The sequence below is a fragment of the Panthera uncia genome, assembly GCF_023721935.1.
Source record: "Panthera uncia isolate 11264 chromosome C1 unlocalized genomic scaffold, Puncia_PCG_1.0 HiC_scaffold_3, whole genome shotgun sequence".
NCBI classification, from domain to species: domain Eukaryota; kingdom Metazoa; phylum Chordata; class Mammalia; order Carnivora; family Felidae; genus Panthera; species Panthera uncia.
This window is the reverse complement of record NW_026057584.1, coordinates 81,048,354-81,120,442: the sequence shown is the minus strand read 5'-3', so window position 1 is coordinate 81,120,442 and position 72,089 is coordinate 81,048,354. Positions and strand designations below refer to the sequence as shown.

The following is a 72,089-nucleotide window of genomic DNA, read 5'->3' as shown; positions in this document are numbered from 1 at the left end:
AAAAAAAAAAAAAAATGGATGACACCTTAGTGTCCTGGTACCCTGTAGGCTAGAAACTGTGTAATTGGAGTTCCAGAAAGAAGAAATATTTCAAGAAATTATGACCAAAATTTTTCCATGTTTGATGAAAAATACAAACTCACAAAACCAAGAAGTTCAACTAATTTCAAACAGGAAAGAAAACCACACCAAGACATAATTTCTGAAAGCCAACAATAAAAATAAAAATCATAAAGGCCCAGAAAAAAGGCACATTATATATACAACACAAAAGATAAAAAAATTTACTGACTTCTCTACGGAAATACTGAAAATCAGAAAACATTGGAATGAGATCAGCACTGAAAGAGGAAAGCCATGAACTTAAAATTATATATCCAGTAAAAACATCTAAAATAATGACCTTTGCAGAAAAAACAGCAAAGTAACTGAGGAAATTCATTACCAGTAGACATTTGTTACAAGAAATGTTAAATGAATTCTTAAAGTAGAAGAAAAACAGTACTAGATGGAGCACAATTCACACAAAGAAATGAAGAGCCCCAGAAATGGTAAATATATAGGTAAATAAGAGACTGCTTTTTTCTCATTTAAATTTTTAAAAGATAATTGAATGTAAAAAATAGAAATATCATGTGATCCAATAATTCTACTGGATATTTACCTAAAGAAAGTGAAAACACTAACTTGAAAAAATATATGTATCCCTGTATTTATCACAGCATTATTTACAATAGCCAAGGTATGGAAACAACCTAAGTGTGCATCCATAGATGAATGGATAAAGAAGATGAGGTAGGTGTGTGTGTGTGTGTGTGTGTGTGTGTGTGTGTAGTATTCCATAATACATATGGAATATTAGCCATAAAAAAGAATGAGATCTTGCCATTTATTACAACATGGATGGGCCTAGAGAATATAACGCTACATGAAATGAGTCAGACAAAGAAAGCCAAATACAATATGATTTCAGTCATATGTGGAATTTAATAATCAAATGAACAAAGAAAAACAAAAAACAAATAGGTGGTTGACATAGAGGACATGGGTAGGGGAATGGAGAAAATAGATAAAGGGAATTAAGAGTATATTTGTCACGATGAACACTGATTAATCTATAGGAATCATTATATTGTAAACCTAAAATTAATATAACACCGTATGTTAATTATACTGAACTAAAATATATTTTTAATTAAAAAAAGAACTATTTAAATCAAAAGAAGTAATAAAAAGTAAGAACCAAATTGTGAGGTTTATGATGTATGTAGTAATAAAATGCATGACCACAGTGCAAAGAATGGGAGGGAGAATTGGAGGTAAAATGTCATAAGATTTTTACATTATTCAGGAAGTGGTATGGTATTATTTAAATCTATGCTGCAATAAGTTAAAGATGCATATATAAACCCTAGAATAACCACTAAAGACATAAAGGCAGCTAATAAGACAATAGAGAAGATAAAGTGGAATACTAAAAAATTGGATGTGTTCAAAAGAAAGCAGGAACAGAGGATGAAAGAAGAGATGGGCCAAATAGAAAACAATAGCCAGATGGTAGATTTATATCCAATTATATGACAATCATATTAAATGTAAATTGTCTAAACACTCCAGTGAATTGGAATATTTTGTTAGATTAATAATCTAGTAAAAATTCTATACCACAAGAGTTGGCAAACTTTATTAAAGAGTAGATAATCAGCATTTTAGGTTTGAGGACCATACAGTTTCTGTTACACCTACCCAATTCTGCTGTTGTAGCTCAAAAACAGCCAAAAGCAAAATGTAAGCAAGTGTTTCTGTCAGTATTTCAATAAAACTTTATTTACAAAAAAAGAAAAATAGCTGTCCTATGGGCCATAGCTTGCCAATCCCTAGTATATTGGATAGAGGAAGTGTTTTTTTAATATAAAGACACAGATAGGTTAAAAGTAAATTAACCATGCTAACACAAATCATCAGAAAGCTGAAGTGGCTAAATTAATTTTAAAGTAGACTTCTAAATGAGAAGAAAGACATCTTTACTAGAGATAAAGAAAAAACTTGATAAAAGTTCATCAAGGGGTGCCTGGGTGGCTCAGTCGGTTGGGCGTCCGACTTCAGCTCAGGTCATGATCTCACGGTTCGTGGGTTCGAGCCCCGCATCGGGCTCTGTGCTGACAGCTCAGAGCCTGGAGCCTGCTTCAGATTCTGTGTCTCCCTCTCTCTCTGACCCTCCCCCGTTCATGCTCTGTCTCTCTCTGTCTCAAAAACTAAATAAACATTAAAAAAAAAAGTTCATCAAGAGGACATAACGTCATGTGTATGCACCTAACAATAGATCTTAAAAATATATGAAGCAGACACATAGATCAATGGAATAGAATAGAGAACCCAGAAATTGACTAAAACATGTATGGACAACTAATCTTCAACAAAGCAGGAAACAATATCCAATGGAAAAAAAAGACAGTCTTTTCAGCAAATAGTGCTGGGAAAACTGGACTGCGACATGCAGAATGGAACTGAACCACTTTCTTACACTATACACAAAAAGAAATTCAAAATGGATGAAAGATCTAAACGTGAGACAAAACCCATCAAAATCCTAGGGGAGAAAACAAGCAGCATCCTCTTTGACCTCGGCCAGAGCAACCTCTTACTAGACATGTCTCCAGAGGCAAAGGGAACAAACAAAAATGAAATATTGGGACTTCATCAAGGTAAAAAGCACAGCAAAGGAAACAATCAACAAAACTAAAAGACAACCAATGGAATGGGAAAAGATATTTGCAAATAGCATACTGGATAAAGGGTTACTATCTAAAATCTCTAAAGAACTTATCAAACTAAACACCCAAAAAATAATCCAGTGAAGAAATGGGCAGAAGACATGAATAGACACTTTTGAAGACATACATATGGCTAACAGACACATGAAATGATGCTCAACATCATTCATCATAAGAGAAATACAAATCAAAACCAGTCAGAATGGCCAAAATCAACAACTCAGGAAACAACAGATGTTGGCGAGGATGTGGAGAAAGGGGAACCTTCTTGCACTGTTGGTGGGAATGCAAACTGGAGCAGCCAGTCTGCAAAACAGTATGGAGGTACCTCAAAAAGTTAAAAATAGAACTACCCTACATTGCAGCAATTTCACTACTAGGTATTTATCCAAAGGATACAGAAAGGCTGATTCAAAGGAGCACATACACCCCAATGTTTATAGCAGCACTATCAACAATAACCAACTTATGGAAAGAGCCCAAATGCCTATCGGCTGATGAATGGGTAAAGAAGATGGGGTGTGTGTGTATGTGTGTGTGTGCAATGGAATATTACTCGGCCATCAAAAAGAATGAAATCTTGCCATTTGCAATGATATGGATGGAGCTAAAGAATATTATGCTAAGCTATATAAGTCAGTCAGAAAAAGACAAATACCATATGATTTCATTCATATGTGGAATTTAAGAAACAAGACAGATGAAGATGGGGGGGAGGAAAGAGGCAAACTAGAAAACAGACTCTGAGCATTAGAGAACAAACTGAGGGTTACTGGAGGGGAGGTGGGTGGTGGGATGGGTTAAATGGATGATGGGAATTAAGGAGGGCACTTGTGATGAGCACCAGGTGTTGTATGTAAGCAATGAATAACTAAATTCTACACCTAAAAATAATATTGTAGTGTATAACAACTAAATGTATTTTAAATAAAAACTTGAAAAAAAAGATAAAGTAAATTAAACCCAAAGTAACTGTAAACAAAGAAATAATATAAAAGCAGAAATCAATAAATTAGGGAATACCAAACAATAGAGAAAATCAGTGAAAGCACAAAGCTCTTTGGAAATATCAATAAAATTGATAAACTTCTTGCAGACTGATCAAAAAATAAAAGAGAGAAAGGAAAAGTAATTAAAAGAATCAGTGGGAAATATTCATGATAGCCCTCAACTTGAGTCATATATTGCAGTCTAGTCTGGCTGCTATCCCTGATGGCATAGGTATCATTCTGGGATATCCCTTACTCATTTGTGAGATTCTCTTTTTCTCTCTCCTATGTGAAACTCCTTTTTCTTAAACCTTCGGTTTTTATTTTGTTCTCTCATTTTTGTAGAGTGAGTTTTCCAGTGGTTTCTTGAAAAAGAATGCTTAGGAGGTAATTTTATTTTATTTTAACTTTTTAAAGGTAATTTTAATTCTAAGGGTTTTTTTTTTTTTACTCTTGTATTGCTTTTTTTTTAAATTATAGTTGACATATATCATTAGTTTCAGGTATACAACATAGTGATGTAACAATTAGGTACATTACAAAGTGTAATACCATGATAAGTGTACTTATTCTCTGTCACCATACAAAATTATTACAATATTATTGACTAAATTCCCTATGCTGTACTTTTCATTCCCAACATTCTAAGTTTTAAATTTCCATAGATATTAGATCTTTCCACTTTGGTTTCATTTGTATTGCCTTAACCTGTCATGTTTTGTAAAGGTAATTAGAAGTAGCTGTTGAAAAATGTTTTTGTGCCACCATTAAAAAATAGTTTCTATTTACTGGCTGTAACTACATAAAAGAAGTGTTCTGAAAAATTGTCTTTTGTAAGAAAGAAAATTCTATAAGACATTGCTATTAAAAGAATAAATTCTGTTCATCATACTTCGTTACTCACAATTGTTTTTGCCAAAATAGATATATCCATTTGTATAGATTTCCTGTAAGTCAAATTGAGATACTTTTCATTGCTATAACATCAGTAAGACTTCGTATCTCGGAAACTTGGTGTCTCTTGTAAAATGCAAGAATGTAGACAATCTGCTGACCCAAGTGGTCAGTTGGAAAATTTAGCTGGAGACAGTCCTAATTCCTATTGTTGTTTCATATAAATTTGAATGGATATTGCCTAATTCATCCACAATGACTGGGACTATTTTACTGTCAAACACAGGGGATTTTTTCCCAGACCAAATGGTGTGTGTATAATATATTTGTATGAATACATATTATATGTATAAATACATAATATATATGTATGTATATGTGTATAATATATATGAATACATATAATATATATCTGAATCATATGTATGAATATGTATATGAATATATATGTAACATGTATGCAGCATATACATTACATAACTATTTTGATGTACCTCCATCAACATTTACCAAATATGGGAAATTAATAGTTATTACTTGAAAAATATATGGCAAATTATATTTGTCAAAACTGACAACAGAAATATTTCTGATTCCACATGTTCTTCCAGAACATATCCATTCTCTCATGAAGAGGTAAATTTTGTTCCCCTTTTCTTTGAAATGCGGCTGCCTTGATGAGTAGAATGCAGTGGAAATGACATTAGGTAGCTTCAGAAGCTTAATCATAGTAGATAGTACAGCTCTGCCTGACTTTACATCTCTCTTGGGGTGCTCACCCTGGGAACTCCAGCCCTGATATTGTGAGGAAGCCCATGCCACAAGAGAGGTCCTACCAGGCAGAACCCCAGCCCTTATGTTGTGAGGAATCTCAAGCCACATAAGAGGTCCTACCAGGCATGTGATTAAGATGATTCCATGCCAGGCCTTCAAGCTGCCCCATCTGGCACTGAGTTAAGCAGAAACAAGCTAATATTGCTGAACTCTGCCTGAACTTGTAAACAATATAGGTTGTTTATTCTATAGCAATAGTAACTGGTACACAAAGAGTTCTGTTTTCAAGTAAGTTTGGAAAATAGTTAATTTGAGCATCAAAAGAAGTCTCTTTTCTATAAGAAAGACTTCAATGTGCTATATGTGTGATATTCTCCAAAAAGATCATAGAGTACTTTGTATAAAGTATCTGATATGTTATCATTGGAGAATGCATCTCCATGGTCATCATTTCAGTGGTTATGTATTCTGTTAATAAACCATCATGCCCTTCATTTATCTGTGCTTACACATTTAGAATATTTACAACATTTTGCTGTTACATGTTTTAGGAAAAGCTTGTTTTTGTTTTTATTTACATAGACTCTATTCTTCATAGTAGAATTACTGTGCTATAGCATCGGAAACTTTTTTAAAAAATGTTTATTTATTTATTTATTTGTTTATTTATTTATTTATTTATTGTGAGAGAAAGAGAGAGTGGAGGAGAGGCAGAAGAGAGAGAGAATCCCAAGCAGGCTACAGGCTGTTAGCACAGAGCCCAACACGGGGCTTGATTTCATGAACTGTGAGATCATGACCTGAGCTGAAAGAAATCAAGAGTCAGACACTTAATTAACCGACTGAGCCACCTGAGCTCAGTCTAATGACTAGCTATACTAACGTCTAAAAAATGAAAATATTTTACATTACAATAATCAATACAAATTGTATCATTTTCTCCAAATCCTTGATAGTTTTTAACATTTAACTGCAGAGTTGTTTTAGTTTGAATTTGTTTAACTAGATTAGCATTTAACTGAATAATTATACTGTAGCCTATCCAAATCGATGCATAAAACTAGCCATTAGAAAGGCTAATAATGTGGCAGATTTTTATAGTGATTTTAATATTAATACATTTCAGCATTTCAATCTTAATTCATACCTATAATTTTGACATTTAAAAGAAAAACAATAAATAATAAATGTGGTAATGTGTGAAAGGAGAAAACATGTTATCAATATAGATTCTATGATTTCTTATTGACACAGTTCTCTAGAACATACTTCCCATGAATGTCTACTCTACAAAGATATCATGTATACTGTACTATCATTTAAAGTATAACTAAGCAAAGTGATCTGACTCTTAAACAAATACATCATGCGATCCAAATGAATGTTAAATCCTCCAAAATAATCATCTTGAGAAACTGTATATTTATCTCATAATGCTAACCTTCCTTAATATTTTGAAACTTCTCTTTTAGAATTGTCTTCTAAGCTTGAAATGCAGTCTTGATTACGTTGATAGTCCTCCCACCTTCTTCAACATTGCTGAGCCTCGACAAGGCTTATTTGACCATTCTATTTCTGTTTTTTTTAGACCTACTTTTTTAGCAACTTTGGAATATGCAGTATAGTATTATTAACTGTAGACACTATGCTGTACATGACATTGCCATGACTGAGTTATTTTATAATTAGAAATGTGTACTTTTTGACCCTTTCACCCATTTGGCCACTCCTGCCCCCACCTCTAGCAAACATCAATCTGTTCTCTATCTGTAAGCTCGTGTTTTGGGGGGTTTATTTTTTGAGGGGTGGTCCACATATATGTGAAATCATATGATATTTAGTTTTTGTCTTTCTGTGTCCAACTTATTCCCTTAGCATAATGCCTTCAGTGTCCATCTATGTTATGTCAAATGGCAGCATTTTATTTTATTTTGTTGTTTATTTTTTAATGTTTATTTATTTTTGAGAGAGAGAGAGAGAGACACAGAGTACGAGCGGGGGAGGGGTAGAGAGAGAGGGAGACACAGAATCTGAGGCAGGCTCCAGGCTCTGAGCTGTCAGCACAGAGCCCAATGCTCTCACGAACCACAAGATCATGACCCGAGCTAAAGTCGGACGCTTAACCAACTGAGCCACCCAGATGCCCGAGCATCATTTTATTTTTTTATGGCTCAGTAATATTCCGTTACATATATGCATATATATATATATATATATATACATATATATACATATACATATATACATATTCATATATATGTCACATTTCATTTTTAGGGCTCAATAATATTCTATTATATATCCATATTCTTATTTTAAACATGTTCTTTTTTATTGAAGTATAATTAACCTACAATGTTATATGAGTTTCAGGTATACAACATATTGAGTCAACAATTCTATACTACTCAGTGCTCATCATGATAAGTGCAGTCACTATCTGTCACCAAACAACATTAGTACACTATTTTGCCTATATTCCCTATGCTGTATTTTTCATCTCTGTGGAAGGTTGTATCTCTTAATCCCTTTTGTCTACTTTACCCATCCCCCACCTGCCCACCTCCCCTCTAGCAATCATTAGTGTATTCTCTGTATTTAAGAATCTGCTTTTTGTTTTGTTTTGTTTATTTTGTTTTTTAGAATCCACATATAAGTGAAATCATTTGTACACCACATTTTCTTTATTCATTCATCCATTGATGGACACTTAGTTGTTTCCATGTCTTGGCTCTTGTAATGCTGCAGTGAACATGGGGGTGAAGATATATTTTCAGAGTAGTGTTTTTATTTTCTTTGGTTGAATACCCAGAAGTGGAATTGCTGGATAATATAATAGTTTTATTTTTCATTTTTTTGAGGACCGTCCACATTGTTTTCATAGTGGCTGCACCGGTTTACATTCCTACCAACAGTGCATAAAGGTTTCCTTTTCTCCATATCTTTACCAACACTTGTTACTTCTTTTTTTTTTTTTTTTTTTTTTTTTGAGAATAGCCATTCTAACATGTGTGAAGTGATATCTCATTGTAGTTTTGATTTGCATTCACCTGATGGTGAGTGATGTTGAGCATCTTTTCATGTATCTTTTGGCCCCCTGTATGTCTTCTTTGGAAAAATATCTATTCAGATCTTCTGCCCCTTCTTTAATCAGATTGTTTTGCTATTGAGTTTATAAGTTCTTTATATATTTAGGATATTAACTCTTGGTAGATACATGATTTGCAAATATTTTCTGCTATTCAGTAGTGTGCTTTCATTTTGTTGGTGATTTTGAAGGGCAGAAGCTTTTTTTGTAAATTTTTTTAATGTTTACTTATTTTTAAGACAGAGAGAGCCAGTGGGGGAGGGGCAGAGAGAGGGAGAGACGGAGAATCCCAAGCAGGCTCTACACTGCCAGTGCAGAGCCCCACGTGGGGCTCAAACCCACAAACCCATGAGATCATGACCCGAGCTGAAGTCAGGAGTTGGGCATTTTGCCCACTGAGCCACCCAGGCACTCGAGCAGAAGCTTTTTAGTTTGATGTAATCCCACTTGTTTATTTTTCCCCCTTGTCAAATACAAAAAATCATCACTGAGACCAATGTCAGGGAGCTTCCCACCTATGTTTTCTTTTAAGACTTTTATGGTTTCAGGTCTTATACTAAAGTCTAATACATTTTAAGTTAATCTTTGTGGATGGTGTAAGATAATGGTCCAGCCTCATTCTTTTGCATGTGACTGTCTGCTTTTCCCAACACCATTTATTGAAGAGATTGTCCTTTCCTCATCATATATTCTTGGCTCTTTTGTCATAAATTAATTGACCACATACACATGGGTTTATTTCTGGGCTCTCTATTCTGTTCCATTAATCTATATGTATGTATTTATGTGAATACCATAATGTTTTGGTTATTGCAGCTTTGTAATGTAGTTTGAAATTTGGGAACATGGTACCTCTAGCTTTGTTCTTTCTCAAGATTTCGTTGGCTGTTGGGGGTCTTTTTTGGTTCCATATAAATTTTAGGATTAGTTTTTCTATTTGTGGAAAATGCCATTGGCATTTTGATAGGGATTGCATTAAATCTTTAAATAGCTTCCAGTAATATGACCATTTTAACAATATTAATTCTTCCAGTCCATTAGCACAAAATATCTTTCCATTTATTTGTATCTTCTTCAGTTTCTTTCATTAATGTCTAATAGTTTTCAGTGTACAGATCGTTCACCTCCATGATTAAATTTATTCCTACAGATTTTATTCCTTTTGATGCAATTATAAAATGGGATTGTTTTCTTAATTTCTCTTCCTGATAGTTATTTTTTGTGTATAGAAATGCCATAGACATTTGTATATTGATTTTGTATCCTGCAACTTTACTTAATTCATTTATTAGTCCTAACATTTTTTGGTATATTCTTCAGAGGTTTTTATATATATATTATCATGTCATCTGAAAATAATGACAGTTTTACTTTTCCCCTTTCCAATTTGGATGCCTTTTATTTCTTTTTCTCGCCTACTGGCTCTGACTAGGATTTCCATTTACATAATATATTGAATAAAAGAGATGAGATTTGGTACACTTGTCTTGTTCCTGATCTTAGAGGAAAAGTACTCAGGTTTTAACAGTTATGTATGATACTAGCTTTGAGCTTATCATATGTAGCCTTTATTATGTTGAGTTACATTCCCTCTACACCCACTTTGTTGAGAGTTTTTATCATGAATGGATGTTGAATTTTGTCAAATGGTTTTTCTGCATCTGTTGAGATAATCATAGGATTTTTATCCTTCATCATGTTAATGTTGTGTATCATATTGATTGATTTGTGCATGTAGAATAATTCATGTGTCCTTTGAGTAAAACCCACTTGGTCATGATGTATGAAACCTTTTAATGTATTGGTGAATTTGGTTTGCTAATATTTTGTTGACAATTTTGCATTTGTGTTCATCAGAGGTATTGGCCTATACTTTTCTTTTCTTTTGGCATCCTTGTCTGGTCTTGTACAATGAATTGGGAAGCATTTCTTCTTCTAATTTTTGGAAGAGTTTAAGAAGTACTGGTATTAATTCATCTTTAAATGTTTCGTAGAATTCATCAGTGAAGCTGTCTGATCCTGGAATTTGGTTTGTTGGTAGGTTTTGATTACTGATTCATTCTCCCTACTAGCAATTGGTCTGTTCAGATTTTCTATTCTTTCATGATTCAGTCTTGGTAGGTTGTAGTGTTCTAGGAATTTATGCATTTCTTCTATTGTCAAATTGACTGTCAAATTTATTGGGATATAATAGTTCATTGCTATTATTCTTTGCATTTTTTGTGGTATCAGTTGTAATGTCTTCTCTTTTTCATTTCTGATTTTATTTATTTGAGTCTTCTCTTTTTTTTGGTGACTCTATCCAAAGACTGTCCATCTAGGGGTACCTGGAGGGCTTGGTCGGTTGAGCATCCAACTTCATGATCTCACGATTCGTGGGTTTGAGCCCCGTGTTGGGCTCTGTGTTGATAGTCAGAGCCTGGAGGCTGCTTTGGTTTCTGTTTCTGTGTCTCCCTCTCTCTCTTCCCCTCCCCTATTTGCAATCTGTCTCTCTCTATCTCTCAAAAATAAATAAACAAAAAAAAAAATCTTTAAAGACTACCCATCTTGTCAATTTTATTTATCTTTTCAGGGAACTGATTCTTAGTTTAACTTACCTTTTCTATTGTATTTTTATTATCTATTTCATTTATATCTGCTCTGATTTTTCTTATTTCCTTTTTTCCACTAACTCTGGGCTTTGTTACTCTTTCTATTTCCTTGAGATTCAAAGTTAGGCTCTTTCATTGAGACTTTTTCTTGTTCCTTGATTCAGACATTTATTGCTATGAACTTCCCTCTTAGAACTGTTTTTACTGCATCCCATAAGCTTTGATATGTTGCATTTCCATTTTCATTTGTCTCAAGCAATTTTTTTTAATTTCCTTTTTGATTTCTTTTTTGATCCATTGGTTGTTCAGTGGCATGTTGTTTAATCACCACATATTTGTGAATTTTTAGGGTTTCTTCTTGTAAAACCATTCTACTTTAAATGGCAACCCCTTTTCATCTTACCTTGTTTTTCTTTTTTTTTAACTTGAATTTTCTGATGCATTATGTAATGTACATATTTCTTGTGTGCCCACACTAGAAGCCAAACAACACTAAGGCAAGGATTTTATAAGTTAATACACTTACTTTCTCAAGGAAGTTGTAGATACAGAATCTCAGTTTTTATAAAATTGTAACATGTAAAGCAAGTGTAAATCAAAGTTAAATTGTTTTCAAACGTACATATGGTCTGGTCTCACCACAGAAGAAATTATATGTTATACATGTACTGATGGGGTTGAAAAACACTTAGAATATTATAAGGCAAAATTTTAAAGCAAGAACTCCTAAAGAAGTGCTTTTTATCTAAATAGTTTGTCATCTTATGCCTTTTTTGAATGAATAAAGGCAATATTTTTAAGGCTGCTTTAAAACATTTTTTAATTAAGCATTGGAAACGCCTATATTTATTTATTTATTCATTCATTGATTAATAAAATACTTTTGCACTGAGTCTTGTGGGTAAGTGATGAATCATGGGAATCTACTCCCAAAGCCAAGACTACGCTGTATATACCATGTATATTAGCTAACTCGAAAATAAATTCCAAAAAAAAAAAAAAAAACACATTAGTGATCCAATTATTTACTGGGGCTTATTTCAGAAGCTTATATAAACAATGAAGGAGACAAAGTCCCTCTCTCATGGAGCTCACTACCTCTTATGGGAGACAGACAGTAAGCCAGCAAATAATTAAATCATTTAATTTCAGAAAGTGACATGTTTTAAAAAGAAAAATAAAATATGGTAAGCAATAGTGGGTGATGAAGAGCTAGGGTGCTATTTTAGTTTAGATAAGGTGGTTAGGGAAGACTGAGCAAATGATATTGAAGCAGAAACCACCCAGATGATATAAGTGGAAACCATGAGTGAGGGAAGAGTGACCTGGGCAGCAGAATGGAACAGCAAATGGAAAGGCTGTTGAGTCGGCAAGAACTAATGTGTCTAAGGCATAGCAAGAAATCTCATGAGCTGTTATAGAGAAAGTAAGGGAAAGAATGGTTTGAAATAAGACTGAAGAGATTGAAGGGGTAAGACATATAAGGACCTTAGAGTTCCTGTTAAGGAATACTAAATTTAGGTTTTGTTTTAACCATGAGAAGAAGCCATATGTGGGTTTTAAGTATGGGATTGATGTGATTTGTGGAATTTAAAACATCTTTGGAAAACATTGAGTGATAACTTCGGTGTTTTGTTTAAAAGCAACTCTTTAAAAGCTATACAATAATAGACTGATTTTTTTTTAATATAAACATTTCTAATGAGTTAGAAAAAATCCAAAAATTAAATTAAAAGTTATGTGAAAACTGAGAATTAATATTTGGTAGCTACAATAAGGGAGTTGCTGATTTTTGTAATATAGAAAGAGTGCTAACGATTCAATATAGAAAAAACAATTCGTTTGTATAAAAGACATGACCATGCAGTTTATCAAAGAATTGCAAATGGCTAATACACATATGAAAATGTTCAATTTTCCAACCTCTCCCTTGCACTGTAGAGCCACTAGTGATTGATTGCTGCCTGTTACTATATTTTATTATTCTTTTCATCATCTTATTTTAGAGTATTTTTATTATCAGTGCTGTAGCAGTTCCTTTTATATTGCATATGACCGATTGTAATGGTTTTAGGTGGCTAGGCATTTTCAAGAGGGGGGTGGGTGTGTTGGTAGGAGGGTCCAGAATATTGTTTCAGGTTCGCTAGTCTTCACAAAGGAGTAGGCTTGTCTGTGTCTTCTTTGTGTAGCTCCCACCCACTCTGCCTCTATAAACCTGAGTCTAGTGGATTCTGCTAACAACTCAGCTCACCTCCGTTCCCATACCTGTGATTGCAAACAAGGCAACTTAAGTATGTTATATACCTTCAGGCCATATTTTTTGCTGTCATTTTCTGGGAACTGTATGACAAGAGTCCTTTATCACTACATTTCTCCAAGACTGTTTGCCTCACTTACTGTTATGTGGTTTCTGCTAGTCTTAGCCACGCTTGCCTATTTTAGGGTTTGGGGATTATATCTGAATCTTAGTATCGCTGGAAATGTATTGTATGGCATTCTCCATGAAGGAAGGAAAGGAAAGAAAAAGGTAGGGAGGGAGGGATAGATGGATCGATGGACAGAGAGGCAGAGAGACAAGAGAGAAAATGAATAAAGGGATTACCTCTGAGAGCAAAACTCATGGTCTGGAAAGCAAGAAATCTGGGAAAATGTTGTGAAGATAGCACAGGATGAATTACTAGCTGGCCAAACTTATGAAAGAAGTATTTATTTCAAAAGATAAAATTGGAAAGAGCACAAGAGAGACTAGACATTATAGAAAGTACCTTAAGGAACATAAAAGATCAAAATGACAATGACAAAAAGGAAAAGAAAGAAAGAACAAAATAATTGGGGAGAAAATTTTGTGTGATTGTGTATAGATAGATAAATTGAGAGAGAGAAACTAAAGAAAAAACCAAAATAATAGAAAAATGTATTTAAAGTTAAAATTTAATGACTTTTATAGACAGATGGCAATTTGAATACACTTATTGAAAGGGCACACCATGGGCCAGGGAAAATTAATCTAGATCTATTAATACGAGGACTTATCCTCTTGAAGTTCCTAGATTTTAATCATGAACAAAGAATGATCAAACCACTGATACAAGAAAAGAATGTTCAGGCTTCTCTCTGATTTATCCACATCAACATTTAGTGGCAGCTGACAATGGAATAACATCTGCTGGATCTTGTAAAAAAGAAAGTTTTGTATTTTAGTTTTTTTAATGTTTATTTTTTTATTTATTTTGAGAGAGAGAGAGAGCATGAGAGCATGAGAGCGTGCAAGAGGGGTAGGGGCAGAAAGAGAAGGAGAGAGAGAATATCAAGCAGGCCCAAGCTCAGCAGGGACCATGACACAGGGTTGATCCAATCACTGGAAGATCACTACCTGAGCCCATATCAAGAGTTGGTCAGTCAACCTACTGTGCCACCCATGCACCCAGGGTTTTGTGTTTTAAATTAAGTCAAACAGTCTCTAGATGTAAAGACTACAGACAGTTTTGAATTGGAGAATATTATTTCTTTTTGAAAAAATTCCTAGAAAATGAACGGCCAACCAGATGGAAATAACTAGAAAAATTGCCACAGAAAGATAACCAGTGAACATTAAAAGGATTTAACTGTAAAATAAGGACTAAAATTTAAGAACAAAATGTAAACACTATATTCCCTAAAAATTGAAATGATATATTACATCATTTATTTTCTCCTTTAATCCCATGGTTTTATAGTCATAAGTTTGTTGATTCCCTCCTCCTTAATACTTACAAGTCAAGAAATGTCAGTGAAAGCTGCAAATAACAAAAGTATAAGAAGAATTTAACAGTACAACAAAAAACACAGAAAAATATTAACTGAAGTGTGATGAATGAAAGGAAAAGCTGGACAGAGCAATAGAAAATATGCTAATATCATAATTGCTTATAAGAGTAAACTAATAGATCTTGAATACAGAAATAAAAAACAAAGTTATAAAAATTATGTAAGTCAATTTGTAAATGAAAAGTCGCATAAAGTTATAACTACTGGAACAGAGATAGAGAGGGACTAAACATGGAGAAAAATGAGATAAATGATGGTAATGTATTTTCTTTTTTAAAAATCCAGAAAACAAGTTGAAATAACAACAGAATGAAAACAGACCATTTCTATTTATCAGAAGCCCACTGTCACTTAACATTGTACTGAACGGAATCAGCCAAGAGAAAAATTAATGTAAATGGACTTAATTCATGTAATTTTTTTAATGGATTTCCAGCTAAAGCACAGAGCAAAATTCTGTTCTCTAATTAAGGAATTTGGGGAATGTTGAGGGGTGTCTGGGTGGCTCAGTTGGTTAAGCATCCTGACTTTGGCTGAGGCCATGATCTTGCAGTTTGTGGGTTTGAGCCCTGCATCAGGCTTTGTGCTGACAGTTCAGAACCTGGAGCCTGCTTTGTATTCTGTGGCTCCCAATCTCTCCCCCCCTCCTCCTCATGCTCTCTGTCTCTCTGTCTTTCCAAAATAAATAAACATTAAAAAAAAAAGAATTTTAGGAATGTTGAAAACTAAAGAAAGATAAAAATTAAGTCAAATAAAAGCTAACGAAATACTTATTTCAGACCAGAGGAATCAGTCCACATAAACATCCCATGAGATGAACAAAGTAGTTTTTTTAATGCAAAGGGTATAATTCACAATGATGATGTAGAAAGGAAATATCCTTTTTCCTTATGAATATTTACAAGCCAAATAACATGGTATCAACACTTACAAAACAAAAATAGTTCAGGCACCAGGAAAAATAGTCAAAAACACACTAGACATGGGAAGCTTATTCATTCTCCTCTCAGTTTATGACAGTTTAAGCAGATGTTGGGGGGAAAGAGGAAAGAGGAAACACTGCAAATGCATTTGCACAAGTCAGGAACATTTGTAAAGACATCTACCGTCATGACTATCATTTAACATCATGGTGAAGGGAACCAGCCAAGAGAAAGATACAAGAAGCTTTTTAAAAATCAAGAAAGTGAAGTTAAAGCCCTGAATGCAGATGATATTATATACCTGGATCCACCACCCCAAATAAATTCAACTGAGTAACTACTACAAATAATAAGATAATTGTGGTACAAGATTAATAATGTATCCATGTAAATAACTTTCATGTATACCAAAATAACTCTGAATTAAGCCTTAGTGCCATATTGTACCTAGTGCCATATTGTACCTAGGCATATTGTTTGGGTATTTACCATAGTTTAGGCATATTGTTTGTGAATATATTTATTATGGCTGCTGTAACAAATTACCATAAATGGTGGCTTAATGCTACAGATAAAGATTTTCTCACTGTTCCACATGGCAGAAATCTGAAATATGTGTCACTGGGCTGAAATCAAGATGTTGGCAGGGTCTTCTTTGTCTAAAGAGTCTAGGTGGAGAATCATTTTCTTGCCTCTTCCAGCTTCTAGTGGCTGCCAGCAGCTTTGGTTTATGGCCACATCACTTCAATCTCAGGCTCTATGGCCACATTGCCTCTTGCCCTTCTATATATATCTCCTTTTCTCGTATAAGGACCTTTGTAATTGCACTTAGGGCCCACCTGGATAATCCAAGATAATCTGCTCTTTTAAAAGTCCTTTAATCACATCTGGAAATATCCTTTTTCCTTATAAGGTAATATTTGTTGATTCCAGGCATTAGGACATAATATCTTTAGGTGACCATCATTCAGCTATGTATATAATGAATTAGCTTCCTTTCTATGGCATATAGAAACTACTTATGGTATAATTAAGGAAATAGTCACATATCACTTTTTTAGAATTTAATTCTCTCACTGACCCAAAGTTGGAAAAGTCTGTATTGGTATATGAACTGACAGAATGAACAGGATAATAAATTCCAAACTAAATAAGTGCAGGAATATTGGAAATGATACAGATGGCATCACGTATCAGTGGGAAAAGTGGATTATTTAATGCATGTTGTTTGGACATTGAGTTAGGCATCTGGAAAGAAAAGTTGAATCCATACCTACATATCAGAAAGAATTAGGTGGATTATCAGCCAGATTGAACATCTACTGAATATAGCTGGTAAGAGAACATAAAAAGAAAAACCATAATAGTTGAAGACGAAAAGAGGGAAATATCAAAAGATGAATCAAACATGTATAAAAGATATCTACAATTAATAAGCTATATAATCAACAGCAAAAGAGGGAATGTGGGATACATCTAGAATAATGTAAGGCATGATATTGGAGACAATAGTTAAAGAAATGGAATGAATACACCACATACTATCTGATAGAGCATCTTTAATTGACCCACTATCTGAATTCTTTTATTGGAATTCTCTGCAAGATCTCCTTCTAGGAAATATATACAAATCCAGAAACAACTCAGCAGTAAGATTTTTTTTCTAGTGGGTACTAAATTACTACCTGTATTTAGTGAGAGTCAAATATGTACTGTTCTCTGTAGATTTCAATCATTGAGCTCTGTGACTGAGAACAAGATTGTGTTTCATTCATATTGAAACATAAGAATGAACAAAAGGATACAATTTGTCATTACTATACATGTATGGTAGGGTATTGTGGTTTTTAAAAAAAATTTTTTTTTGATGTTTATTTATTTTTGAGGGAGAGACAGAACATAAGCCGGGGAGGAACAGAGAGAGGGGAAGAGGGAGGGAGACACAGGATCCGAAGCAGGCTTCAGGCTCTGAGCTGCCAGCACAGACCGACACAGAGCTCAAATCCACAAGTCGTGAGATAATGACCTGAGCCAAAGTCAGACGTTTAACCAACTGAGCCACCTAGGCGCCCTGGTAGCGTATTGTGTTTTTATGGGTAGAGTTGTACAGGCCGGAAACTGCAGTTCTGAAAAGGCAAAAAGCTCTGCAATCCAAAAGTTTCTTTTTCCCTCAGCACATTTGGGCAAAACCTAACTGACCTGGAACCATTACAGGCCTACTTAAATTCATCCTGAATTTAAAAACTCTACATGACCATATATCACACGAGGGATTAATATCCAAAACATAAGAAACTCTTATAACTCAATAACCAAAAAACAATCTGAATAAAAAATGGGCAGAAAGACTCAAATAGACATTTGTCCAAAGAAAACTCACAGGTGGCCAACAGGTACATAAAAAGATGCTCAGCACCACTAATCATCAGGGAAATGCAAAACAAAACCACAATGTGATATCACCTCACACCTGTAAGAATGACTATTATTAAAAAGAAATGAGAGGGGCACCTAGGTGGCTCAGTCAGTTAAGAGTCTAACTTCGGCTTAGGTCATGTTCTCACGGTTCGTGAGTTCAAGCCCCTCTTCCAGCTCTGTGCTGACAGCTCAGAGCCTGGATCCTGCTTCAGATTTTGTGTCTCCCTCTGTCTTTGCCCCTCCCCTGCTCATGTTCGCTCTCACTCTCTTTCTCTCAAGAATAAATAAACATTAAAAACTTAAAAAAAAAAAAAACACAAAGATAGCAAGTCCTGGCAAGGATGTGGGAAAAATGAACTCTTATGCACTGTTGGTGGGGAAATAAATTGGTATAGCCATTATGGAAAATAGTATGTAGGGTCCTCAAAAAATTCAAAATAGACCTGCCATATGGTCCCACTTCTGGATATATATCTGAAAGAAATAAAATCACTGTCTGAAAGAGAGAACTGCACCCCTGTGCTCATTGCGACATTATTTACAATAGCCAAGACATAGAAGCAACCTAAGTGTCCATCAGTGGATGAATGACTGAATAAAGAAAATACAGATGAATAAAATTTAGCTATAGGAAAAGAAGGACATCCTGCCATTTGTGACAACGTGGATAGACATTGAGAGCATTCTGCTAAGTGAAATGTTAGCCAGACTTATGTATGGCCACACTTATATGTGGAATCTTTAAAAAAAAAAAAGATTGTGATGAGCACCAGGTATTGTATTCAAGAGTTGAATCACTAAATTCTATACCTGAAACTAATACTATACTGTATGTTAACTAATTGGAATTTAAATTAAAACTTGGGGAAAAAAACTCAAACTCATACATATGGAGAATAGAATGGTGGTTGTCGCCAGGGGCTGGAAAGTGGGAGAAATGGGAAATGATTTTTTTTGAAGGACACAAACTTCCAGTTATAAAATGAATTAAATTCTTAGGATCTAATATTCAGCCTGGTGCTGAATGAACAATAACAGTTAACAGTAACTGTATTATATAGTTGAAAGTTGCTGAGAGAGTAGATCTTAAATGTTCTCACCACACACACACACACACAAATATAATTAGGTGAGATGTTGAATGTGTTAACTAACCTTATTGTGGAATCATTTTGCAGTATAAGCATGTACCAAATCATCATGTTATACACCTTAAAGTTACTACTGTTGTATGTCAATTGTATCTCAATAAAGTTGGAGGAAAAAAGACACATACTCTGAGGGGAAAAAAAAAACTATTTGTGAATATGTGAAATTATTTATGTTCTATGTTTATTTTTTAATGTTTATTTTTGAGAGCAAGAAACAGAATGTGAACGGGTGCAGGACAGAGAGAGAGAGGGAGACACAATATGAAGCAGGCTCCAGGCTCTCAGCTGTCAATATAGAGCCCAATGCAGGGCTCCAACCCACAAACCGTGAGATCATGACCTGACCTGAAGTCATATGCTTGACTGACTGAGCTGCCCAGGAGTCCCTGCATTCTATGTTTATATCAAAAGTGAGGGGCTCCTGGGCGGCTCAGTAAGTTAAGCGTCAGACTCCATCTCAGCTCAGGTCTTGATCTCATGGTTTGTGAGTTCGAGCCCAGCGTCAGGCTCTGCTCTGGCAATGCGGAGCCTGTTTGGGATTATCTCTCTCTCTCCCTCTCTCTCTCTCTGCCCCTCCCCTGCTCACAACCTCTTTCTCTCTCTCTCTCAAAATAAGTAAATAAACATTTTATTTTATTTTATTTTATTTTATTTATTTATTTATTTATTTTTATTTATTTATTTATTTATTTATTTATTTATTTATTTTAATATATGAATTTTATTGTCAAATTGGTTTCCATACACCACCCAGTGCTTATCCCAAAAGGTGCCCTCCTCAATACCCATCACCCACCCTCCCCTCCCTCCCACCCCCCATCAACCCTCAGTTTGTTCTCAGTTTTTAAGAGTCTCTTATGCTTTGGCTCTCTCCCACTCTAACCTCTTTTTTTTTTTTTCCTTCCCCTCCCCCATGGGTTTCTGTTAAGTTTCTCAGGATCCACATAAGAGTGAAACCATATGGTATCTGTCTTTCTCTGTATGGCTTATTTCACTTAGCATCACACTCTCCAGTTCCATCCACGTTGCTACAAAAGGCCATATTTCATTTTTTTCTCATTGCCACGTAGTATTCCATTGTGTATATAAACCACAATTTCTTTATCCATTCATCAGTTGATGGACATTTAGGCTCTTTCCATAATTTGGCTATTGTTGAGAGTGCTGCTATAAACATTGGGGTACAAGTGCCCCTATGCATCAGTACTCCTGTATCCCTTGGATAAATTCCAATTCCCAAAATAGCACTGCTAGGTGCTATTGCTGGGTCATAGGGTAGGTCTATTTTTAATTTTCTGAGGAACCTCCACACTGCTTTCCAGAGTGGCTGCACCAATTTGCATTCCCACCAACAGTGCAAGAGGGTTCCCGTTTCTCCACATCCTCTCCAGCATCTATAGTCTCCTGATTTCTTCATTTTGGCCACTCTGACTGGCGTGAGGTGATATCTGAGTGTGGTTTTGATTTGTATTTCCCTGATAAGGAGCGACGTTGAGCATCTTTTCATGTGCCTGTTGGCCATCCGGATGTCTTCTTTAGAGAAGTGTCTATTCATGTTTTCTGCCCATTTCTTCACTGGGTTATTTGTTTTTCGGGTGTGGAATTTGATGAGCTCTTTATAGATTTTGGATACTAGCCCTTTGTCCGATATGTCATTTGCAAATATCTTTTCCCATTCCGTTGGTTGCCTTTTAGTTTTGTTGGTTGTTTCCTTTGCTGTGCAGAAGCTTTTTATCTTCATAAGGTCCCAGTAGTTCACTTTTGCTTTTAATTCCCTTGCCTTTGGGGATGTGTCGAGTAAGAGATTGCTACAGCTGAGGTCAGAGAGGTCTTTTCCTGCTTTCTCCTCTAAGGTTTTGATGGTTTCCTGTCTCACATTCAGGTCCTTTATCCATTTTGAGTTTATTTTTGTGAATGGTGTGAGAAAGGGGTCTAGTTTCAACCTTCTGCATGTTGCTGTCCAGTTCTCCCAGCACCATTTGTTAAAGAGACTGTCTTTTTTCCATTGGATGTTCTTTCCTGCTTTGTCAAAGATGAGTTGGCCATACGTTTGTGGGTCTAGTTCTGGGGTTTCTATTCTATTCCATTGGTCTATGTGTCTGTTTTTGTGCCAATACCATGCTGTCTTGATGATGACAGCTTTGTAGTAGAGGCTAAAGTCTGGGATTGTGATGCCTCCTGCTTTGGTCTTCTTCTTCAAAATTACTTTGGCTATTCGGGGCCTTTTGTGGTTCCATATGAATTTTAGGATTGCTTGTTCTAGTTTCGAGAAGAATGCTGGTGCAATTTTGATTGGGATTGCATTGAATGTGTAGATAGCTTTGGGTAGTATTGACATTTTGACAATATTTATTCTTCCAATCCATGAGCAGGGAATATCTTTCCATTTCTTTAAATCTTCTTCAATTACCTTCATAAGCTTTCTATAGTTTTCAGCATACAGATCTTTTACATCTTTGGTTAGATTTATTCCTAGGTATTTTATGCTTCTTGGTGCAATTGTGAATGGGATCAGTTTCTTTATTTGTCTTTCTGTTGCTTCATTGTTAGTGTATAAGAATGTAACTGATTTCTGTACATTGATTTTGTATCCTGCAACTTTGCTGAATTCATGTATCAGTTCTAGCAGACTTTTGGTGGAGTCTATCGGATTTTCCGTGTATAATATCATGTCATCTGCAAAAAGCAAAAGCTTGACTTCATCTTTGCCAATTTTGATGCTTTTGATTTCCTTTTGTTGTCTGATTGCTGATGCTAGAACTTCCAGCACTATGTTAAACAACAGCGGTGAGAGTGGGCATCCCTGTCGTGTTCCTGATCTCAGGGAAAAAGCTCTCAGTTTTTCCCCGTTGAGGATGATGTTAGCTGTGGGCTTTTCATAAATGGCTTTTATGATCTTTAAGTATGTTCCTTCTATCCCGACTTTCTCAAGGGTTTTTATTAAGAAAGGGTGCTGGATTTTGTCAAAGGCCTTTTCTGCATCGATTGACAGGATCATATGGTTCTTCTCTTTTTTTTTGTTAATGTGATGTATCACGTTGATTGATTTGCGAATGTTGAACCAGCCCTGCATCCCAGGAATGAATCCCACTTGATCATGGTGAATAATTCTTTTTATATGCTGTTGAATTCGATTTGCTAGTATCTTATTAAGAATTTTTGCATCCATATTCATCAGGGATATTGGCCTGTAGTTCTCTTTTTTTACTGGGTCTCTGTCTGGTTTAGGAATCAAAGTAATACTGGCTTCATAGAATGAATCTGGAAGTTTTCCTTCCCTTTCTATTTCTTGGAATAGCTTGAGAAGGATAGGTATTATCTCTGCTTTAAACGTCTGGTAGAACTCCCCTGAGAAGCCATCTGGTCCTGGACTCTTATTTGTTGGGAGATTTTTGATAACCGATTCAATTTCTTCGCTGGTTATGGGTCTGTTCAAGCTTTCTATTTCCTCCTGATTGAGTTTTGGAAGAGTGTGGGTGTTTAGGAATTTGTCCATTTCTTCCGGCTTGTCCAATTTGTTGGCTTATAATTTTTCATAGTATTCCCTGATAATTGTTTGTATCTCTGAGGGATTGGTTGTAATCATTCCATTTTCATTCATGATTTTATCTATTTGGGTCATCTCCCTTTTCTTTTTGAGAAGCCTGGCTAGAGGTTTGTCAATTTTGTTTATTTTTTCAAAAAACCAACTCTTGGTTTCGTTGATCTGCTCTACAGTTTTTTTAGATTCTATATTGTTTATTTCTGCTCTGATCTTTATGATTTCTCTTCTTGTGCTGGGTTTAGGCTGCCTTTGCTGTTCTGCTTCTATTTCCTTTAGGTGTGCTGTTAGATTTTGTATTTGGGATTTTTCTTGTTTCTTGAGATAGGCCTGGATTGCAATGTATTTTCCTCTCAGGACTGCCTTCGCTGCGTCCCAAAGCGTTTGGATTGTTGTATTTTCATTTTCGTTTGTTTTATATATATTTTAATTTCTTCTCTAATTGCCTGGTTGACCCACTCATTCGTTAGTAGGGTGTTCTTTAACCTCCATGCTTTTGGAGGTTTTCCAGACTTTTTCCTGTGGTTGATTTCAAGCTTCATAGCATTGTGGTCTGAAAGTATGCATGGTATGATCTCAATTCTTGTATACTTAGGAAGGGCATTTTGTGACCCAGTATTTGATCTATCCTGGAGAATGTTCCATGTGCACTCGAGAAGAAAGTATATTCTGTTGCTTTGGGATGCAGAGTTCTAAATATATCTGTCAAGTCCATCTGATCCAATGTATCATTCAGGGCCCTTGTTTCTTTATTGACCGTGTGTCTAGATGATCTATCTATTTCTGTAAGTGGGGTGTTAAAGTCCCCCGCAATGACCACATTCTTATCAATAAGGTTGCTTATGTTTATGAGTAATTGTTTTATATATCTGGGGGCTCCGGTATTCGGCGCATAGACATTTATAATTGTTAGCTCTTCCTGATGGATAGACCCTGTAATTATTATATAATGCCCTTCTTCATCTCTTGTTACAGCCTTTAATTTAAAGTCTAGTTTGTCTGATATAAGTATGGCTACTCCAGCTTTCTTTTGGCTTCCAGTAGCATGATAAATAGTTCTCCATCCCCTCACTCTCAATCTAAAGGTGTCCTCAGATCTAAAATGAGTCTCTTGTAGACAGCAAATAGATGGGTCTTGTTTTTTTATCCATTCTGATACCCTATGTCTTTTGGTTGGCACATTTAATCCATTTACATTCAGTGTTATTATAGAAAGATACGGGTTTAGAGTCATTGTGATGTCTGTATGTTTTATGCTTGTAGTGATGGCTCTGGTATTTTGTCTCACAGGATCCCCCTTAGGATCTCTTGTAGGGCTGGTTTAGTGGTGACAAATTCCTTCAGTTTTTGTTTGTTTGGGAAGACCTTTATCTCTCCTTCTATTCTAAATGATAGACTTGCTGGATAAAGGATTCTCGGCTGCATATGTTTTCTGTTTAGCACACTGAAGATATCATGCCAATCCTTTCTGGCCTGCCAAGTTTCAAAAGAGAGATCAGTCATGAGTCTTATAGGTCTCCCTTTATATGTGAGGGCACATTTATCCCTTGCTGCTTTCAGAATTTTCTCTTTATCCTTGTATTTTGCCAGTTTCACTATGACATGTCGTGCAGAAGATTGATTCAAGTTATGTCTGAAGGGAGTTCTCTGTGCCTCTTGGATTTCAATGCCTTTTTCCTTCCCCAATTCAGGGAAGTTCTCAGCTATAATTTCTTCAAGTACCCCTTCAGCACCTTTCCCTCTCTCTTCCTCCTCTGGGATACCAATTATGCGTATATTATTTCTTTTTAGTGTATCACTTAGTTCTCTAATTTTCCCCTCATACTCCTGGATTTTTCTATCTCTCTTTCTCTCAGCTTCCTCTTTTTCCATAACTTTATCTTCTGGTTCACCTATTCTGTCCTCTGCCTCTTCAATCCGAGCTGTCGTCATTTCCATTTTGTTTTGCATTTCGTTTAAAGCGCTTTTCAGCTCCTCGTGACTGTTCCTTAGTCCCTTGATCTCTGTAGCAAGAGATTCTCTGCTGTCCTGTATACTGTTTTCAAGCCCAGCGATTAATTTTATGACTATTATTCTAAATTCACTTTCTGTTATATTATTTAAATCCTTTTTGATCAGTTCATTAGCTGTTGTTATTTCCTGGAGATTCTTCTGAAGGGAATTCTTCCGTTTGGTCATTTTGGATAGTCCCTGGAGGGGTGCGGACCGGCAGGGCACTTCCCCTGTGCTGTGGTGTATAACTGGAGTTGGTGGGCGGGGCCACAGTCCGACCTGATGTCTGCCCCCAGCCCACCGCTGGGGCCACAGTCAGACTGGTGTGTGCCTTCTCTTCCCCTCTCCTAGGGGCGGGATTCACTGTGGGGTGGCGTGGCCCGTCTGGGCTACTTGCACACTGCCAGGCTTGTGGTGCTGGGGATCTGGCGTATTAGCTGGGGTGGGTAGGCAAGGTGCACGGGGGCTGGAGGGGCAGGCTTAGCTCCCTTCTCCTTAGGTGATCCACTTCAGGAGGGGCCCTGTGGCAGCGGGAGGGAGTCAGATCCGCTGCCGGAGGTTTGGCTCCGCAGAAGTACAGAGTTGGGTGTTTGCATGGAGCGAGCAAGTTCCCTGGCAGGAACTGGTTCCCTTTGGGATTTTGGCTGGGGGAATAGGCGGGGGAGATGGCGCTGGCGAGCGCCTTTGTTCCCCACCAAACTGAGCTCTGTCGTCCGGGGGCTCAGCAGCTCTCCCTCCCTTTGTCCTCCAGCCTTCCCGCTTTCTGAGCAGAGCTGTTAACTTATGACCTCCCAGACGCCAAGTTGCGCTTTCTGTCGGAACACAGTCTGTCAGGCCCCTCCGCTTTTGCCTGCCAGACTCGGGGGCCCTGCTTGGCCGGCGAGCCACCCCTCCGCCTCGGCTCCCTCCTGCCAGTCCTTGGAGTGCGCACTGCCTCGCCGCCCTTCCTACCCCTTCCGTGGGCCTCTCGTCTGTGCTTTGCCTCGGAGACTCCGTTCTGCTAATCCTCTGGCGGTTTTCTGGGTTATTTAGGCAGGTGTAGGTGGAATCTAAGTGATCAGCAGGACGCGCGGTGAGCCCAGCGTCCTCCTATGCCGCCATCTTCCCCTCTCTCAGCAATAAACATTTTTTAAAAGGGTGAATATTCACTACAAACATATTAATGTATTTTATGATGGGATGCTGCCTAAATACCATTGGCTAATGTTACATAAAATTAAGTAAATGAATCAAATTACCTTTCTAAATCTGAAAAACTCCAAATCCTAAATAATTTGTCCCCAAGAGTTTCTTTTTTTCTTTAAGTTTTACTTTTTTTTAAAGTTTATTTTTATTTATTTTGAGAGAGGGCAAGTAGGAAAGGGGCAGCGAGAGAGGGAAACAGAATCCCAAGAGGGTGGGGGAGGGGTTCCAACTCATCAACCCTGAGATCCTGACCTGAGCTGAAATCAAGAGTCAATGGAGCCATGACTCTTGCATGGAGCCAATCCATGGAGCCATGCAGGTGCCCCTCCCCAAGAGTTTCTAAGAGGTGTATAAAAATAATAAAATGAGACATGCGAAAAATTATTGATGGTGTTTATCTATAGAAAGAAGATTGAGGCTTTTTTTTTCACTTCATATCCTTCTGTGCATTTTGAATTTTGTATTGATCATGAATTTCTTTAAAAAGTGATTTTAAAAATAAGTTATGGTATATCTCTGTGATCAGGAAACTGTCAGTCTATCTCATGATTTTGAAGTGGGTGGTACTCCGAGAGTCTGGGGAAAGTGGAGATTACTATGAGCTGGAGTAGAAAGGATAGACTTTATGGAAAATTTGGGGGCAAACTTTAAAATATGAGAAAGGTTTGGAAAATGATACAGACAATGGAAGAGCATAGCAGAAGGAAGGATAATATTAGGTGAAAATACATAGTGTGTACTTTGATTGGTTTGGTCTTGTTGCTAATTGTACAGATCTGTTAATTTTTACTTTATATTACCCAAGAATTCTTTATTTTATATTCTTATGTATAGGACTTGAAAATATCTTGCAATGGAGATTAATTTAGTAGAATTTTCCTTTCATTGTTCTACATTAATTAGTTAATTAATCAATTGATTTTAACGTGGATTGCATGTCATACGATTTTGAAAACATGAAATAAGGGCACTACACTGTTTTTGCTTCACTCAGCTACTTCAATAAGCTTAAATTAATAGACTCTTCATTTCTTCTAGGTTAAATGTGTGACTGGAAATAATTTTGTGATCTTGCCACATACCTAATTCTTGTTCAACATTTTTAGTTATCTGTTCTTGTCTTTTCTGTTACTGGTAAATATTGTTTGACTATTACAATTATTTTTATAGGTTCTTTTTGCCTGTTTGTCATTTATATGAGCTCTTCATTCCCCAACTTTTCTCTTTAATTACTTATTTTTTTCTTAGAAACTCTCAAACTAAGCTTTTAATAGCAAAGCAAATATTTCCATGAATTATAAAGTTAATAGAAATAGTGTCACCACGTGCCTCTATAAATATAATACTATACTATATACTTTTACTATATAATACTATACTATATACTTTTACTATAAATTATAGTAAAAGAATTATTTGAAGCAAATTAAATTTTAATTAAGTGTCTCCAGTTATGTTTCTGTGTGGGATTTATTCAACATCTTTATGTTTAATACAGAATTTTTCCAAATCCAAATGTGATTTTAACCCATATTATTACTTCTGTCTTTTAATTGGCATTAGCATGACATATTGTAACTGCATTTAATTTTACCATGAATGCATATTTTTTAATCACTTTATAAAACTGATTATGTAAACGTAGTAGTCCATATAGCTGCATTTGCTACACATGACCATTTAATTATATATATTGTTAATTTGTTTGATATTTTTAGTTTCATGTATTACTTAGTAATAAAAATATAAAATAAAACTACCTATTGAAGGAAGGCATTAGTTTTTTTATTGCTTTTGCAGTTCCAACTAAAATTCTAATGTAGACTTTATTTAAGAAGCTTAATAAATACTATTTGATCACAGTATCTTTATGTTATATAATAGATCTTAATATCATTTTCATTTCAAAAAGAAAAGTAAAGCCATAAAACTCCTAATTTCCTGCTGCAAGTATTACCCAATTTCTTCATCCTAAATATTAATACCTACGGGCTAATTTTCGTACAAATCAGTTGCTACTTGCTACGTTATCTTAACATATATGTACCCTTCCTATCATTCCTTTCTACCTCCAATGTTAAGAGTATGCCATTTATGAAAGACTACTATTCTTTTTCTAATACTTCAAACATGCCATATTATATTATACAAGCTATTCAAGAGATAGCAGGTTTTAAAAAATGATTGGGAAGCTCACAGTTGCTAAATTATCTAGATCCAATTATATTTTATACTTTATGTTATTAAACATTATCATAACATTAAACTTATATTGTGATCTTAAAAGGACAAAACAACAAAGGAGAATTTTAAATGTTTTTGTGATTTACCACATATCGGGATAAATATTGGGAGCAGTTAGCTCATGGTCATATAACAGAATGTAGTAATCATATTATCATGTTGTATTTATAAATCAAAACTTATCCATTTTACCTATATTGCTCAATGTGAATAAAACATAAATTATAAAAAACAATTTAGATGACTAAATAAACTGGTAAATTGGTAAGAATTTTATCCCGTTGCAATTTATTTTCTAAGAATATTAAAGAAAGTATGTTGGTTTCTTGCTACATATACTGTTGGTTTTTTTTTTTTTTTTGTAAATTTTCAATTGTACCTACATTTTATTATTTATATTCTAAGAAAATTGTTTTTAGATATTTGCTTATGTATAATACACACACATATATATAAATGTATACATATAAATGTTATATATGTCTATATATGTATATATACAAGAGAAGACTATGCAGTATAAATTCAGTGTAGCTTTTCCTAATCTACTGAAGTACATTTCTGTTTTTACCCTTTGTTGACTACTTGTGATCTGCTAGAAGAAGAGGCCATTTAGCGGATCTTACTACCCAACCCATCTTCAGCACAAGCCTGATAGAACATCAAGTCAGGGACCCAACTAATGAACATAATTTTGGTGGGCTTTACTTTTTCTTTGTTTTCTTTTTTCATTTTTCCTCTATAATTCATCTTTTATAAATTAAACTTAAGGTTGTTCAAGTGCAGACAGATTCTAGTTTCTTTATTCTTTCATTTTTCTGGTTGAATCTTCAATTTAAAATTTTCTCATTTCCAAAAGCCATTGTCTACAGTGAAAAGTAGCTTTATATTTGTTTATAAACATTCTCCAACTTAAACTGGAATAAAATAAGTTTGGACTTTGGATTTACAGAGAAAATTGCCATATTAACTTTTTGTGACTGCTTTCATCATTTGATAGAAATTTTTAGTTGTTGTTACATCTTTGAGGTAAGGACGTACTATAGTCTAGCCCAGGCTTATTTTATTATTTGTTTCTTTCCCTATGTTTCTTTTTGTATACATACTAATTATGTGTGCTCCATTTTTAGACCTATTTATGTATGTGTAGATTTTTAAATGTGAAATATCTGAAGAACTATATTACTGTTTTCTTTTAAGTATATTTTATAAGATCAATGTAGTTATTCAGTCATGAACAGAAATATTTCTCTAGTATAATTTGTCTTGGCAGTTCACTTTAAATACTTTAGAAACTGAAGATTATCTGATCAAATGAATTCGTTCTTAAGAAAAATTTAGTGGCAGCATTATTGAGATTCAATTCATACACTACACAGTTCACAATTTTAAATTGTACACTTTGGTTCTTTTTAGTATATATACAATGTTGTACATCAACCACCGCGACCTACTTTCAGAACATTTTCATCACCTCAGAAAGAAACCCTACACCTGTTAGCAGTTACTCTCCATTCCCCTCTACTACAAGTCCCTGGCGACCAGTAATCTTTTTATCACTGTGGATTTCCCTATTCTGGACATTTCCTATACATAGAATCATACAATATGTGGATATTTGTGTCTGACTTTCACTTAGCATAATGTTTTCAAGGTTCATCCATCTTGTAAGCATGTGTTAGAATTTCATTCCTTTTTATGACCAAATAACATTCCATTGTATGGATTATACTACATTTTGTATATCTATTTATCAGTTAATGAGAGCCTGTTCTTAGTAATCTTCACTTATTAATAATTAATTATAATCACTTATTAATAATCAATAATAATCACTTATTAATTAATAATCACTTATTAATCTTCAGTGGCAAGAAGCCTGAAATTATAGTTTAGTACTGAGCAGTCTTTGATGTACGTTGTAGAATTAAAAATTTGTGTTTTAAAAAAAGTTTCTGTATGTCTGTTTAATACTTCTAAAAGATTTACGCTTGCCTTTCAAAATTTACAAAATTCTTAATTCCAAATCACATCTGGCTCCAAAAAGTATTGGATGAGGGATTGTGTATAGTATCTGGAAATTAAAAGGGAAGGAAAAGTTGGTCATCTATAGGGAATATTCAATTTATCCTTTTTTCTCTGTAGCATTCAGTGGACACTTCTTTCCTTCTCTATATATGTCTAAATAAAGGACACCCTTATTGGCAATAATTTTAAGTCTTTGTCTTACTTTCCTCATCTCATTGGTCAGTATGCCCAGTGGTTTATACCTTATTAAAATCTCTTAATTCATTCTCCCTATTCTGTCTTCACCTCTAGGAACTGAGTTCATTTTTCCCCCAACTGGCACATTTATTAAGATTAAACATAAGACCCTTCTCTTCCCTTACCCCAGAAAGCTGTGCCCACAAAGTCCCAGGCTCCTGAAGCAGGGTCCCTCTGCCCCACTTCTGAAACAAGCTCTCAGGCTTTGGCAAAGCTCTCAGGCTTTGGCAATAGCCTAAGTTGCCCCCAGGGCTGTGACCTGCTGAATCTTCTGGCTCATCATCTCCATGAGAGCCTGTTTCATGGCATGCTTCTACTGCAGAGCTGGCTGCACTTTCTCCATTTGCTTGGTGAAGAAATCTATCTTCCTCTTGAAAAAGTCCTTGTCATCTTCATTTTCGTTTTTTATGTAGTAGCCTGTTCCCACGTCAATGAGTACATGTTCCACATTATGTAGTTTCCCGGGGACATGCATAGGACTGGTCAGTGGGACGAGTAATTCTTTTCCCTCATTGTTCTTGTTCAGCATGTTTAGACAGTCTTTGGCTTCCACACACTTGGTCTGTACCACCTTGATCTGGGCATCTTGTCCTTGATCTGGACAAGAAATCCACTTTCGGGTCCAGTTGGTTCTTGAGCATTTCTAGCTGCAGCAGGTTCAGCTCAGTGATGTTAACGACTAGGCCGTGTTGGGAAGCAAGTTCATTTTTGTTCTAGATTATAATATAGCAGGTTTTTTTTTACACCTATCAGTAGTTTACCTTACATCAATTAGAGAATTTTAATCAAATTGTATTTGAACATTCTGTATACTTGTCTCTTTTCCAGCCGCTGGCCTGAAAATTCCTTGAAAGCAAGACCTGTCATTTATTTCTTAACTTTTTTCTACAGTAGCTGTCAAAGAGTTTGTACTCATCTGTTTGTTTGCTGAAAGAATAATGAATGAATGAGTAAATAAACATTATCACTTAAACTATATTGTTAAAAATTACATCATGAAATTTATTTATTTATTTATCTATTCATTTATTTATTTATTTTACTTATTTATTTGAGAGAGAGCACGAGCATGCAAGTTGGGGAGAGGCAGGGAGAGAGAGAGACTCTCAAGCAGGCTCCACACTCAGAGTCTGATGCAGGGCTCCATCCCCCAACCCTGGTATCATGACCTGAGCCAAAACCAAGAGCCAGCTCCTCAACCAACTGAGGCACCTAACTACCCCAATCAAAATTTATTTTCAATGTAAACTAATATTTAATACACATAATAGAGACATTCAAATGGTGTCACTGCTAGTAAGTGACCTGCTCATTTAATTTACTTTTAATTATGTGGAGAGAAAATGATTTGACAATAGAATGCAATAGTAAATCTAAAATTATGACATTTTAAATAATACTTGACTTTGTGGCCAAATGAGTTTTTAAATGTATGTTGAAAAGTAACTCTAAGCTACAGCATCAAAAGTAGGTGCCAGACTGCTTTTATGATCTCATCTTTTCGAGTTCTTTATCTTTTATGCTTTTGAAATGAGCTGTTTTTAATTTCTAATAAGAAAATTTGGGGGCACCTGGATGCCTCAGTTGGTTGAGCATCAGACTCTTGATCTCAGTGTGAGTCCTGATCTCAGGGTTGTGAGTTTGAGCCCGTGCTGGGCTCCATGCTGAGCCAGGAGCCTACTTAAAAAAAAAAAAATTGTGGGGGAAGGTGTCTTGGTAACTCATTCAGTTAAGCATCCAACTCTTAACTTCCGCTGAGATCATAATCTCATGGTTTGTGAGTTTGAACCCAGCATCAGGCTGTGCTCTGACAGTGTGGAGCCTGCTTGGGATTCTCTTTCTCTCTCTCTCTCTCTCTCTCTCTCTGTCTCAAAAATCAATAAATAAACCTAAAAAAAAAAGGCTATTTCGCTCAAGAAAATTTGGGATAGGATCATATTCTTTTGAATTTTGACTTTTTAAAAAGTATTTGAGACTTCTAGAAATTCCTTTTGATTAGATAAATGCAACTTACAGATTTGATGATGGTTGTCTGAAGGCAAATTTATAGGCTTCGTAGAAATTTTATGCTACTCATTAATTATATGTCACCAAAAGTTCTTTGTGCTTGCTATCTTTAACCATCAGTCTATGTGACAGTAAGTTTCAAAAGTAGGCCTGAGAGCTAAACAGTTTAAACTTGTATAATAATCACAGACACCATGATATCAAGGAGGTCATCCATATGAACAGCCTAGGGGCTTAGAGGGAAGCACACTTCTAAGGTTCCTAGGATAGTCATTCACTCATCTGCCTCGGATGCTCTTAAGGGGAAGAAATATTTAACTATGCAGTTATTATTTTTTATTACAAGTTTAAATAGATGTCATTATTGCCTGTAGCATTATGAACTCCTTGGAAAACTGTGATCTTTTAGGTCAGGGGTCACCAAACTTTTTCTGTGAAAAGTCAGTAGTAAATATTTTAGCCTTCACAGTCCAACATATCTCCAGCACTACTCAGCTCTGCTATTAAGGTGTGAAGGTAGCGTTAAGCAATACATTAACAGATGAGTATGGCTGTGTTCCAGCTGTAGTTATGGGCACTGGAATTTGAATTTTATATAATCTTCAGATGTCATAGAAAGTTTTTTGTTTTTGTTTTTGTTTTTGTTTTTTATGCTTTTAGACCATTTAGAAATGTAAATACCATTCTTGGCTCACAGGTCATACAAAAACAGGTGTCAGACCAGATTTGTTTTCTGGGCTGAAGTTTGCCAGCCTCTGCTCTAAATGGTTAAATCCACCAGTTGAGAAAATATGCTTTAAGTAATTCTTAAACTCCTCCACTACCAAGTCTTTCACACCATTCCAAAGTTCTTAGTAATTTGAGCATATGCTTGATGACAAAAGGTGTTCAATTTGTACCTGTTCATCTCAAGGAGGTATTAAGAGGTCATGTTGTAATATATGAAATCACTGAGATATGAAAATCACTGGTAAAGTGAAAAGTGTAACATAAATATGCCATTGCATTAGTGGTTGCACTTTTTATGTACTCTTACATATGATTTCTGACAGAGCTCCCTATGCTGATATACCCCTCTTAAAGATTAGAAATAGATTAAGGGTTGCACATAAATTTTCTCCAGGCATTTTGCCTCCATATTCTCACACTTTTAAGATACTTTTATCTTTTAACTACATAGATCTCTAGGTTCATTACTAATGGTACTGTAAAATGTTCAAATTATATTCCACATATTCTTTCTTATCACTACTCTGTGAGAGCAGAGACCGTTTTGTCCTTGCGTATCCCCAGGACTCAAAACAATGTCTGGAATGTATTTGAGTCTCATATATAGTGTCTGAGTTGAATTAGTAATTCAAATAATTCCATATGTTTACTTGATTTTTGTTATCAAAGGAATGTGGAAAGCCATATGTAAACAAAATGTTTTTTAATGCATAAAATAAAATACATAGAATTACAAAGAAAGATTGACTTTATTCAACTTTACTGAAATGTAGTTCTATTCACAGATAGCCCATGGTTCTTAATATACTGAAAGATTTTTAACTGGTTATCAGAAACACACAATCCGTAACTATAAATTGCAAAATTAATAAAATGTAAAACAATTGCAAACTTTATTTGGTCTCCTCGTTAAGAAATCTTTAGTCTGCATTTTTAAATTATAATAAAAACAATGTATTTTTAAAAAATCTATTCTGTTAAATTTCTTTTGGTTACAACAAGGAAAACAGGTTCTAATAAGCTTAGTCAAAAAACGTATTTTTCTGAGGAGGTACTGTCATGGAATTGACACGTGGGAAAGAAAGTAACAGGCGTAGCTCTGGTGATTTCAATTTTCTCCAGAGTAGGTCCATTGATGGTGGCTCCCAGTCATGTGTCCAGATTTCAAAATACCAGAAAGGAACCGGACTGATCCAGCTTGGATCACAGATGCATGCCTGAATTAGCCAAGGTCAGGGGTTGGAATCATGTACTAGAGATATTGGCACTGAGGTCCATTGTATGTTAGCAGAATGAGCTGGAAAGCCACCTCAAGAGGTATGTATGTAGACTTATTAATCTGCTTCTAGGAAATAGTACATTTCTTGTACTTAACTAATTTTTTAAGAAGAAACGTTTCACTGCAAGACAACTTTGTCTATTGACAATGAGACTACCTTTATAATTATGAATTTTAATATGTACCAAATCACCTGCTGCTATATTAATAAATGGCTTAATATCATATAATACAGCTAGTATAACGTAGTGGCACTATAGCTGAGGTGTTAAGAGTGTGGACCCTTGAGCGAGACTCTGCATGGCTTCATCTCTCATATCACTTAAGTAACTATAAAAGTTTGGACAAGTTACTCAGTCTCTGCCCATCATTTTTATTGTCTGTAAAAAAAAGCAGTTTATCAGTGAGCTTTTGCTGTAGTACCTATCATAATATCTCACTGGTATACTACCATAAGCTTTTAGTTTTTGCTCAGGAGACCGCAAGTAAGTTGAAGTAAGTATGATCAAGGCTGGGCTCAAATGGACATGGTTCCAAGTGGAGGATGGATTTAAGTCTGAGCCATATGTCGCTCATATTCCTTGGATCTAACTAAAGCATTTTTGTCTCAGAGTGAGAAGCAAGGTAATGGGCAGAAGTGCAACTGCACAAGCATATTTCAAGGTTCTGTTTGCATGATGTCTGCTGTTATCCCATTGGTCAAAGCAAGTCACATGGCTGAGTCCAAAGTCAAAGAGCAGAGAGGTACACATATACCTTCCATGCAGGTGTACTAGGGAAAGGGAGGAATGATCCAATATACCACAGGGGATAATATTACTACCTATCTGATGGAATTATTGTAAGTTGTAAAGAGCTTAGGATAGTGGCTGGCACAGAGTAAATGATCAATAAATACTTGCTATTATTGGGCATACTCTTATGAAGAAACTCACACAAAAGCTCAGGACTGTATATATGTGACATAAAATATATTTGACACAAATGGCATTTCATTGGCGTTGAGCAGACATGCTAAAATTTAATTTAAAACTGGTATCTATTTTTGTTATTGTGATCAGATGAGCAAGGTTATATATGTATCTTTCACACTGGTCAGCCAACTGTGATAGTCAGAGTGATTACTAGCTCAATTATTTAACTGTTAGTAGAATCATAGAACTACTAAAGACCACTGAGTTCTGTGCTCTTGTTTCACAGATAATGCATTCAGCCAAGAATCGTGAGATACCTAAATGAAAAAGAAAGAACTAGATGGATAAGGATGGATGTGTGAATGATAAATAGATAAGGAATTAACTAGAAAATGGGAATGCAAGGAAGATCAAACCTAGATCCCTAGAATTCTAGTAGAAAATTCTTGCCACTGTATCACACAACCCAGGTGTTGTTTCCTATAGTTTTATTGAAAGGCCATTTATCATATTTTTCTTCTGGTGAACCTTAAAAGAAGAAGTAATTTTAAGAAGCTTTTAAAATATGTTTTTTTACTATTCTTTCAATTGAGAAGAAATATATTCTTACAGGTTAGGATTTAGTTATAATGCAAAAAAACAAAAAACAAAAAACAAAAATCTCTGGTCTGGTGAGCATACTGGGTGGTCATTCCTTTGTGTTTCATGGAATACAAATATACAAGAGAGGCAGTAAACAAATTAATATATAGGATATTCCACAATCTCTTATGTGAAATTCCAAAATCAAAAAGCTCTGAAATTGAAGGTGTTTATAATTCATATTGTGGTAAAACCTGACATAATCTTAATTCATTTAATAGTGAAACTTGTATGAGGCTATTATCTTTTTTTAAAATCCCACTTAGAATGTGTAAATGTTTTGCTGTAAATATATTAACCTACTAGACTTCTCAGATACAGAAGGAGGAGCATGTTACCTAATTACAGTACATGTACCATATTACCTTTAAAAACTCAAATAATACTTAATTCTAAAATATATGTGGTTCCTATAAGGATTGTGTTGGGCTATATAACATCACAAATTATAAATACCATGAATGAAAATGAAGCAAATATAGGTATAAAGAATGGGGTCCTATTGGGAAGGAAGGGTGAGTGTTGGAGGTTGCTTGACTGGAGTAATAAGAGAAGGCATCTCTGAAGGGTGACTTTTTTGTTTGCTTGTTTGTTTGTTTGAGAGAGAGAGAGAGAGAGAGAGAGAGAGAACACAAGCCAAGTAGAGGGGCAGAGGGAGAGAGAGAATCCTAAGCAGGCTCCACACTCAGTGCTGAACTCAACATGGGGCTTAATCCCACAGCCTGAGCCGAAATCAAGAGTCAGATGCCCAGCAGACTGAGCCACCCAGGCGCCCTGGGAGGTGACTTTTGAGCAGATTCTTGAAACATGCAATGATGCTCTTAAGAGAAAAAGTGTTTCAGTTACTGGGAACAAACATTTGGCTATCTGGGGAAAGTGTTCCAGTCTAAGGGAAGACCAAGGTCAAATACAGAAACCAAAAGTGTGCTTAGCATATTTGAGGAAGAGCAAGAAGGCCACTAAGGCTGTAGAATACCAAGCAAGAAGAGAGTTATGAGATAGGCTGACAGGTAAACAGGGGCCAAATCATATAGCTCAGGAGAAGACTTTATCACAACTGTTACGGGAAATCTTTGGAGGGTTTTGATCAAGGCAGTATCTAAGATACAATTTTCTTTTTAAAAACATCACTCTTTTTCTCTGTGAATAATAAAAATAGCATTCTTTTGGAAAAATAAAGGATCCTAGCTCTGTTTGAAATTCAGAAATTTAATGGTAAAGTTTAATTTATTAATAAAATAGTATCTTAGTCATACTTTAATAAAATATTTCTTTGAGCAAATGCTGCACTATGAATTTATCTAAATATTACTAAATTATTGTGTTTTTTTGTTTGTTGTTTCCAGAATTTTCTGTAAGCATTAAGGCTGAGAAATTAGCTTGGTCGTGATAATGCTTTTCCCAATCTCCCTCTTCCAAAGATTATTCTCTTCTACCTGCTAAGAGACAACCAGAAGAAAGAGCCCTAAACTTGAAGTAATAAGAACTGTTTCTTCATACTAGCCTTGACACTAATTGACTGTAACTTTGCTTGAGTTGTTTAACCTCTTGGATTTTGGTTCCCTATAGTGCAAAGTATGGGGATTGGATCATCTGATTGACGTAGCTCTTTCTTGCTTGCAGTCATAAATTTAGCAACTTGTGTATAAGGCTAAAATTCTATGATTCTTAATGAGAACTCATAAACATCTCAAAGTGTCCTTAAATGTGAATCTAAAGAAATACACAATAACTGGCTATCTGTTCAAAATTGGTAAATTCACTCTTGTTTCCTTTTTAACAGGACCAAGGAAACAAATATCAGAAGCCAAGAGCACAGAATACTTTCTTTCATCAATCCATAGAACCCTGATACTTCTCTAATTCCATCACACACAAAGGAATGACCACCTTGGCAGATGGCCACAAAGGATGTCAACAATTCTTTGGAGGCAAGCAATGAAATATTTATACTATGAGCTTTCTGTTGTTAAGTATGTAGAAATAAGTAGTATTATCTTGCATTTTAATGGAAAAATAAAATGTTCTTTAATATAGCAATTTTATATATGAAGCATAGCTAATATAGCTATTTCTTATAGTTAAGCTATTTAAGTAACAGAAACTAAGCACCCATGTTTGAAAACAGTGCTATTTGTATCCATCTTGGACACATCTATCATCTAACTACAAATACTAAATAGTTTGGGGGATTATAATTATTTTTTATTTGGTTGGAATGATCCATACCGTTTATGAAATTTTTTTGTTTCATTCCAGCATTTTTTCTTACTTATTTTTAACAACTATTCTGAAGTGCTCCAAAATCTTGGAAAGTCATCCCTTTACATTCCTCACAGCTTTATATTTTGTGAGAATCCTGCATCAAAAGAACTCATGGAACTTTTAGTTCCTTTCTCAGCAGCTCTTATTGTTCTTGGAAGAGTAGTCAGCCAAGGATTGTGGACCACAGTGCCGTCTTCAAAATTGAAATTAATTACATTACCAGTTAAAGGGAAAGTTTGCTTGGAAATAAATTGACTGTATTTTAAAGAAAAAAAGTATAAATATAAGGAATCTGCCTTTGCCACCTTCATGAAATATGAAACCTTAAGTAGATGAATATGAAATGAAATAAAAAATAAACTCATAAAAATTTAAGTAGAATGCACTAAAATTGAATTTTTCAAAGGATTTTATACAAACAAAGAAACTGTAGATATGCTCAGAATTTTTTATTTAGTACTAATTCAACTCATAGGCCTGAGGTCATCTAGCAAACGAGTCTGCTTTTTAAGTTGTACATAGAGGAACACTTTCTAAGTAAAGGAGGACATAAATGTTTAAAAAGTCCAGCGTAGAGCTTCTGAGTTTTCTTTCAGTAACTAGAGTCAGAATTAATTCTTGATTTCCTGTTGGGGAAAATTTCATCTAATTACATTCACACTATTCTGCAACTTTTTGGACAGCAAATCCTGATCACCAAAGAAAGGAAAAAGCAGCTGTGTTGCCCTTGCCTCTACAGTTTTAAGAATAGCATTATTATGTAGTCACTGGGCTTAGAGAACCAAGAGTGGCTATCCACTGGCTGCCTTCTGGCAGAGACACACCTAACCCATTCTGAACTGCTGGCAATGTGTGCTTTCTGTTCCTAAGGATCTTCAAAGAAATAGTTTCCACTGCTTCCTTTAGCAAACCAATCTAGTAGAACAGCTCTCAGGGATAGGAAGTTCATATGACCCTCTCTATACACTTTCAGTGGTTGTTTCTAAAACTTGTTTTCTTAGAATTATACTTTAATCATGATTTAAAACTTTCATAGTTTGATACAATCCACTTAACTATTTTAAGAAAATACTTAAAACTGACCATTGCTAAATTAGTAGGAATAGTTTCCATAAACACTGATTCTCCATAAGCAGTCTATTTTTGTCAAATTTTCCCTAATATTTCCTTTTTTGACTTATTCACATATCATATTCTATCTAAGTTTTTCTTTAACCACAGCAATATATCTTTTTTTAAAAAATATTTATTTATTTATTTATTTATTTATTTATTTATTTATTTTGAGAGAGAGAGAATGGGAACAGGGGGTAGGGGTAGAGAGAGAATCTCAGGCAGGCTCTGTGCTATCAGAGGTACCCCAGGGCCTCCCAAGTACCCCAAAAGCAACATATCTTCTGTCAGATAGCTCTAATTTATATTTCTTCCACCTTATACTAAAAAACAGTCATTTGTTCTCTTTGAATCACATTCTATTTATGACCATGTCATTAATAAGCCACAGATATTTATAATTCTAATCAAAAGTGCTGTTTAATTTTTTTTGCCATATTTTAAGGCTTATTTGAATATTATAGTTGTAAAAACTTTTAGTACCTAGAAAGACAATTAGAGCATAGCAGGTATAACTTATGAGTCCCCTATATAATAAGCCAAATTCAAAGAACATAGTAACACTAACTAATTAACCACCACTCTGCCACACCTACCATGCTGTGTGACCATAGACAAATTATTGGTTCTCTTTGACCCACAATTTGTAAATTTTTAAAATTTGAATGGTAATATAATTTCAAGAATTAAATGAGATAGGTGATGTAGTTAAAAATCTTAGGTATTTAGCACTTGCCGTAGCTCATAATTCAATAAATAGGCGATATAGTTATTCTCCTTTTTTAAAATGATTGGAAACAGACTTCCTCATGGTAAGCTCAACTCTTACAAAAGAAATAGTTTATTTGCCCATTATACCCATGCCAAATTTGTTTTACACCATTATGTTGTTGTACTGGAACTAAATTTTGTTTACTGAAATTTCCCAACAAGCAGTTTATGTTTAAACATGTGAAAATGCAATTTATCAAAAAATCACTGTTTAAAATCATAGTTGTTAGGAAAAATGATTGTTAACCTTTGGGTCTCATGAAAACTATACATTCCAAACTTTGTAAGTAATTTTACTAGGGTACTCATCAACTCACTGCCTGCTCTAAAATTTTAACTTTATATCAACCACTATTATTTGCAGAAATATTCCATGTGCAAGGCAGAGTGGTTTGAAGAATTTTCTTCTTGGGATTAAGTATCTTTTATGTATACATTGATCAGGTGCTTAGTCTGAGAAACTGATATTTCCACTAGAAAAATAAAAGTAAACAGGCAGTTTGGATCTTTTATTAGTTTCCTAGGTCTGCTGTAACAAATTACCACAAACTGGGTGGTTTAAATTTTGAAAAACATTATTTTCTCACAGTTCTTGAAGCTGAAAGTCCAAAATCAAGTTCTCTGCAGGACCATGATCTTTTAAAGACTGTAGGGAAGAATCTGTTACATGCCTTTCTCTTAGCTTTTGGTGTTGCCTAACAATCTTGGCATTCTTCCATTTATGCTCATTACATCAATCTCTGCTTCCCTTATCACATGGTTTTCTCCATATGTTTCTATGTCTTTTCTCCTCTTCTTATAAGGCCACAGTCAGACTATAACCCACCCTATATCAGCATGACTCCTCTTAACTTGATTACATCTGCAAAGACCCTATGTGCCAACAAAGTCACATTCAAGGGTCAAGGATTAAGATTTAAACATATTTTGGGAGAGGTAACACAACTCAAACAATAATACTGTCATATATTTTTTTGAACTGAGAATAAAGTTAGGGAAGAAAAATTGATTGTAAAAACAAGAGAATTTCCTTTTCCTAGGAAAGAGGTTGTTTCACTTGTGACAAGATACACTCTATTAGTAGATGTACATATTTTGCTTACAATGATTTGGTAGTACCATTTCTTGAACATAGATGTTTCTTGATAATACCTTTGCCCAGCTACTCTTTAGCTCTATAATTTAAAGTTATAAAACAATATCTATCATTTTGTTGGTTTACTTGAGCTCAGAGTTCAAATATTAGTTTTACAGTTTTATGATTGAGGCTTGTATCCATACATCAACAAATGAGATTCCCTAAAGACTTTAGAGATGGCATCATATTTGCATTTATAATTGTACTGGTAGTTATATTTGTAAATGAATTGAGTTAGTTTTTCCTTTGCTAATCATGATTCAAACCAGAGCTACTTTTTATTTTCATGGGTAAGAAATTAACTTTGAATTCAAATTAAGAAACATTGTTGATCTTTCAAAATGAACATAGCCACTATATGTTTTTAACATTAATTCTATAGCCTATTCTAATAAAGCTAATTCTAGTGAAGTCTTTCTAATATATAATTCAGTATGTGGTATATATATCATCAGTACATTTTTATCTTCTTTATGGCCATTTCCCATATATTTAAATAATTATCACAAACTTTTCATATAATACAACTTACACAAGATGTACCCTCTTATTTCAGAACTTCAATAAGAAAATTTTCTGTGTGTCTTCTTATCTTTGAGCTTCTAAAAAGGAAGGGAAGTAAAGCATTATAAACTGTTATGGGAGTGAAGAAAGATGAAGTAGGAAGATCCTAAGCTCACTTTATCTTATGGCTACAAGCTATATAATACCCGCTTCAGTGTAAATAGCCCAGAAAATGACCCAAAGACTGGCAGAACAGACTCTCCACAAGAAATAGAAAGAGGCCATATAGGGTAGGAGTTGTGGTCAAGAGCCAAACTGACCCAGAGGACTTTCTGCAGGAGGGAAGGACACCAAGGGCATGGATAGAGGAAAGAAAAAGACCCTCACCCCAGGCATGAGAACCCACCTAGAAAAGACAAATCTCCGTAACATTTGGCTTTGAAAACTTGTGGGGCATAATTTGTGAGTTCTTACAATCACTGGGGCTTAACACCTGGAACTTTAAAAATCAGTAAGCTCAGCTACAGGAAAGCTGGAAGGACAAGAGGAAATTGAATCCCCAACCTTAAAGAGACAGCACATCCGCTGAAGGGACTGTCTTTTTTCCATTGGGATATTCTTTCCTGATTTGTTGAAGATTAGTTGGCCATACGTGTGTGGGTCCATTTATGGGTTCTTTATTCTATTCCATTTATCTATGTGTCTGTTTTTGTGCCAGTACCATACTGTCTTGATGATTACAGCTCTGTAATACAGTTTGAAGTCTGGAATTGTGATGCCTCCAACTTTGATCTTCTTTTTCAACATTACTTTGGCTATTCAAAGTCTTTTCTGGTTCCATACAAATTTTAGAATTGTTTGTTCTCTATGAAGAATGTTGGTGTTATTTTGATAGGGATGTCATTGAAAGTGTAGATTGCTTTGGGAGATGTAGACATTTTAATAATATTTGTTCTTTCAATTCATGAATTCAATTCAATTCAATTTTTGTCTTTAATTTCTTTCAGAAGCTTTCTATAGTTTTCAACATACAGATCTTTTACCTCTTTTGTTAGGTTTATTACTAGGTATTTTATGGTTGTTAATGCAACTGTAAATGGGATCAATTCCTTGATTTCTCTTTCTGCTGCTTCGTTATTGGTATAGAGACATGCATCCAATTTCTGTACATTGTTTGTATATCCTGCAACTTTGCTGAATTCATATATCAGTTCTAGTAGTTTTTTGGTGGAGTCTTGCAGGTTTTCCATGTAAAATATGTTATCTGTGAAAAGTGAAAGTTTGACTTCTTCATTGCCAATGTGGATGCTTTTATTTCTTTTTGTTGTCTGATTGCTGAAGCTAGGAGTTCCAGTATTGTGTTGAACAACAGTGGTAAGAGTAGACATCCCTGCCCATAATAGGCAAAGAGAGCCATTGCAGACCACTGAACTGAAAGCAAATGCAGCTCAGCCACAACAGTAGGGCACACAAAACACACACAGGAGATACCCCTGAAACACCAGGTTTTGGTGAGCAGGGGACATTGCATTGCAGGTTACTATAAGACCTCTTCTTTATAATGCCACTACTTGCAAGAGCAGGAGATGTAGCTGACTTTTCCTGTCACATAAAAACAGATCAGAGAGTTAGACAAAATGAAGAGACAGAGGAATATGTTCCAAATGAAAGAATAGGACAAAATCACAGCAAAAGACCTAAATGAAATGTAGGTAAGTAATATACCTAATAGAGAATTTAAAGTAGAGGTCATAAAGATACTCACTAGACTTGAGAAAATAATGGAGGACCTCAGTGAGACTCTTAAAAAAGAATAGAAAACATAAAAAAGAACCAAATAGAGATGAAGAACTCAACACCTGAAATTAAAAATCACTAGAGGGAATAATTAGTAGACTAGAGGAGGCAGAAAAATGGGCCAGTAACCTGGAGGACAGAGTAATGGAAAGCAATCAAGCTGAACAGGAAAGAGGAAAAAAATAAAAAATGAAAATAGATTGAGAGAACATAATGACACCATCAAGTATGATAACATTCATATTATAGAGCTCCTAGAATAAGAAGAGAGTAAAAAGTAGGCAGAAAATGTTTTTGGAGAAATAATAGCTGAAAACTTCCCAAATCTGAAGAAGGAAATAGAAATCCAGATTCAGGAGGCACAGAGAGTCCCCAACAAAATCAACCCAAAGATGTCCACACCAAGTCACATAGTAATTAAAATGCCAAGATAATGAGAGAATTTCAAAAATAGCAAGAGGAAAGAAAACATTTACATACAAGGGAAACCCCTTAAGGCTACCAGCTGATTTTTGAGCAAAAACTTTTCAAATCAGAAGGGACTGGCCTTATATAGTCAAAGTGCTAAAAGGAAAAAAAAAACTTCAATCAGGAATCCTCTATCCAGCAAAGCTATCATTCAGAATGGGTGAGTTTCCCAGACAAACAAAAGTTAAAGGAATTCATCACCACTAGACAAGACTTACAAGGAATGTTAAAAGAGACTCTTCGAGTGGAAAAGAGACCATAAGCAGGAGGAATAAAAGTAGAAAGCACAAAAGCAGTAAAATTAAATATATCTATAAATATCAGTCAAAGGATTCACAAAATAAAAGAATGTTAAGTGTGACACCATGTACCTTAGACATGGGGGGAGAGGAGTTAAAATTTAGTGGTTTAAAAAAAAATTTTTTTTACATGTTATTTATTTTTGAGAGAGAGAGAGAGACAGAACACAAGTTGGGGAGGGGCAGAGAGGCAGGGAGACACAGAATCCAAAGCAGGCTCCAGGCTCTGAGCTGTCAGCACAGAGCCCGACACAGGGCTCGAACCCATGAACCGTGAGATCATGACCTGAGCCGAAGTCAGTTGCTTAACCGACTGAGCCACCCAGGCATCCCTAAAATTTAGTGGTTTTAAAATGAGTTTAAGCATAAGTGACCATAAAGAACTTATCAAACTCAACACCCAAAAAACAAATAATCCAATGAAGAAATGGTTAAAAGACATGAATAGACACTTCTCCAAAGAAGACATCCAAACAACACATGCAAAAATGCTCAACATCACTCATCATCAGGGAAATACAAATCAAAACCACAATGAGATACCACCTTACACCTGTCAGAATGGCTAACATTAACAACCCAGGCAACAACAGATGTTGGTGAGGATGTGGAGAAAGAGGATCTCTTTTGCATTGCTGGTGGGAATGCAAGCTGGTGCAGTCACTCTGGAAAACAGTATGGAGGTTCCTCAAAAAATTAAAAATAGAACTACCCTACGACCCAGCAATTGCACTACTAGGCATTTATCCACAGGATACAAGTGTGCTGTTTCGAAGGGACACATGCACCCCCATGTTTAGAGCAGCACTATCAACAATAGCCAAAGTATAGAAAGAGCCCAAATGTCCATCGATGGATGAATGGATAAAGAAGATGTGGTATATATACATGATGGAGTATTACTCGGCAATCAAAAAGAATGAAACCTTGCCATTTGCAGCTATGTGGATGGAACTGGAGGTTATTACGCTAAGTGATACTAGTCAGTCAGAGAAAGACAAAAATCATATGACTTCACTCATATGAGGACTTTAAGAGACAAAACAGATGAACCAAAGGGAAGGGAAACAAAAAATAATATAAAAACAGGGAGGGGGACAAAACATAAGAGACTCATAAATATGGAGAACAAACTGAGAGTTACTGGAAGGATTGTGGGAAGGGGGATGGGCTAAATGGGTAAAGGGCACTAAGGAATCTACTCCTGAAATCGTCGCACTATATGCTAACTAATTTAGATGTAAATTTTAAAAAATAAAAAATAAAACAAGTTTTTAAAAAAAAGCAGTTTAATAACTTTAAAAAAAACATAAGTGACCATCAACTTAATATAGACTGCTATATGCATAAAATGTCATATGTAAATCTAATGGTAACCACAAATCAAAAATGGATAATAAATAGGTAAAAAATAAATAAAAGAATCTAAGTATATCACTAAAGAAAGCCAGCAACCTGTGAAAGAAAAGAGCAAGAGAGGAAAGGAAAAAAGAACTACAAAAGCAATTATAAAACAAGGAATAAACTGACAGTAAGTACATACATATCAATAATTAGTTTGAATGTAAGTGGACTAAGCACTCCAATCAAAAGACCTAGGATGACAGAATGGATTAAAAAGCAAGACTTATATATATGCTGCCTACAAGAGACTCATTTCAGACCTAAAGACACAAGTAGTTTGAAAGTAAAGGGATGGAAAAGCAATTATCATGCAAATGGAAATGAAAAGAAAGCTGGGATAGCAATACTTGTATCAGACAAAATAAAATTTAAAACAAAGACTGTAACAGGAAACAAAAAAGGACACTATATAATCATAAAGGGAACAATCCAACAAGAAAATGTAACAATTGTAAATATATATGCACCCAACAGAGAGCACCCAAATGCATAAAGCAGCCAATAACAAACATAAAAGAAGTAATCAATAGTAATACAATAATAGTAGAGGACTTTGACACCCTACTTATGTCAATGGATAGATCATCCAAAAGAAAATCTGCAAGGAGACAGTGACTTTTAATGGCACATTGGATCAGATGTTTCTAACAGATAAACTCAGAGCATTCCATCCTAAAACAGTGGAATACACATTCTTTTCAAGTGTACTTGGGACATTCTCCAGAATAGATCATATGTTAGGCCACAAAGCAAGTCTCAACAGATTCAAAAAGATTGGAGTCCAGCATGCATCTTTTCCACTCTCAGTGCTATGAAACTAGAAATCAACCTCAAGAAAAAATCTGTAAAGACCAAAAATATATGGAGGTTAAATACCACACTAGTAAACCATGAATGGGTCAAGCAAGAAATCAAAGAGGAAATTAAAAAAATACATGGATACAAATGAAAATGAATCTTGAAAATGCAGCAAAATCTGTTCTAGGAGGGAAGTTTATAGCAATACAGGGCTATCTGTAAGCACAAAAATCTCAAATAAACAACATAACCTTACACCTAAAAGAACTAGAAACAGAAAAATAAACAAAACCCAACACCCAAAGGAAGGAAATAATAAAGATTACAGCTGAAATAAATGAAACAAAAAACAAAAAACAAACAAACAAAAACCAGTAGAACAGACCGATGAAACTCATAACTAATTCTTTAGAAAAATCAACAAAATTGATAACCGTTAGCCAATATCATCAAAAACTAGAGAGGATGCAAACAAAATCAGAAATGAAAAAGGAGAAATAACAAGCAACACCACAGATTTACAAAGAATTATAAGAGAATATTATGAGACATTATACACCAACAAATTGGACAACCTAGAAGAAATGGATAAATTCCTAGAAATATATGAACTCCCAACACTAAATCAGGAAGAAATAGAAAATTTAAACAGACCAATTACCAACCATAAAATTCAATCAGTAATAAAAAAAAGAAAAGTTAAAAAAACCCCAAACAAACCAAAGTTCAGGACCATACGGCTTCATATGTGAATTCTACCAAACATTTACAGAAGAGTTAATACCTATTCCTCTCAAACTATTCCAAAAAAATAGATGAGGAAGGATAGCTTCCAAATTCATTCTATGAGACCAGCTTTACCCAGATAACCAAACCCATATAAAGTCACTACCAAAACAAACAAGTAAACAACAAACAAACAAAAAAACCCTACAAGCTAATATCCCTAATGAACATAGATGCAAAAATCCTCAACAAAGTATTAGCAAACAGAATCCAGCAATACATTTTAAAAAGCATTCACCAGAAGTGGGATTTATTCCTGGGATACAAGAGTAGTTCAATATTCACAAATCAATTAACATGATATGTCACATTAACAAGAGAAAGGATTAAAATCATATGATTATTTCAATAGATGCAGAAAAAACGCTTGACAAAGTATAACATCCATTCATGATAAAAACCCTTAAGAAAATAGGTTTAGAGTAAACATACCTTAATATAATAAAGGCTATATATAAAAGAACCACATGCTCAATAGTGAAAAACTAAGAGCTTTTGCCCTAAGATGAGGAAGATGTCCACTGTCACCACTTTTATTCAACATAGTACTAGAAGCCCTAGCAACAGAAATCAGAAAAACAAAAAGAAATAACAGTCTTCTAAATTGGTAAGGAAGAAGTAGAACTTTCACTATTTGCAGATAACATAACAGTATATGTAGAAAAACTACTAGAACATATAAATGAATTCAGTAATCAACATACAGAAATCCACTGCATTTCTTTTTTAGTTTTTTTAATGTTTATTTATTTTTGAGAGAAAAGAGGCAGAGCGTGAGCTGGGCAGGGGCAGAGAGAGAGGGAGACACAGACTACAAAGCAGGCTTCAGGCTCTGAGCTGTCAGCACAGAGCCCAATGCGGGGCTCAAACTCACGAACCACGAGATCATGACCTGAGCCAAAGTCAGACACTTAACCCACTGAGCCACCCAGGGGCCCCTCCACTGCATCTCTATACACTAAAAATGAAGCAACAAAAGAGAAGTTAAGAAAACTATACCATTTTCAACTACAGCAAAAATAATAAAATACCTAGGAATAAATTTAGCCAACAAAGTAAGAGACCTGTACTCTGAGAACTACAAAACACTGAGGAGAGAAATTGAAGATGACACAAGGAAATGGAAATATATTCCATGCTCATGGATTGAAAGAACAAATATTGCAAAAATGTCCATACTAACCAAAGCAATCTATAGATTTAATGCAATCCCTATCAAAATACCAACTGCATTTTTTACAGAATTGGAACAAATAATCTGAAAATTTGTATGGAACCACAAAAAAAGCCTGAAGAGCCAAAGGAATCTTGAAAAAGAACAAAACTAGAGGCATCACAATCCCAGACTTTAATATATAACAGCTATAGTAATCAAAACAATATGGTACTGGCACAAAAATAGACATTGATCAATGGAACAGAACAGAAAACCCAGTAATAAACCCATGATTATATGGTGAATTAATCTTTGATCGAGGAGGAAAGAATATGCAATGAGAAAAAGTCTCTTCAACAAATGGTTTTGGGAAAACTGGACAACTACATGCAAAAGAATGAGACTGGACCACTTTCTTACACCATTCACAAAAATAAACTCAAAATGGATTAAAGACTTAAATGTGATACCTGAAATCATAAAAATCCTAGAAGAGAGGTTAGGCAGTAATTTTTCTGACATTAGCCTTAGCAACATTTTTCTAGATATGTGTCCTTAAGGAAAGAAAACAAAACAAAAATAAACTATTATAACTTTATTAAAATAAAAAGCTCTGCACAGCAAAGAAAACAACAAAACTAAAAGATAGCCTACTGAATGGGAGAAGATAATTGCATATGACATATCATATCCAATAAAGAGTTAGTATCCAAAATATATTAAGAGCTAATACAACTCAACACTCCAAAAACAAATAATCCAGTTGAAAATTGGGCCAAAGATATTAACAGACATTTCTCCAAAGAAGACATCCAGATGGCCAACAGCACATGAAAAGATGCTCAACATCACTCACCATCAGGGAAATGCAAATCAAAACCACAAGGAGATATCACCTTACACCTGTCAGAATCACTAAAATCAAAAACACAAGAAACAAGTGTTGGCAAGGATGTGAAGAAAAAGAAATACTCTTGGGGCTCCTGGATGGCTCAGTCCATTAAGCATCTGACTTTGGCTCAGATCATGATGTTGCAGTCCATGAGTTTGAGCCCCACATTGGGCTCTGCATTTACAGCTCAGAGCCTGGAGCCTGCTTCAGATTCTGTGTCTCCCTTTCTCTCTGCCCCTCCCCTGTTCATTCTCTCTCTCTCTCTCTCTCTCTCTCTCTCTCTCTCCCCCCCATCGCCTCTCTCTCTCTCTCAAAGATGAATAAAGATTAAAAAAAAAGAAATACTTTTGCAGTGTTGGTGGGAATGCAGACTGATGCAACCACTAGGGAAATCAGTATGTAGTTTCCTTAAAAAATTAAAAATAGAGTTATTATATAATCCAGTAATTCCACTACTGGGTATTCACACAAAGAATACAAAAATACTAATTCAAAGGAATACATGCACCTTGATGTTTATAGCAGTATTATCTATAATAGCCAAATTATGAAAGCAACTCAAGTGTCCATGCATAGATGAATGGATAAAGAAGATATAGTGTATATATGCAATGGAATATTACTCAGCCATAGCAAAGAATGAAATCATCGTTTGCAACCTGAATGGAGCTAGAGAGTATAATGCTTTGTGAAATAAGTCAGTCAGAGAAAGACAAATACCATATGATTTCACTCATATGTGGAATTTAAGAAACAAAAGCAATAAAGAAAAAAGAGAGAATAAAATAGATTCTTAACTATAGACAACAAATTGATGGTTACCGGAAGGAAGGTGGGTGGGAGAATGGGTAAAATAGGTGAAGACAATTCAGAGTACACTTATTATGATGAGCACTAAATAAGTGTAGAATTTTTGAATCACTATATTGCACAACTGAAACTAATACTGTACATTAATTATATTGGAATTAATATTTTTAAAAATATAAAAGATAAAAAACAAAAATTCTTGAATTGAGGCCCTTTTGTTTTTTCTTTGTTACATGAAATACATAAAATTTCTGAAACATACTCTTCTTTCAGGTAAAACCTGCTTCACATTATTATTTGCATATAATAGGTACTCAATAAATGTTTATGAAGTGAATGAAGGAAATTGTAATTAGCCCCTCTACTTCTAGACGGCATCCAGAAAGAATGATATTGAAAGTAAGGAAGTTCTGAAGCTAATTCAGTTATACACCTTTCACATTAAATATCTTCTTTAAATTTGGTATAGGAGATAAACAGACAGAAACCAGAGAGCTTGAAATGCTGCAGAGTGGAGATATGTTCTTTATTTCCCAGAATTTTTCAGTAAACTGAAGGACTTACGGCTTTGGTTTATATTTTTATCTCATTTTCCAAATGAATGTTGAAACTCCGGGGAAAGAAAACAAAGTACAAGATTAAATGAGCAGTTGACTATTTAAGGAATGGAGTTTGATTTTCTAAACTTTGGATCAAATTACTACAGTAGCAGTTCACCACCCTGACTATGCTTCACCATAACCTGGAGAACTTTTAAAAATGTAGGTGTTTTAGCCCTATCTCTACTGGTTAATTTCAATTCTGGTAATTACTACCTGTGTGACTGAGCATTATTTATTCCATAGAATTGGATTCTGTAGAAGTGGAAATGATACAAAAGTATTGGACGTCTGGATAAGAATGTGCCTCACAGAAATTGAAATCATAGTATCTACTTAGAGGTGTGCTGATCTAATTAGTAAAACTTTGAACTGAAAAGTAAGGAATTTGAAGACATAAATTAGCACATAAAACAATAAGGACTTTATAGTTTGATAGACATTAGTAAGAGTGAAGTAAATACCCCGAATTACTGGTAACATACCTAGGGAAAACATTAGGGCATTGTGCTTTTGCCCTCAAATGTCTATATTCCAAGGCCCAACGTATATCTGAGACTGAAATGGACTGATTTCTTTTATGGAGGACTTAATATCAATAGCATGTTCCTGGTGAGAGTGAATGAGCTTACATGCTAGAAGTATGACAGTGATAGTTATGGTGGGGAGTAATAGGATAGGGGCGACTTATGGAATTCTTACAGTTTTAGAAAACTTCTAGGGCCCTCTCTAACCTGCTCTATCCAATCTGCTATGTTTGTAAGTAATTGACAGTTCTTCTGTTACATGTATTTATCCATCTATACATTCAGAAAGCTTTTATGTGTCAGACACCATACTAGTAGATACAATTTGTGGATGTGAAGAAACATAGAACATAATAGATTTGATAATCACTACAGTAAAGTATCATGGAAGCAATTGAGTAATTGCATTTCATTTATACATGAATTGGTTATTTGTATTACCACTTAGGCGTTAACCAAAATACATGAAATAGGAATTCCAGTGTACTTAATTGTTCAGAAAGAAGTTGCGTTATGATTATTAGAAAAAGTTTCGTCTTGATCCAGGATGTTTGAGGAGAAACTTCTTGAAAACTCTATATGATATGCTATAGGCAGTATCTCAAATTACTAAAGGCTAAGACTCGGATCGTAATGTTAATTACTATCATTGTTCCTTGCCTGTATGCTCATTTACTGAGTCTACAACTGATCAAGTTGCTTTTGATACAGCTATTGCTTGTTAATAGCCAGAATCTTGGGGAGAGAGGCCAGTTTCCTGGAATAAAAACTGCTGCGGATAGAGAAACAGCATCCATAAGAGAAAGGTCTGAGAGTGTAATGGGCTTTGGAGGACGGGACTCCATTGATTTGGCGCCTCAGCGGGAGTGAAGGGAAAGGAATTTCTGGAGAAAACTCTGTGGTTCTGACTTGAAAGAAGCAAAATGAAAACAACAATAATTATTTTCTTTCTTCTGCTGTGTACTTCAAAAACAATTTGAGAAGAAAAAAAGTCCTTAAGTAAAATTGAGTTTACATTTATATTTAGATAACTTCCCTTATTCCAGAATTTTACTGCTTTTTGTTTTACTGGATTTTAGTAAATCACTACCTGTTTTGAAATGTTTAAACTCCATAATAGAATTCAGTATGTAATACTGTCAGTTGTGGAAAGAGGGACCACAGAAATTTTAATGTGTGTTGGTTTAAACAATCAGCATATTACGGTAAGTTTCTTCAGAAGGAATATGTTGTGTTAGGTTTTGCTTTTGAATTATTAAAGCAATACATACTCATGATTTTTAAAATAAGAAACAAATAATGTGAAAAAGCATAAAATAAAAAGTAAAATTTGAAACTATCCTATTTCTACTTTCCACAAGTAACTTGTATTAACTTATTTTATGTATCATTTCAGAAATCCTCTGAAGGATTTCTTTATGTGTGTACATACATTTAACACACACATATATATGCACACTTATACATAGGCATATACTGTATATGCTTTCTTTTACATAAATGCAGCATATCCATTTTTCTTTACTAATGGCCTTTCCTTTATCTCTTATTGAATTCTAAGAATTCTTGGTACACTAATAAAATGTACCTTTTCTCATGTATTTCACACCTTTTCCTACAGTTTAATTTGCACTCGACTTGATTTGTGGTAGTTTCTTTTTTCCCATACTGAAATTTTAAGTTTTGGTTTAGTCAAATAATCGGTCTTTTCTCTTATAGCTTCTTTAGATTATGTCCAAGAGTATAACACCATTTTTTCTTTCCTACTCTTATGGATTAATTTTTGTTGAGAAACTTTATTATAGCAGTTTTAGGTTTATAGTAAAGCTGAAACATATCGAGTTTTCCCATAGGCCCACAGCCTCCAAACATTCATAGCCTCCTCCTTATTAATTTCCCCACCACAGTGGTACATTTGTTACAATTGATAAACCTACATTGATACATCATTATTACCTAAAGTCTCCAGTTTACCTTAGGGTTCACCATCGGTGTACATCTTATGGATTTGGACAAATTTATAAAGGCATGTACCCACTATCATGATATCATGCACAGTAGTTTCACTGCCTTAAAAATCCTCTATACTCTGCCTATTCATCCTCCCCTCCAATTTTTTTTTAAATAAAGTTTTTATATTATATTTAAATCTTTAAATAACCTGGAATTTTCTTAGTGTCCCAGCGGCTCTTACTGATTAATCATTTTTTATTTTATTTTTATTTTTTTGGTATTGACTAATCTTTTTTTTTAAAGTCACCTTTATCATATGTATATTGGATTAAAATCTTATGTATATTGGAATATATTTCAGGATTTTCTGGTATACATTTTCTATTTGTCTATTTCTTCTCTAGTATAAAAGTCCTTAATTACTGTATCTTCACAGTGTTTTTATACTCTGGAAGGACTGGTCTCCTCTTTACTCCTCTTTTTTTTTTTTTCTTTTCAAAATATTTGTAGATAATGACATGTTTTTTGATGAACTTTGGTGTCAGCTTTCAAGTTCTCAAAATAAAAAATCTTACTGGTATTTTAATGAGAATCTTATTAAAAGACTAATTTAGGCAGAATAACGAGTCTTTGAATAATGGTTATATCTGTCCTGAAAACAGATTACATTATAGATATCCGGATTGTTTTATTCTGAGTTACTTATTATTTTTGTGATTTTCATATTAAATGAGTTTGTTACTAGTTTTTATTTTATAATTGGGCATGTCATATATATATAGGAGAATCATTGACTTCCATATACTAATTATGTAATTAGCTACCTTTCTAAATTCCTTTTAGGGGGTTTTCTGTTGACTTTCTTGGGTTTCTCAAATATACATGCATGTTATCATGGAAATACGGATACAATTATCTCTTCCTTTCCTCCCACCTAAGTTTATTGAGTTGACATATAACATTGTATAAGTTTAAGGTGTACAATATGATGATTTGATATAAGTATGTATTGCAGATGAATACCACAATAAGTTTAGTTAGCACATCCATCACTTCATATAGCTCCTGTGTGTGTGTGTGTGTGTGTGTGTGTGTGTGTGTGTGTGTGTTTGTGGAGAGAAGGTTTAAGATCTGCTCTCCTAGCAACTTTCAGGTATACAATATAGTATTGTTAACTATAGTCACCATGCTGTGCATTAGATCCCCAGAACTTACTCATCTTATAACTGGAAGTTTGTACCCTTTGACCACCCTCACCCATTTCTTCCACCTCAGCAGCCACCAATCTACTTTCTGTTTCTATGAGTTCATTTTTATTTTAGATTCCACATATAAGTAAGATCATACAGTTTTTGTTTTTCTCTGACTTATTTCATTTAACATCATATTCTCAAGTTTCATCCCTGTAGTCACAAATGGCAGGGTTTCCTTCTTTGTATGGATGAATATTTCATGTTATAAACACACACACATGCATGTACACATCAGATCACATTTTCTTTATCCATTGATAGACACAGGTTGTTTCTATGTCTTGGCTATTGTAAACAATGCTTCAGTGAATATGGGGATGCAGATATCTCTTTGAGATAGTGATGTTATTTTCTTCAGATATACGCCCAGAAGTGGAATTGCTAGGTCATATGGTAGTTCTATTTTTCATATTTTGAAGACCCCCCCATACTGTTTTTCATAATGGCTGTACCAATTTATATTCCTGCCAGCCGTGCTCAAGAGTTCTTTTTTCTCCACATCCTTACCAGCATTTACTATCTCTTGTATTTTTGATAATACCTATTTTAACAGGTGTGAAGTGGTATCTCATTGTGGTTTTTGATTTGCATTTTCCTGATGATTATTGATGTTGGGCTCTTTTTATGTACCTTTGACCATACCTTTGGTATTTACTTGGGAAAAATGTCTATTTATTTTCTTTGCCATTTTTAAAATTGGATAATTTGGTTTTTTGCTGTTGAGTTGTAGGAGTTTCTTACATATTTTGGATATTAACCCCTTAACAGGTATATGATTTGCAAATATTTTCTTCTGTTCCATAAGTTGCCTTTTCATTTTGTTGATTTTCTTTTTTTCGCAGTGTAGAAGCATGTTTAATGTAGTCCCACTGGTTTAATTTTTCTTTGTTCTTGTGCTTTTGATGTCATATCAAAAACATCATTGCCAAGAGCAAGGTCAAGAAGTTTTTTCCTATTTCTAGTAGTTTTATGGTTTCAGCTCTTACATTTAAGCATTAAATTCAAGTTAATTTTTCTGAGTGGTATAAGATAAGGGTCCACTTTTGTTATTTTGCATGTGAATATCCAGTTTTTCCAACACCATTTATTGGAAAGAGTATCCTTTCCCCACTGAATTTTCTTGGCTCCTTCCTTGTCGGTTTGGGGCCTTGTTGACCATATATATGGGTTTATTTCTGGGTTCTATATTTGATTCCATTGGTCTTTGTGTCTGCTTTTATGCCAATACCATATTATTGATTCCTTTAGATTTGTAGTATAGTTTGGAATCAGGAAGCATGATGTCTCTAGCTTTGTTCTTTCTCAGGGTTGCTTTGGCTATTAGGGGTCTTTTGTGATTCCATAAGAATTTTAAGATTTTTTCTATCTATAAAAAAAAAATACTACTGGAATTTTGATAGGGATTGCACTGAATCTATAGATGACTTTTGGTAGTATGGACATTTTAATGATACTAATTCTTCTAATCTATGACATGAGATATCATTTCACTTATTTTTGTCTTCTTCACTTTCTTTTATCAGTGTCGTACGATTTTCATTGTACAGGTCTTTCACCTCCTTGGTTAAAGGTATTCCTAAGTATTTTATTGTTTTTGATGCTACTGTGAATGAGATTGTTTTCTTTATTTCTTTTTCAGGTTGTTCATTGTTATTGTATAGAAATGCAACTGATTTTTATATATTGATTTTGTTCCTAAAACTTTACTGAATTCATTTATTAGTTATAACAGTTTTTTGATGGAGACTTTAGGCTTTTTGGTGTATAAGATCATATCATCTGCAAACAGGGAAATTTTGACTTCTTCCTTTCTGATTTGGATGACTTTTATTTCTTTCTCTTGCCTAGCTGCTCTAGTTAGCATTCCCGGTATTTTGTTTAAAAGGAATGGTGAGAGTGGACTTTCTTGTCTTGCTCCTGATCTTATAGGAGAGAGAAGATTTCGATTTTTCACCATTATATATGATGTTAAACTTGGGCTTCTTATACAGGGTTTTATTATGTTGAGATTTTTGTTGAGGGTTTTTATCATGAAAGTATGTTGGAACTTGTCAAATGCTTCTTTTGCATCTATTTAGATTGTATGATTTTGATCTACATGCTGTTATTATGATATTTCACATTTATTGATTTGCATGTATTGAACCATCTTTGCATCCTAGGGATCTGTCCCACGTGATCATAGTGAAGACCTTTTTAATGTGCTGTTGAATTCAGTTTGCTAATATTTTGTTGAAATTTTTGTCTGTATATTCATTAGGTATATTGACCTGTAGTTTTCTTTTACTATAGTATCCTTATCTGCCTTTGTAGTAGGATAATTCTGGCCTTGTAAAAATTAACTTAGAAGTCTTGTCTCCTCTTAATTTTTTTGGAAATGTTTGAGATGGTTTGGTATTCTTTAAATGTTTGGTGGAATTCACCAGTGAAACTATCAAGTCCTGGGTTTTTGTTTGTTTTAAAATTTTTGATTACTGAATTAATCTTACTCATTGGTCTATTTGAGTTTTCTCTTTCTTTATGATTTAGTCTTGGTAGGTTGTATATTTCTAGGAATGTATTCATTTTTCTAGATTGTCTAATTTATTGGCATATTATTGTTCATAGTAGGTCTGTTATTATCCTTTATATTTCTGTGGTTTCTGTTGTAACGTCTTCTCTTTCATTTATAATCTTATTTAGAGTCCTTTCTTTTGCTTAGTCTGGCTAAGGGTTTGTCAATTTTGTTTATTTTTTCAAAGAACCAAGTCTTAGCTTTGTTAATCCTTTGTTTCCTTATTCTTTCATTTATTTCAGCTCTAATTTTTATTATTTCCTTCATTATGCGAATTTTGGACTTAGTTTGGTCTTTTTCTAGTTCTTTGAGATGTAATATTAGGTTGTTTATTTGAGATCTATTTTCTTTGTGTATGCATTTATAAACCTTACTGTTAGAACTGCTTGTTGCTATATCCCATACATTTTGGTATGTTGTGTTTCCATTTTCATTTGTTTCAAGATATTGTTTAAATTTCTCTTTTGATTTCCTTGCTCCATTGCTTGTTCAGGAGTATACACTTTAATTTCAATATATTTGTGTATTTTTCAGCTTTCCTCCTATTATGATTTCTAATTCCATTCCATTGTGATAGAAAGCACACTTGCTATAATTTCTATATTCTTGAATTTTTTGAGAATTGTTTTGTAGCCTAATACATGATCAGTCCTCAAAAATGTTCCGTACATGCTTGGAAAGAATATATATTTTTCTGTTAATTGGATGGGGTGTTCTATAGTTGTCTGTTAGGTCCATTTGATCTATAGTATTGTTCAAATCCACTATTTTCTTATTAAGTCTCTATCTGAATTTATCCATTATTAAGGGTAGTGCCTCTTCCTTTCTAATATTTATATCTCTATTTCTTTCTTCTACCTAATTAGATCGTATATCCAGAACAATATTAATTTAATTATTTTAACTTTTTTCGAACCTATAAATACTTTTCCCACTATAGATATGACACACACTATTATAGCTCTCATAGCTCTGAGTAAAGGAAAAATAGGTTCAGTAAAACTTTGATTTGCAAGCATAATTTGCTCCAGAAACATGCTTGTAATCCAGAGCACTTGTATATCAAAGCGAATTTCAAGAACCATTGGCTCAGCTGTGATCATGTGGCGTTCGGCGACATGTACTACTTGTATTGCAGGACATCACTGTTTATCAAGTTAAAATTTATTAGAAATATTTTCTCATCTTGCAGAACACTCACAGAATAAATTACTCACAATCCAAGGTTTTACTAATTGCAAATCAAAAAATTCTTTAAAAAGTGAAATAGGACTGAATGAACAGTTGAATTTCTAGAGTTACATGAATTATAAGAATCAGTTCTCTGATGACAGAATTAAATTTTCTTTTTTCCTGTGGCAACTCTAAGATTTACTCTCTATCCATGTTCTTTAGCAATTTGATATGATGTGCCTAGATTACGTTTCTTTGTATGTTTTGTTCTTGAGTTTTGCTGAGCTTCTTAGATCTGTAGGTTAATGTTTTTTCACCAAACGTGGGAAATTTTACTTATTATTTAATCAAATATTTTTTCCTGCCTATTTTCTCTTTCTTTTTTTTTTTTTCTGGGACTCTATATACATGTATGATAAATTACTTGATTCTGTTTCTTGGCTATGTGGGTCACTGAGACTCTTCAGAAATTTCTGTTCATCTGTCTCCAAGTTCTCTGGCTGGTTTTCCTGTCATCTTCAATATGCTGTTAAGCCATCCAGTGAATTTTTGTTTTGATAAAGCACTTTCAGTTCTATAATTTCAATTTAAATCATTAAAAAAATTTATTGTGGTAAGAGATACATAATAAAATTTATAATTTTAACCATTTTTAGTGTATTTGATTCTTATTTATTGTTTCCATTTCTTCTAAGATTCTCTGTGCACTCATCATGATGATATTTTTTATGTTCTTGATAGTATTTATTTTTATTTTTAAGATTTTATTTTTAACTAATTTCTATACCTGACATGGGGCTTGAATTCACAGCCCCAAGATCAAGAGTCACATAGTCCACCCACTAAGTCAACCACGGTTCCCATGTTCTTGATAATATTTATAATAGCTGCATTAAAGTACTTTCTCAGTTATTACAGAATTTGTTCTGTTGTTGCTTTTTCTATGAGTTTTTGGTCACAGTCTCCTATTTGTTCATGTGTTGAGATTTTTTATTCTATACTGGGTAGATTATATACTTCAGAGACTCTGGATTCTATTATTTTCCTCTGGAGAATATTAACTTTTTTTCTAACAGTTAAATTACTGGCTGCTTATCTTTTTCTAGTAAAGGCTTGGTTTTATGTCTCGTTAGAATGGGTCTCTTTTGGTTTTACCTTAAATCCTGGGGTGACTCTTTTAATACAGGGATATAATCTTAACTCCAAAAATGTGGCCTTTTGGGGATTTCTGTGGAAAGTCTAAGTTGTTCACCAAGCTGCTTCATTTGGTGGGATTCAAACTCCAAACTCTTTGTCTTGTGTAATGGGAAGCAGCAGAAATCCCTTTTCATCCTTTCAGCTATTTTTTTCCAGTAGGATCTTTGAAGTCTTCTCCATGTGTGTGTAGTTCAGGGGTGGGAAATATATGCAAAATTTTTAATCTCTCCTTCTGTGTTTCCCTGCTTTCCAAAATCCACGTCCTACTACAACCCTCAATTTTCAACCATTCTTTCAGCCCTTAACTCTGGCCTCTAATACCTCAAGCCAGTAAGAATGTGACTTTCTGCTTTAGTTCTGGCTACTCCCACAACTTTTTACCTCAGAGGAAAAGCTATATAAATACAGATCTTGTCCAGGAATGTTCTCTTCTTTCAAGGGTCGGAGTCTCTTTTTCTGGTTTTGGCTACTTTTGATCAGTCTCCAAATAGTTGTTTTTTATTTGTTTGTTTTAGGATTTTTTCAGTTTGTAATTGTTACCATGGGATGATAACAAGTCTGTTTCAAGTTACTGTACCATCACCAGGATTGCAGTTCCTGGGATTTTTTTTGCTTTTATAATTACCTATTCACTTCATTATCTTACTTTCATATATTTTATTTCACTTCATGATCAGTTTAGTCATGTAGACCTAGGTTTGATTCCTGGTTATGCCATTTATTATGGCATTACTTCAAATTTATGATTTTTTAGTATCCTTATATATAAAGTGGAAATGACCATATTTACCTTATAAGGTTGGTTGCTTTGAATATTAAATTTGACAATATATGTAAAACAAGTGGCACAGGGCCTTCATTGGACTTCTTAAATGCTGCTACCCTTTATTACCATAGTTATTCTATAAGGTTGGAATGTCAAATATTACTATGTGGGATGACTTACCTAAGATCTTACTACTAAGTAATAAGAGCACAGATTAATTAAATCATTTATGCAAGATAAGTTTATGCCTCCCAGGGGTTCCAGTTTAAATTTCAGTATTATACCATATAAGAAGGAGAAAAGCCTCATTATGATTTAGAGGAGGAACAACAAAACAAAGATTACTAACAATAAGACTACATGGTCAGTGTACTGAGTGATGATGTCCTTTTCTCTTCTGTGAGCACTTAGGAGCCAGCCAACTGACTGGTGACCAGAAGATAGCACTGTAGCATTTTTGTCCTATCAGAGAAGAATGAGTCTAAATAAGTTTCTAATTTTAGAGCCAGACAGAATATTCAGTGAGAATACTCAGGCCTAGTAAAATAAGTAGCATTTGTATATATGGTCAGTAAAGAAAATAATACAAAATATACTGCTATGCAACTATTCTGCCCTCTGGGTTTATTTTAACTCACAAATGAATGATTTGTACCCTGGGCAAGCATGTAATTTCAGAAATTGGTTATTGGATGAGGTTTTCTAGGAATAGTGAACATCATTGTTTTGTCTACTGAAATCATGCTATGGATGTGTGTATGTGTTATTTTGTGTTATATTTTAACTAATGCATAGGATTTTATGTGTGCTTTTCAAAAACATTTTGCTATAGAGGAAACAATTTAATGCTAAAGATAAAAGGAGAAACTGGTTGAGGTCATATCCACTGTCTCTGGTAAGCATTATTACAGTTACGATTCACATTTATGCCTATTCAGATAGAAACCCATCAATCATGTAAACTCAGGGCCAGAGTCATATCTCTAACGCATAGTATGAATTGCCACATATCTTATTTTTCCACACACAAAAAAAAATGCTCAGTATCATCTCAGATTAAAATCTGTCTTTTCAAATTGATTTTATTTTTATCTAGACTAAAAAGCAAAATGCAGTGTCAGAAGAGGAAATAAAATAATTCCTGCCAGGATGTGGTTTCTTTTTTTATATTAATTCTTACATAATCAAGTATTCATATAGTTCTGTAATCATAATAATGGCTCTGAGAAAAAAACAGAAAAATTATTATTTATCCTCTTTAAAATGGAATCAATTTATCCTTGTGCAATCATATGTCCTAACTTGGATTGTAGGGGAAGGCCATGTTATAAAAAGAAAATTACCTAAGGTTATAAAATATGAAAAGCAAATAAAATCTATTTACATGCACATGCGATTTATCAGCATAGATCTCATATGTTTACATGAAAATTTAACAATTTTATTAAATCTTACCAATAAAAGATTTAAAATAATAAAACTGTCCTGTTTTGGGAATTTATGGTTTTTTTAAGTATAAGATAATTGCACAGAAGATTGGAAGATAAAATCTTCATTTACATTTTCTCTCAGCCAAGGAAATTTAGTTCAATTTACACATAGTGTTATTTTTGAACAGTGTTTATTAGGAACTTTTTATGAGCAAAGCACTGTGCTAGGCATTTTTAAGGGATATAAAAATAAACCTGGTACCACCCTGCCTAAAAGAAGTGTGTAGCTTAGTAAAGACAAACAAAAGCACACATGTCACACATGCATATGAACGGAGTGTGAAAACTTTCAGAGTCTAGTCCTCAACAGTGTGGTTCCAGAGAGCAGTGTTGGTATGTGGCATTTTTTGTTGTATTTCAGAATTACAAGTGATCTTTAGGAGAGCCTAGCATAGTACCTGGAGTATAATTAGTGTACAATAGATGTTGAAAGAATAGATAAAATATTGTGTCATGGTTGGGGTTGGACAGCAGGCGAGATGTGGTAGGACTGTGTGTTAACTGCCCCTAGGGTTAAACCAGTTATTTTAGAATTAGGCTGATTTTTTTCTCTGGGTTCTATCATCTTTGTGACCTTGTGCAAATTACCTACCCCATTTTCTTCATCTGTCAAATGTGGTGATAATCTGTTTCATAAGTTTGTTGTGAAGTGTGAATGAGATAATAAATGTCAGGCCTATATTATAGTGACTATAGTATTTTAGATTAAAAAACATTGTTACATTTACTATTACTGTTCTCATTAGTTTTGCTACTAAGGGATAGGTGAAAATACCTCATTATGAAACAGAAGTAGTGAAACTATACCACTGACTTTACATGTATGTAAGTGGCAGAATTTTTCCTACAAGTGATACTTCACTTAATCTATATTATTTTATTTTTTCAATTAAGGAAAAATAATTCATACATTATAAATAAAATAATTTATTATTTAATTTTGTACTTGGTCATTTTATCTTTGCAGAATGAAAACTCAAATAATCACTTAAGAATTATTCACTCTTTCACTCATTTATTTATCCATTTCACAAATATTGACCAAGCACCTGCTGTCTGTCAGGCATTGACACTGTGGTAAGCACTGGTGACTAATTCCCTGTTATCAAAGTTTAAATTTAGTTTGAATTCTAGTTCATTGTTCACAGACCTGGATTGGCAAATCTGGGCCTTCAAAGGTGGTTCACAGTATCCTAGATGCTGTGCTTAGATTTAGGGAGTAGATGTGCTTAGATTTAGGGAGTAGATGTCACATGAATGAGCATTTCTTTCTTTGACTCCATGAATTATAACAAGACATGACAGCATCAGACTTGAAAAGTTATGTCAATAGCCCACCTTCTTTAAAGTCTGTCATTTTAAAAGAATGATAATTTTTTTTAATGTTTATTTATTTTTGACAGACAGAAAGAGACAGAGCACAAGCAGGGGAGGGACAGAGAGAGAAGGAAACACAGAATCTAAAGCAGGCTCCAGACTCTGAGCTGTCAGCACAGAGCCTGACACGGGGCTTGAACTCAAGAACTGTGAGATCATGACCTGAGCCAAAGTCAGATGCTTAACCTACTGAGCCACCCAGGTGCCCCAAGAATGATGAATTTTTTAACCCGCTTTACAGAGTTATGAAGACTTAGGTACAAATGAATAGGTCAGGAAGTACATGATCACAGTTGAATCTAACTCTACTATTAGAGTTCTGTTAGGTCTATTATCTAGGCTACTTTAAGTAAAAATAATTACATTTCTCTGTACCTTTTGAATACTAGGAAGCCTTGGGCCTTGGACTGGTACCTAGATTCACAGCTATTTTCTGTTTGGAACTTTTCTTATATCTTCCCCACCATTAATCACCCTATTGCTAACTATAATGAAAAAATTTTGTTGATTAAAACATTCTACAAAACCTCAGAAAAGGCCTTTTCTGCTTTCCTGTTTATTGTTTAAATGAGGCAGAATTATTTTTGAGAGAGACTATTTGCAGCTTTGTTTCAAGTTTAAGTTCCTACTAATAGAAAGATATGGTCATGCATGCTTATCCTTTGTGCTCAACTGTAAAATGCAGATAATAAAACTCACCTGATAGTTATATGATTTAGATTCCAAAATAAGATTGTAGCTTTAGAAATTATAAACTTTGGGGGCGCCTGGGTGGCTCAGTCGGTTAGGCATCCGGCTTCGGCTCAGGTCATGATCTCACGGTCCATGAGTTCAAGCCCCGCATCGGGCTCTGTGCTGACAGCTCAGAGCCTGGAGCCTGTTTCAGATTCTGTGTCTCCCTCTTTCTCTGCCCCTCCCCTGTTCAAAAATAAATAAACGTTAAAAAAAAAATTTAAAAAAAAAAGAAATTATAAACTTTGATTGAGTGTGCTGTTGTTTTCCTTAGCAAGAGGTAATGATTAATAATAGCAACTACTATTAAACAAGCATTTTCTACATGCCATATGCTTCACGTAGGTTATTGGTAGTCCTCACAGTAACTCTGCATGGTAGAAATCATTACCGACTAATTATATACAAAAAAAATGGCCTGTAAAATATTAAGCGACATCTCACAGATGTTTGAATTGGTCAGTTGCAGAGCCAGAATTCAAACCCATATTTGTGTGTATCCAAACCCAACCCTCATCACGCTACATTGATTCTCCATTGGATACTAAATGCAGGAGTGGAGTGAGAATGCATAGGCAGCCTTAGATTCCCTGTTAGGACCTTACTCTTTTCCCTTTGTTTTTTAAGAAAAAAAAAAAAATATTATTTGCGTATGTTGAGTCAAATGGTATTGAGCGTCCCCTCCCTAGGAGCCCACCAACAGTTAACTGCTTTTAATTTTTAACTGCCTTAACTTTCACTTGCTTTTATTTTCCCAAGTAATTCATCCACCTATTTGTAAATAATATGGAGGGTTTTTTACTGCTCTATGTAAGCTTACCATTATTATACATTGTTTACAGATAGAAATTATAGATAATTTATCTATTATCATTAGATGATGACCTAGCTCACTTGTACCACCTGGTAGCTCTCTGCCCCCGCGTCTTGCCAATGTAGTTTTAAAAGTAAATAATTAGCTTACTGGTGTTATGTAAATATTCTTCATTGCAAAACCTAGTATGCTATAATTACATTTCCTTCCATGTAGAGCACTTTTTATTGCCTAGAGTTTTTCTCTTGTTCTCTGTCATGAGCTTTCTATAATTAGAAAAAAAAATTCTTTCCACCTATTCTTTTTCCTATCTGTCACTATTCTTTGAAAATATGGTTGGCATAAATGTTAATTTTTATACAGTTGTTTTTTTATTAAACTTTATTAAACTTGTGGCAGGTTTTGTTGCAGCTTCTGCAACCCATCCCTGCCAGAAATGAACTTTAATTCTTAAAGAGCTTTTTCCCTTGTTTCCAAAAGTTTTCCAAAAGCCATATTTAAAACATCTTTTGATAAAATAGACAAAATTTAAAACAAAGATCTTTGATCTTTTTCTCACAATAAATAACTTCTATAGTTGGTGGAATATTTTAATCAGTTAGTACTTTAAATAAATTAGTATGGGTTTTCAGCACATCTTTAAAATATGTGTAACATCTATCTTCTTAGATAGTGGACATCCAAAATATTGGTAAATGTCACTAATTGTTCATTTGATCTCTCAGAACTATTCTTTCATAGCACATGTGAACAGCCAGAGAAGGTGGTACCTCAAAGCCAGTGAGAATATTGAGTCCCTTTAAGGAGTATAACTACTTTAAATCTGCTTAGTGTCATTTGAAATAACACCTGCATAGCATGTTGGGAATATTTTGTAAACCCACTATTAACTAATAACTTACAAATTTCTAAACCCATTGAGGTTGATAACTTCTGATCATGCAGTCTTACAAAGAGAAATGAGAATATCAAACCTTGAAAATATGTTGAATCTATGTTTATTGGTAAATAACATAGTTATAAGTGAAATGTGGATCCGTAATGAAACATTGCATATTTAATAAAACAAGTTAAAATACACTTTCAGAATGTCTTTCAGAAAATAGGATTCTATATTGAAGAAAAGAGAAAGAAATTCAATATTTGCAAGACAGTATTTTCTTTTGAAAATATTCATGATGTAGATCTATAATTAATGACATGTTAAATTCTACCTGATGTATGTTTGTTTATTTTTTAGAACCATGTTAAGGAGCAATAGGGGAATGTTTGTAGGCATAATACTATTTTTGTAAAAATAAAAATATATATTGTATGAGAGCAAACTATAACAGTGTCTTTTCCTTAGAGTTATGGGGAGGTTGGATAGGAGGCTGTGATTTTTTACTTTTATACTTCCATATCACTTGAGGTTTTTTTTCCAAAATGAGTATCTTGTATTTTGAAACCAGGAATTAAAAAAGAAAAGAGAACAGATAGATAAGGTGAGGAGAAAAATAAAATTTAACCTTTATGTCTTGTTAGTATGGTGAACTAGACACCCTAGCATTTCATGGTAAACAATTAAAAATGATATGATTGATATAAACATAATATTGCATTCAACTATGAACTGGAAAGATGGTGTGAAAGATGGTGATGGTGTGTTTATCCTAAAAGGCTAAAACAAAACAAAACAAACCTAGGTAAAAGTGCCATCCAGAGAGGTAAGCTTTAGGGTATTTGTCGAGCCTGGTTAGCCCTGGGCTAGGGTTTCACAGACTCTGTCCTCATTGAAAGAAAGAGGAACAAGAAAGAATCAAAGTCCAAGGTTCTTCATAAACATAAGGTCCCCTCAGCATAGACTTCCAAATCTTTGCACCTTCACTGTGAGAGTGCATAATAAGATCAGCCTATCACTTCCCATAGCACTTCAAGAAAATCTGATTGGTTCCTATCTTGGCCCTGAGAATAATAAAATGCCTCCCTAATCATTTGTAACCACAAGCTGGTCTTGTGGGTTTGCTACTGAGCTTCACACTATGAATATGATATGAAAAGGAAAATTAAAGCCAAGAATTTAGTGTGGTCCCAAGTTTAAAATCCCCCAAGTCACTGGTAGAAGCAAACATGAATTCTCTCCTAAAGAATCTATTTAGAATATAGGACTCAAAAAATTCCCACAGATAAAATCCATCCCCGCCAAAAAAAATGAGCTTACATTAAATACTTACAATACAAGGTATCAAGAAAGAGTATCAGAAACCATACTAAGAAGAAGATTTGCAAACATTTCACATGTTAAAACTATTGCACAGAACATAAAAGAAATCTGTTTAATAAATAAAAGATGGGATTAAGGTAATGATATTATACTCTTTAAGAAGAATTAGGTGGGGAGACTTGACCTACCAGCATTGAGGATTTAATATAAAGCTTTAGTAATTAATACAGTACTATACTGGTGCAAAGACAGGTGGAGTGGCCAGTGGAGTGAATTAGGACAGCCCAGAGACATTTATATGGTTGTGACCCCTGCTTCATACCTTATATGAAGACCAGCTCTAAGTGATGTAAAGAATTAAATGTGAAAGGCAAAACTATAAAATTTTAAGAAAATATCTTCAGAGTAGGGAAAAATTTAAGATACAAAATGAAAAAAGTCATTACGGAAAAGATCATTAAATTTTATTGCATTATAATTGTGATGTTTCTTCTCTCAAAAGTCACCTTAAAGAGAATGAAAAAAACAAGTTACAAACTGGAGAGGACTTTTTAACACATGTAATTGAAAAAGAATTATTACAAATCAATACCCCCTCAAAAGAAAAAAAGAAAAGTGGACAAAAGACTTTTTATATTTTAATCTGATTATGCTTTCAAATGACTATTTCTAATCCTTTTGCCTGTCTATCCACCTGCCATCTACTACCATGTTTTCCTCAGTTAGTTTTTTGGAAAAAAAAAAAAAGTTAAAATTGGCACACTGAAAAAAATCACCACAGACCTGGCTCACTTCCATATCTTTGTGTCTACCCCCACCCAGTTCATTATTTCTTTCGCTCAGCTTCTGACCTTCGACACAGTCATTATATGACATTCATTCTTCGTCTGCTCATGACATGATCTACTTGAGAGCTACTGCTGATAGTTTTCCCCAGACATGATTCATATAAACATATATCATTTTTGTGTTGATAAATCTTTTAAAATTGTGCCTGTTTTTTAACTGTGAATCTTTTGGACAGTATTATTAGTTACCTCACTCTTTTTTCTTTTTCTTTTCCTTCCATTGTTACCATCTAAATCAGCGATTCTCAACCAGGGGCAGTTTTTCCTCCTAAAGGAACATTTGGCAATATCTATTGGCAATTGAGGTTGTCATGATTAGTGGGGTATGATACAAGGCAAGTGATGCTCCTACGCATCTAACAATGCACAGCACAGCCCCCCACAACAAAGAGCCATGGGGCCCAAAATGCAATTAGTGTTACAGTTGAGAAGCCCTGCCCTAGAGCTGCCTTTCTAGCTACTTTCATAGCATGCCTGTCTACTTTCTATTTTTGGCTCTTCAGGAAATAGCTGCCTTCGTAGACCATTTTCCCAATGTAAAAAACAGTGTTTCTGAATTCTGCTACTACAGCTATCATCTAGCCATACAATACACCTTTTTCTTCACTGGGTCCCATAAGATAATACAGAAAGTGGAGAATGACTTGGCAGAAATAGGTTTGAATGAAGACAGCCAGGGGTTTCCTGCTCTTCTATACATTGTGATAGTGTTTTTCCCCTATAAATTATGACATGTAGACAAAGTAATAAAACTATAAAAAATTCCGCCAGTTTTTGCTCCCCCTTGCTTTCCATTCCTAGACTTATGGAAAAGAAACATTTAATGGGTGGCTAGTTAAGTGTGCCAGTCATTATTACTATGCTGGTATTTTCAGAGATTTAGCTCATTAATTCTCCAAACAACTCTAAAAGAAATGTTAATATTCTTACTTTACAGGAAAGAAAACTGGGATTTAGAAAAAGTAAATATAAATGTCTTGCCCAATTTCACAGTAATTTGGATTTGATCCCAAGTTTTCTAACTCAAGTTTAGTGTTCTTTCTACTATTCCATTCTGCCACTTTGCACTTTGTGGCTTGTACCATGCTTGTTGCATGTAGTTCTTTTTTAAGGCATTTTTTTTCTAGAAAGCAAGCTATTTGAAAAATAGTGTGTTTTTAAAAATACATCCTTTTTTCTTGGTTCCCTTCATTTTTTAAAAAGACTATTTTTAGAACAGTTTTACATTCACAACAAAATTGAGAGGAAGGTACAGAGATTTCCCATAACCCCCTAACTTCACATATGCACAGCCTCCCCCGTTATCAACATAACTTACCAGAATGGTACATTTGTTACCAAGGATGAACCCACACTGACATATTATAATCACCCAAAGTCCATAGTTTACCTTAGGGTTCATACCTGGTGTTATACATTCTATTGGTTTGGAAACATGTATAATATCATACAGAGTATTTTAACTGCCCTAAAAATCCTTTGCTATGTCTATTTATCCCTACTCCCACCCCACCCATGACAACTGCTGATCTTTTATTGTCTCCATAATTATGCCTTTTCCAGATGTCATATCATCGAAACTCTAGAGTATGTAGCTTTTCAGATTGGCTTCTTTCATTTAGTAATATGTGTTTAAGATTTATCCAGCCTTTTCATGGCATGATAGCTTTTTAGTACCGAATAATATTCTATTGTCTGGATATACCATAGTTTCTCTGTTCACCTACTGATGGACATCTTGGTTGCTTCCAAGTTTTGGCAATTATGAATAAGACTGCTGTAAACATCTGTGTGTAGGTTTTTGTGCAGACATAAATGTTAAGCTCTTTTGCTTAAATGCCAAGGGGTGCAATTACTTGATCATAAGGTAAGAGTATGTTTAGCTTTATAAAAAAAAAAAAAACAACACCAAACTGCCTTCCCCAATAGCTGTATTGTTTTGCACCCCCACAGGCAATGTATGAGAGTTTCTTCTGTTCTACATCCTTGCCAACATTTGGTGTGGTCAGTGTTCCAGATTTTGGCCATTTTATAGGTGTGTAGCGATATCTCACTGTTGTTTTAATTTGCGGTTCCCCTTTTCCTTCATTTCTTGCCCTGACATAATTCAGAGTACTAAATAGAGTGCTGTGGGCACACACACACAAATGTTTAATAAATATTCTTTAAAAAGAAAAAGCTAGGAATCAGATGAGTGCAAAGAGGAAAGGTAGGTATGCCTGACTTCTTCGAAACAATGTAAGAAACATGCCAGGGCAATTATTTCAAAGTAGAAAAGGTTAGATTTGCATTATAAAATAAGACTTTGTTTATATTTCCAATTGAAATATAAAAACTCTACTTCAGAAGACTTTATTATTTGATGTATTTGAATCATTTATCTCACTGATTTTTTGTCTTGTTGCAGTGAGGTTGTCATAAGTAAAGAAAGCCAAGAACTCCCATACAATTTGTACTTCTTTGTAGTTTGTCATTCTTATTATCATCAAAATAAAAAATTATTGGTCTTCATTTTTATGATATTTTTAGTTTGGATTACCATTTTGATGAAAATGACAGGCATTTGAAAATATTCAGTATCTATTCATAGTATTTTTAAGAAACTTCCCAGTAACTTACTATACCTAATAATTAGATAGGTAGAATTTTCCATAAAAATCTATTTAAAACATGCATTTTACATAATTTCTATTCAATGTAAAATATCTGTTAGTCATGGATTTGAAGAACTGTGGTCACTTTTCGAAGGAATTCCTTCACATTGTAGGAGAGAGTGCCAAGTTTGCAGGTTTAACTAACTACAAATAAAAATAGTTCAAAGATAATGTTTAGCAAGTATATACCTATTCAATTAATGCCAGTGTTGATTTTTCTTAACATCTTACCTCTGTAAAGAAAAAATACATTTATTGAGAGAGAAAATAAGTAACCCTTACCTTTGCCTTGAGTTCATCAGTAAGATATAGGGACAAAGTAATAAGTATACCAGAGAAATGGATATATTTTAAAGGTTAGATGAATGATCTAACTGAAAATGATCCTCATCTAAGTGTGATCATTTTTGTTCCCCCTGACTCTTGCTCCCCAAAGAGAGTTTGGAAATGTCTAGAAGCATTGTTGGCTATCACAGTGATGGGAAAGTGTTATTGCCATTGGAGAGTGCTAGTGGAAGGGTCCAGAAGTCTCAGATTTCTTGCAGAGGATGGAACAGTCCCATCTAACAAAGATTTTTCCAAAGATTTATCCAAATTATAAGAGGTGTCTTCATTAAGAAACACTGAAAGAAAATGATTCACATTCATATTTTAATTATGAATATGTGTAAAATACCAAATATGTTTATGAAAAGCCTCCGAGAGTTAAGGGATCTCCAAGGCAAAATCTTTAAACTTAACAAACCTCATCCATTCCATGAGGATGTTTTAGTGGGGAAAGAATCAATTTTAATGATGTCACGATGGCATTGTAGTGTTTGAAGAATGTGCCCTGAACTATTGTTAGAGACATTTTTCTTCAGTGTTGGCCCTTCAGAAAAAGACACAGAAATGGAAAAGTGACTTAATTTCTTATTATGAGATTATTGAGGTTGGGATACTGAAACTCAGCAGTGACAGTTGGCTTAGATCCAGGTAAAAGGGCTCATCACCAAATGACCTAGTACTTTGGTGGAGGTCAAAATTAAAAGCAAAGAGAACTCTAGTAGGAAATTGTCCTACCATCATCCCCATACAGACTGAAAAATTCATAAAGAGAATTGACATTATTTGGTAGACACTGGGAAAGGCACTTTATATATATTCATTCATTAACTTGTAGAATAAAATTTTGCTGGTGTACAGTAGGAATGTACAGATGTACAGTAGGAAAGCCACTGGAGGCTATGTAGCTCCTGCAATCCAAGAACATCCATTGTGATGAAGAAGACAGAGAAATAGTCCGTTGTAACTACATGTGATAAACGTTATGATCTAGAGCACATACTGGGGCACTGGCGGCATATACATTGATTTCTGCCTTGGGGAATTGAGAGATAAGAGGATATTTTAACAGAGAATATGACATCTAATGTGAGTCTCTTTATGTTGTCTAATATCAAAAAACCTGTGTTGTACATATTACTTCGATTTATAGATAGGGCGACTGAAGAACTAAAAGGCTATATATCTAGGTAAGGCCATATAATAATAATAGCATT

General features: G+C 34.4%; 1 pseudogene; it reads right to left on the bottom strand.

Annotated features, from left to right (window-relative positions):
* Positions 1-30,853: 30,853 nt before the first annotated feature.
* Positions 30,854-53,523, bottom strand: LOC125911415 (prefoldin subunit 5-like; annotated as a pseudogene).
* Between the last annotated feature and the right edge of the window lie 18,566 nt (positions 53,524-72,089).